This window comes from Gadus chalcogrammus, chromosome 1 (genome assembly GCF_026213295.1).
Source record: "Gadus chalcogrammus isolate NIFS_2021 chromosome 1, NIFS_Gcha_1.0, whole genome shotgun sequence".
Taxonomy (NCBI): Eukaryota; Metazoa; Chordata; class Actinopteri; order Gadiformes; family Gadidae; genus Gadus; species Gadus chalcogrammus.
The window spans coordinates 3,025,958-3,098,046 of NC_079412.1; the positions used below are offsets into that span (position 1 = coordinate 3,025,958).

Sequence of the window (72,089 nt, forward strand, 5' to 3'; positions counted from 1 at the left end):
CGCCCTGTCAAATCCTGGAAAATGCATTAAACTATGAGCAGACACGGTTCAATATTTGTTACACCCTAGGGTAGCTGTGGTTTAAATGCTGGAACGAAATTCAAGTATAAAATATTAACTTTACTTCTTCTCCTTCCCCTCAGAAGCACAAGCCTTACAAGCTGCCTCACATGCTAAAGAGGCACAAATTGTAAATATAGTTGATTGAAATAAACAAAAATAATTACCTAAAGACTATGAGCCAATTGCACTGTCAGTTAGCATTACTGCGCTTTAAAACGGAGGTTTTGGAGTTTAACACGCAGCTGCGCACGAGGTTGAACGTGATTGCTGTGTAACGACTCGTACAGGATCTGCTGATTCCCAGCTGACTCGGTTTAAACTGCTTGGAAACCGTAAGTACTCAGATTTCTAGTATACCCCAGCAGATGCAGTCTTAACTTAATGTTGGATGCATTTTGTGCTATAATTACCAACAAAAACTTAATGGGAATGTAAAGTGAACCTTAATATAATAAAACTATAATAAATATAAACGCTAATGTTGACATATATTATGAAATAGTCTAGGCTACTTTTTGTGGAAATCTGAGTCTGGAATCTGCCCTCACCTACGTCAATCAATTACTTGTCATTGCTAACCATTTTAGTTAGGCGAGAGATTGGGCAGAAGCTGTCGGGTCGTTTTACCTTCTTGCGTCGTGCAGACCATCCGACAAAAATATACTGCTCCAGACGGCCAGTACTGTGGACACCAAGAAGCTGACAACGCTCAGGAGGAACTATGAGTTTCATTGTTTACATTTTTATTTTATTTTTTTCTTGAAGTAAATGGTTGAAATTCACGTTGTTGAAGTCTTTTAGTAGTGTTGCTCCAAGTGTACATCCGAGAAATAATTATATTATTGGACGACCAACATTTCACAAGTGGAGCTACTAAGCTACTGTTCCCTTGGATGAAAACAATAGCAGAATAACTCATCATTTTTATAAAGTATAAGTCTAAATTGCACTGAGTTAGTTGCATATCAGTTACCGCCTTCCAAGTTTAAAAGGTTGAATTTTGGTGTAGACAGACAATAGCAGGAGTTACATTATATTTCTTATTCACAAATGAAGTTTGTCATGGGTAGACAACAAATTAAAATGAACCGGGTCAAACTAAATATAATATATATGTCAAACCTCTTACTAGGAATACCACAAATACCACAACAGCATTCAATGGATCAATTAACAAAAATACTTTATTAGCACCATCATATGACAGTGATTGGTACTCCTGTTCTCGGGGTGAGGTGCCCCGAGACCCTTGATTTTCTGTGTAATAGAATACAGAATAGCAGAGCAGAGAGAGATGGAGTTGGGTGCTGGGCTGAGGTCTCAGAAGCGGCTTTTGAACAAGGTTGTGGCAGCCTCCTTTGGTGGTTTAGGTACAGGGGCAATGTTGGCTGGCAAAGCAGGTTGTGTCAGGGTGAGTGAGGAGGTTGGGACTTTGAACATGATGTTAGGGTCATGTCTTCTGTCCATGACCCTGTTGATTAGATGTCTGATAAACTGGGTGGTGTGTGGCGTGAAGAGGGTTTTCAATATCCACTGTTTGGACTTCTTGCAGTACACCTGCTTGAACCGTGGTTCTCCTGTAAATGACAAGGAATATGATTACACAGAAAATCTGAATGAAGGTTTGTCTAGTAGACTTCTCTCCCCAGGAATAGATTAAACCTTTCAGCGACGTATGCCTATTGAGTTAGCTGTGAACTTCCTAATTTTTGGTTATAATACTATTCAAAGAGCACATGGTAACACACTGTCACTGTGCTGTCTTGTTTCCTTTTCACAATGTTTTCATTGTGCTCCAGGATAGCGAGGTAGCACCTCTCCCTCATTCCATCATATGAGAAGGCCTGGCGTTTGGGGAGGTATTTCAGGAGAGCACTATGAAAGATCTCCAGTGGCCCTGTGTGCAATTAAAAAGAGAAAGGATAGGACTAATTAAAACATGTTCATTAGCGTCGTGGAAATATTATCATAACAAAAATATACAAATTACATTAACCTTGTTTATATAGTTACTATTCACATTAAAATGAATTGCATACATTCTCCCTTCCTCTCTCTAAATGAGAGAGGTTAAGATAGTTCACATTTGCATTCCCACTGCAGCTGTCATGCCAAATTTGTACCGGCTGCCAAATTTGTACCAGGCGCGTCATCCATACGTAATCCATTCCAAACCTGCATGGCAGCAGATGATCGCGTCGTCCGTTGCCGGGCAGGTTTCAAAAAACATTTGCGCTCATGTTGCCAAAGACGAAATGACATAATACAGAAAACGGATCGCTAGATAACACTTGTTTTTACCTTATATTTGTATTGTATTTAATTGTTTAATCACATTTAGCAAGTAAACTGAGTGTTTAAAGCAGGTCAAGGATGAAATAGCACAATACAAATAACGGATCGCTAGATAGAAGGTTCGAGAATGTTCGTCAACCATTCACGTCAATCGACGCGATCGCCCGTTGCCAGGCAACGGACGACGCGATCATCTGTTGCCAGGCAGGTTTGGAATGGATTACGTATAGATGACGCGCCCGGTACAAATTTGGCAGCCGGTACAAATTTGGCATGACACAGCCACTAAGTCTGATACTGAGGCCAGGCCTGTTGTGTAGATGCCTTGTAGCCTTGCAGACATGTCTACTTCACTTCCCCTATAGTGTATTGCTGTAGCTTGGCCGTTAATATGCGAGAGTAAAAGGGCATCTATTCTCACCAGCATGTTTGAAGAGGGCCATCTTCTCGAGGTCTTTCAATAGCCTTTTGTCTAGGACCAGCGACGACAGGTCCTGAAATGCCACTTAGTCCTTCTCAATCCACATCCTCTTCTTTTGCTCACGGGCGGTAAGAGGAGTGTGGTCACAGCGATGACGATTTCCGTCACCATCTGTCTATTCGTGTTCATTGAGAGCATGGTGTGGAATAAACTTCCACCGTTTTTGCAGTGCCTGTGTGAAAGAAAAGATTGTCAATAATACTATTAATAAAAAAATAAAGAAAAATAGGATAGAAGCTTTATCGCAGCTTTTGCTTTCTTACCTCTACGTCACCCTTACTTGTGGCACAGGTAAACCACATGTGGTTGACGACAGACCTGTGAAAGATATTAAAATTAGTCATTTTAAACCTTGTAAACCAAAGGAACTTCTGCAAGATTACTATCCAACACTAACCTGGTCCATGAAAGAAGGATTTCATTGCCTCTTTTTTTCTCCTTCTTCAGCATCTTTTTCCTGAAACCTGTGATCGTAAATGCAGCATAATTTTGGTCAAACACCAATAATTTCCAATTATTTCTGTATTGTCACCATTCACTCTGTCTTAGCCATATATATCCTTTTAGTTTAGGTTTATTTAGCTATTACTATTTACTATTGCACAGGGTGTGGCTTGTCACTGGGATTTAGGTAGAACTACAGTTGTGGTGACCAGTTAGGCAAAATTGTGGATAGTGGGGGGGACAATGTGTGAAGTACCAAACTTTGATAATGGGAGCACTACCCAAATATGACGCATGTCAGTGGGGTGTTCCACAAAGCCGATTTTATCACATAAACGGGTAAGTTAACCCAGGGTTTGCGGTAACACTAGGTTTTCCGTTCCAAAAGGATCATGGTATGTTAGTTACTATAGAAACATATGCTCTGAATCAAACCTGGTCGGAGCAGGTTTTGCCCAGGTTAAGTTTGAAACATAACCCGGTTTTGGGTATTTAGACCCGCGTTCACCGCAGCTTTCATGTGTTCACAATGGCATGCCCTTTTGATGAGAGGACTGCTGATATCGGAGAGCAAATTATACGTGCAATCCACCGGGAGCGATTGATAAGACCACGGCTCGACATCTTGGCATATCGGATGACTTTTTGCTGGAGTGGAGAGATATAGATTCTCGCGCAAATCTTTAATATTTTTAAATAGCCTTACATAGCCAACACTACCAATCGAGGACCTGTGGCCTGTACCACGAAGCTCGCTTAGAGGGTTGGCGAGGTATGTTGAGCTCAAATCCTGGGTTAGTTGTACCACGAAAGTCGATCTCTTTTAGCGTCGCTGTATCACCATGGTGACTTACGCCCCGTGCCCACTACCTCCTTCAGTCAACGGAGGTGGGAAGGCGTTGCTGACTGATGGGGGAGTAGTCTTTGCAGAGGCATCCGTCAGCCAATCAAATCGCTTCGCCGGGTTCTTCCCGCTACTTCCTGCTTGTTGCGATGCAAGATGACCCGCTTTCCCGCTTTCCCAGTATCGTCAGAGCCCGAGTCGCGTCACAGTGCTTAAATTTGCAGACGCGATCTGATTGGATGACGGATCTGTCGCTGCCGAAAAAGTTGAACATTTTTCAACTTCTTGACTGAGCCGAAGGCTCCAACGGAACGGACGGATCCACAATGCATTGCGCGTCCGTCCCCATTAAAGTCAATGGGGATCACGCAACGGACGCATGTAGTGGGCACGGGGCGTTATGCTCGCAACCAAACCTGGTCGGGAGCAGTTTTTCGGCTTAGTCTAGCCGGAGATCGGCTACTTAAATCGGCGTGCGCAGCTTCCTAGCCCCTCCTCTGACAATGGCGTCACCATTTGTGGGTGTTCCCGTGGACCTCGGCGCAATTCTCGTACAGGCATCTCTCCGGAGACGGAGGGTTTTACGGGACAGAACCGATCCCTTGGCATTGTCTGACGATATTCAGATTTCAGACATTGTCATTGTGCAAACAACGAAATTGGGGTTCTTCATGAGAGATACAGATTCTCATCAGATGGTGTTCGTTATTTGATCGTCCTTGTTGGACCTTATGTAGACAATGCTTACTGTTGCGCATTGTGTCTCCGTGACAGAGTGCTAGAGTGGAGGTAGCGTGTCAGTCTTGAATTTCCCAATTCTCATGCATATGGAATACTTATTCACTAAAGCTTATGGAATTATATTTTTGTGCTTATTTCGAACTTGAACCCATATTTTCAAGGCCGTGCTGGCACCACCTCTATGGGGGTAATATGCATGATGATAGACCGGCGAATTTGAACCCCGGTCGCTGGCGTTCGGGTCTTATACTAATCCACTACGCTACAGCCGCTACCTCTCAGCGGTTGAAAACATGCGATACATTTCTTACATAGGGTGTATTTAAAGTCTCATCTCATCATCTCATCGTCATCCGCTTATCCGGGGTCGGGTCGCGGGGGGAGCAGCTCAAGCAGGGGGCCCCAGACTTCCCTTTCCCGGGCCACATTGACCAGCTCTGACGGGGGGATCCCGAGGCGTTCCCAGGCCAGTGTTGAGATATAATCTCTCCACCTAGTCCTGGGTCTTCCCCGAATGATAGATTTCCCTAAATGATAGAATAAGGCAGGATGGACGTTGCTTATGCATTTTTAAATCATCATCATTCTAGTTGGATTAATGGCGAACAATTCTGCATTTGGCATAGTTATTTTATAGACAATATGCAGAATCTTTTCACTTATACATCTAAAACTCTAACTTTGTACTATTTTCTTTTTTTAACGTACACTTTTAGAGTATAAATGCGCTTTCCTATTTTATTCATTTTTCATTTTTGCATGTGAAGCACTTTGAATTGCCCTGGTACGAAAATGTGCTGTATAAAAAATTGTGCCTTGCCTTGCCTTATACGCATATAGACTGCTTGATCTATCGTAAAGGTGAGAAAAATTACGCAAAAAACGCCCCTTTCAAGTGAACGCGCACTGAACCTAAAGCGGAAAACCTGGTTCGACTTATTGAATCTAAAGTGAGCGTTGTGGTACCGTTTAACTCTAATTGCGAGTTGCGGCTCTATCGAGCCAGGTTTTCCCAAGAAAGCCTGGGTATGTTCAGCGAGGTTCGTGGTATACCCCCCTGGCCTCAGTTCACTCCAGACTATTTGCGTAGCCCTCCGTTTTTTGCAAATGGTAGTTTTATCTAGGCTATAATGTTGGAGATGCTTAGCACATCTCAGTCCTTTCATGACCCATCCAAGATTTGTATCGGCCTCCTATCATACAAAGAGCAATATTGTCTGAGTACTATGCGGAGAGGCACTTACAACATACAGTATAAAATAGTCCTAACGGACTTGCATCCACTGGAGAATGTTCGATCGTAGACGGCGGCTTCATTACAAGCACTAATCCATCTTGATCTGTGAAGTTGATGAATTGTCACTTTTAGGTTTTCTACCCAGTTTCCAAAAAAATAAACATTTGGAAATATGCGCTGTGGCAAGCACATGATTTGCATGTGTTACTTCAAAGGCAAAAAAAATCTAAAATACACGAAAACACAAAAACCTACATTCAACCAGTGAGGTATGGCCCCCGTCTCTCTGAGAAAGGTAGGTACCTCCAGGTACCCCCTCCATGCCAGGGCGCCCTGAATTTATGTTTATTAACAGCTCCTCCACCGGGGTCATCCCCATTTTCCCCGGGTCCCATTGTCCCCGGGTTCTAACATGGGACCCGGGGAAACATAGGACCCTTTTTCTGAAAAAGGGTCCTATGTTCCCCGCAATCTATCAAAATCAAGCCCGACCCGACCCGAGCACTTTCTGTCCGAGCCCGCCCCGGCTGAGCCTGATTTCAACCCGACATTTTTTTAATACATGTTTAACTTTGTACACATGTTACTTAGGCCTACTCTGCTAAATATACAGCCTATGCAATGAATAACGCCGGCCATTATTGGGAAAATAATCCCAGACAGGGCGAAAAGGACATCGACGTGCAGCGGATCTGTCTTGCTTCGCCCTGAATGGGCTTATTTTCGATAATGACCGGCGACGTTCTATACATCATCCCGCTTATTACAAAACTACTTGCCAAAACGAAAAAATAACTTCACCTGGTGTGTCTTTTTACAAATTATTCGTTACCAGCATTCATAGTGTTGATCAGCAGTGAAATAGTCTGCCAAAGACGTTGACGTCGCATAGCAACCGAAGACGCTGGGGTTGACAAGTTACCGGACTAGGCTACCCATGCAAGTGAACGGAGCGTTCCACGGCATTGAGAAGACCTCGATCAAAGCACCGGCCCGACCCGGCTCGAGGGGAAATATCGGTCAATCAAAACCCTCATTGTTTTACATGTTTAAACAAATGTTTAGCTAATCAAATTGTGCAGAGAGACTTATTTACAGTGGTCATTCTGACCGGAGACATTTAGAATTTCCGGTCCCCTGCTCTGCTCTCATCATGGCCAGCAGGCCTACCGTCGCATGGCCCACCTTAAATTAATTTTGCTTTTTTTAAATATATTTATTCATGTTTGTATATTCCCAACCCTAATCATATTGTCTTGCATTGAGACTAAACTTTTTCCTACCTGTTCTCCATTGTATTGTGCACCCTTGTGGAGAGTTTAAAACTAATTGTCATTATACATTCACCTAAACAAGGTTTCATTTAATTTGTTTAATTAGATCTGTTTCAGATATGAGTGATGTACGATATCTGTTTCAGATATAAAGTGCTACACAAATATAAATATATATAATGGGCTACATCAAGGCAGAACAAGAACCGAACTACCTTCATTAGAAAGAAACGACCAACAACCATGTATGTTAGTAGGCTAAAGAACGGAAACTATTGAGTCGCTGATCTATTGAATAATCACTGGCAAACTTTATTTACAAAACATATATTTAATTGTCAGCTTAGACTTGCATTGGACTTCAGGAGGGGAACACAGGAACAACGCAATGTATCTCAAGAAGGCAGATGGGGCTCCTAATAGGCAAGCAACCCATCCAATAAAAGGTCAGAACACTTACTACACCTTGCAAGATAACAAAAAATAAAATAAATAAAATGCCAAGCAACCCATGCAGCCAGAGAAAGGTCTGAACATTTACTACACCTTGCAAGATAACAAAAATAAAATAATTAAAATAATAACAAACAACAAAAATAATAATAGGCCTACAGGTAACATTAAAAAAATTATATATCTGAATCCGGAAGTGACAATTGGAGTAACGGGCCCAAAACGGAAAACTTTTTTCTCTAAATAAAGAGGGGCTAAGCCCTTTCCCATAGCCTACAGGAAAACATTGCGGCTGACAGCCTTCCAGTAAGATGCCAGATCTCTGCGATCTGCAATGTAATGCTCCCTTAGCCTCTGGAGACGGGCCTCCAACTCCCTCCACTTGCGTCTCCTTGTTGGGGGAGGATCACCCCGGTCTGCCCTCTCCAGCTTCTCCTCAGCAAGCTGCTGCTGGTCTTTCAGGTGGCGAAGAAACATCCACAGCGATGGGTGGCGCACTTGAACAGCATCGTTCAGAGTGCGATGGTAAGCTACAAAAAAGTTATTATTTACTTTTTATCCTGTTTATTGGTTAATGGTTATGCATGAAAATAATGACAGTGGTAGGCTAATGAGTGTTTCCCTCGGCCCATGTAGCAATGCCATGGAACGTTCCGTTCACTTGCATGGGCCCTTCACAACTTCCAGCGTTGAATTATATTTGATAATTCACCGTTGCTAAGTATAATCATGAGTATAATTGACCGCTGTCAAGGAAAATAAAGGATTCTTTGCCTCTAATGACTTCTTTGGTATCACTCCGCAAGCACGGATAAGGCTAAAGGCCTCCACACACCGGCGCCGCAGCACGCATTTTACGCGCGTCAAAAGCACGCCCCTAGCACCAACAGGAGGCGGCGCGACGGCCGCGCTGCAGTATAAAATCAGGAAGTCACCTGTCAATCAACCGCAGCAAAGAGACGAAACGCAATGGGTGAGTAGCCTATTGTAGCCTAGTTTATTTATTTTCCATCTTTTTGGCTGAATAATTTGAAAAATTTATAATCTGCGAAGTGAAAGTATGTTTTCAAGCATCAGATCAACTTAGTTTGTAGGGCACTTTATCGTTTTATTTACTGTCATTTCTTATTTATTTTATATTTTGCCATTATTCATCTACTGCATCAACAATCTCAATAACTGCAGGACCTTCTATTAAGCCTTTTTAGTATATAGTGCAGTCACCTTTTAAGGCCAATTGTGTGTATTTATTGTACTGAGCTCCTGGATGGCTTTATTGATCCCCATTGGGACCAATACAGTATCTATCTATCTATCCATCTATATAGCCTTAACATAGCCACACATTTACATGTATGCAGCCAGTAGTTATACATTTTAATTGAGCAAGCTCTTTTACATTTTATTGAGTTTTTTTTATTTCAACAGAATAAATAACTGTTGCCAGACAGAGGGGGGCTGCCCTTCTTCTCCTGCGCTGTAGGCAGGCAAGGAGAAGACGAAGGGTTTGGGTGCACCCCATCAATGAACGGAGGCAAGAACAGGGTGTATACCACAATCTGGTCCAGGAGCTCCGTGCAGATCCTGAGAGGCACGCCAATATTTCAATTCGCCACTAAGTGTGCAATGGCAGAACCATATGGTGCAGCCTATATGATGACCTATAATCTAGTTATTATCCCTCTCTGGTAGCTATACTCTTTTGCATATATATATATATATATATATATAGTTTTTTTTTTATCCCTCGGGATAAATACAGTGATGTTATTGCTGTGCTGGATTCAGTAGCCAGTGTATTTTATTTGAGTGCTCGAGACACTTAATGTTATTTTTCCTTAAATCCAGAGAGAGAGTTACGTAATACATGATCTGATACCAGAGAGACAGTTAATACATGCATTTTTGAGCTTTGCCTGTGTTTTCTTTTACTTATCTATTTTATTGTATGAGAATGTTTCTAGGTGAAGCACTTTGAGTCTGCTTCATGCATTAAAAGTGCTATGTGAATGAAGTTGCCTTGCCTTAAATAAAAAAATATATATTACAAGTAATCTGGTTTCTACCTACATGGTGTGATTATATGTGACTTGATTTCGTCTATTTCCCATTATGGTTAATGGTTTGGGTACTTAGTCCACCATTGTTGATTTCTCACCTGAAGATCCAATATCCAGAGCTATGGCTCGCCAGGCAATGACCTTTTTGGAGTTGTCTTTGTAATGACGGGTACTTTGGTCATACAATTCGACATATTTTTCCACCTCGACGACCAGTCTCTCATCGTCCATTCTCGTAATTGTTTCTCACAAACAAAAGAGGGCGACATCCAGTGGTGAGGGGTAGATATGGAGGTGCCTACGGGACCCGGGATGTACAAACCAGCTTTTACAAAGCGCTTTTTCAGGGGCGGCGACGCTCGGGAATAGAACATTGGCTCGAAGAGTAGTTGGGCGGCGCGGCGCGGAACGCTGCCGCGCAGCTAGTCGGCGCCGGTGTGGGCTAGTACACCCGGAATAATGTGGGCGGAGTTTTTGACGCGCTGCTGCGGCGCCAGTGTGTGGAGGTGTCACGTTAAAATTGTACCGGGGGCGAAAATTGTACCGGCCTACGTCAACGTTTGTTTACATCCTGACAACCTGCCCGGCAACAGACGACGCGTTGCAGAAAACATGTTTCCAAACGACGAAATAACATAATACAGATAGCGGATCGCTATCTGTATTATGATAGATAGCGATAACACTTGTTTTTACTTTATATTTGTATTGTATTTAATTGTTTAATCGAAACAGTAAAAAAAATTGCCCGCGAAACGGGCGATCGCGTCAAATGACAAATGTTTTGCCCGCGAAACGGGCGATCGCGTCAAATGACGTAGGAGGGTTAATGAAACATAATACAGATAACGGATCACTAGAAAACACTTGTTTTTACTTTATATTTGCATTGTATTGAATTGTTTAATCGAATTTAGCTAGTAAACTGAGTGTTTTAAGCAGGTTTCATAGTCTAGAATGTTCAAGAACCTTCCTACGTGATTTGACGCGTCATTTGACGCGATCGCCCGTTTCGCGGTCAAGTTTCTTTATTGTTTCGATTAAACAATTAAATACAATACAAATACAAGTGTTATCGCTATATATCATAATTCAGATAGCGATCCGCTATCTGTATTATGTTATTTCGTCGTTTGGAAACATGTTTTCTGCATCGCGTCGTCTGTTGCAGGGCAGGTTGTCAGGTTGTCAGGATGTAAACAAACGATGACGTAGGCCGGTACAATTTTCGCCCCCGGTACAATTTTAACGTGACAGAGGCCTTAACTTTTCAAACCCCAGCGTCTTCGGTTGCTAAGCGACGTCAACGTCTTTGGCGGACTATTTCTCTGATGATGAACACTATGAATGCTGGTAACAAATAAATTGTAAAAAGACACCACATGTGAATTTTTTTTTTTTTTTGCCAATTAGCCGTGTAATAAGCGGGATAATGTATACAACATCACCAGTCATTTTTGAAAATAAGCTTATTTTACCGACAATGACCGGAGTTCTACATTATCCCTTATCTATGCAGCTGCTTCGGGTTTGCCTTTGTAGGCGCGTTAAGAGGAGGAGTGGGCGAATCCGCTGTCAGTGCGTGTGCATGTATGACACGCGGGTTTATCCAATAAGTGGTGTACCCAGGGGCGCTGCCAGGAATTTTGGGCCCTATGAAAGATTCTAATTTTGGGCCCCCCCCCCCCCCCCCAACATCTATCGACTGTTTTGGTAAACATGGCCCAGCATCACAATAGCACTTCAGTTAGACTTTTCATTGCCCCTTCATGGAGTATGGGTTTGTGTGACTTTAAATAAGGGTATGAACTTACTTATTAAACGTATTTCATTCAGTTAGTGACATCATGTAATTCAAGTAATAAACTAAGTATTTATAGCCTACTGTCTTTTAGGCAGCAGTCTTATACATATTGTCCAATAGCTGCTTAAACACAATTTTACAACAATGTCCTTCTCTCATGCTAAAATTGGACTTGACCCAGTTTGGTTTCAACACATCAACTTTTCAGCAAATCCAAACACACTGTTTTCCACACAACACAAATACCTATGGAAATCCAATGGAATTTTGTGTTGAAAAGAAAGCTGTGTGTACAGATTCATAAAGACAGAAATGTGATTGTTATGCTAAAATTGTCTGTAAGCAGCTTGAAACTGTACTACAATTGTCAGTTTGATTATTGGTTGCCCATTCATGTAGTTAGTGATAGGCTACATGAGCTGAGTATTGTGTTTTATTTTGAAAATTGACCGGATGCTCTATGGCTTTTACTTTTTCTCTTCCTGCCCTGCTCGATCTGCTCTGTTGAAATTGACGCGGTTCAGCAACGGCTTGCGGCAAAAATAGAAATGCTACGGAATGATAGCGCTGCGGCACGGCGAGCTGCTCCTGGGACGTTGCTGAGACGTTCCGCAGCCGCGCCCGGTGGAAATGGTCTCATTGATTAGAGTAGAACCTATCTGCTGCGCTGCGGTGACCGCGGCCAAGACGTGCCGCAGCAGGAACGTTGCCGTAACGCGTCCGGTGGAATCAAGCCTTTACGATGGGTGGAGGATAGTAAACAGGGGTATTCAACAATATGTAGTGATTCAGCTGCAGCTTTCATTTCAATAAAATAAGGAAAATCCAAGACCTGACCTCAGCCAGCCCAGCCGCTCTGTACACCTGCTGCCAGTGCCAGCATCTCACATTTCGGATCCTGTTCGATTCAACGCATCGCGCGTTGCGGCCGAACCATTTCGCAAGAGCTCAGGGGGAAGGGGAAATGACAATATGTTAAAGAACTAACGAAAACGTTATGGAAATCGACAGTTGTGAGTTTAATAAGTTTATTTCCAATTACCATTTCTTTGTAATGAGACATTTAAAAAAAAAAAAGGCAAGAATATGAATATTATATTATTATTTGCCATCCGCGGGCCGTGGGCCGTGCTGCGTTGGGCTGGGCCGTTAGAATCAGTACCACTTTTCCCCGCCATGCAGCGCCCCTGGGTGTACCCGCGCACCATTGGTATGCTTGTCTCTGTGTGCGTGTGTGTACGACAATGACAGGGAGAAGAGTGCTATGTGGAGATGAATGAACGGAACGATATTTATATATAAAAATCACTTAAAAAATAAATAATGCAATCATGAATGAATCAATTTGTGGTGCTCGGTGTTGATTCTGTGGCGCTGCGCCACACATTGGTCTTGTATGGGAAACACGTAGGCCTACACGCTTTATGTAGGCTGTGTAATGCTTTGAAATAATAATATTAATAATAACAGCAACAAAAATCACAAACATAATGATATCATCATAAAGGCTATTGGTTTTAAATAAAAATGTTGATAGTGGCTTAGGCCTACACATAAAAAAGAATGTGTCCTTGGCGATCATTCAATTAATCAGAAAATCTGTTTTAATCACTTACATTCAACATGGTTGTTGGTTTGTTCCATGTTGCGCCCGTATACATTCCACATTGCCGGTGGGAATGCTGCACCATTGTGGACGTACCTGTTGCCAACATAATGAAAAAAATCCTGCAGCTCTGGGTGGTCCTTCTGGGCGCGCCTGCACAGTATATCGGCCAGAGTTAAATTTACTCTACGAGTGTTGATTTCAACACTATGGCAGAGTTTATATAATCCTCACTCCCTAGTGTAAAATCAACACTCGCCATAGTGTAAACTTTATAACACCAGGTCAGTGTTATATAATTAACTCTGTCAGAGTTTCATCATTACTCTTAATAGAAACAATTCAACCCCTCACAGAGTACAAACCAGTGTTATATAATTAACTCTGTCAGAGTTTTATTATTACTCTCATCAGAAACAAATCAACTCCTAATAAGTACAAAATTGAGCAGGGTTAGCACCACCAAAATTGCAGTGGGAAATCAATTAGATACTCATGCTACTATTCTGCTACAATTAAATGAATAAATACACAAACTAAACCATTCATTTCATTTCTTATATTGACCGCATTTTTATAAAATTGAATGCACAGGGACAATATATTTACCATTCAGACCATAGGCTGTTTGAACATCGAAAGCCTTGTGCATATGTAGGTCATTCAATGTAATGATAAAGTAACTTTCTTCACCCAAATTAACTTCATATGCATGTAAATGCTCATAAAAACACATAGTTATAAATTCATTAACAAGAACACACACATCATCTTCAATCAGACAAATTTTAAAAAATTTACAAAAAACTGGTTGCTCATCGTGTATATCAGTGCAAATAACATTTCCCTCCTTGTACTCTAACCCATCCAGTTCGACCCATGTAGTGCTATATACTGTGCTGCTTGTCTTATTTATTGTGGCCAAATATTGTGTGAAATCACAATCAGTGTTAAATACTTTTAAAGGACCTAATTCTCTCCTATTTAATGCAAGGTTCTCCCAGTGATAGCCTATTGCCAATTGGTGTTTCTTAGCCAGGGATTTTGTTATATTTTTAAAAAATTTCAAAGTGTTCTTAAATAACTTGTGCTTTGCCTCAAATCTAATGCTGGACATATGTAACAAAGGGCCAATTTTGCGCAAACAAGATGGATAATGTGTCATGAAGTGATGTTTAGGCAGCAAGTTACGGTGTGGGTATATTATCTTAAAAAGCTCATGGTGCTCATGAATTAAATGTTTCAAATATATAGTCATGGCTTCAGTAACACGAGGGGAAAACACAATATTCATTATTTGCAACAAAAGTAGCAACAATCGCCAGTTCTGGCTCTCAGCCTCCACCAGATCACCAAAGATCAAGGGAGTGTTCCTCACAAGGCAAAAGGTTTGAATTGAGTTCAGTCCAATGCCATTGCCACTTGAATCCAGATTCACATTTGTGGGCCTATTTCTTCGCTCTATGTAACCATAGTCAAATGAATAAATTCTTGAAAAGATGACCTTTGTTAATAACAGTATCGGAAAGATGTTGAAAAAGCAACTTAAGCTCAAACTGAGCAACTCCTTCTAAAAGATCATGCATGATGTCAACCGAAACATTATTGACAACGTGAAAATACTTCAAAGTATTGAGGGTTGAATCCCTCTTCAGCCCATACACAGACTTCAGTTGTGGGTCCAAATGCAGAGCCCTGCAATGCCTCTCAAAACTATCAACATCACGAACAACAACTGAGGGGTGGTCCTCACTGTAAACCGTTTGAGCAGTCATTTTGTCTATCATACACAACCTGCAATAGTAAGTGCTACTAAATGACTCATTGTAACCAAGGAATGCGTGTATTCCTAAATTATCTCCTATTATTTGAGAAATGGTTCCATAGACCTTTTCACAGGAGATGGGCAAGTCTATTCCTTCAATTTCAAGAGTTCTGATGTCACGAATCAAAGGCTCAAGAATTGCATCAAAGCCATACTTCTTCACATCTTGACTGGGAAAGAGACTAACTAGGTGTATATTAAGAATGGCAGAATTCAATTTTGGCGGCAGATTTCTTAAGATAAAGTAAAGGCAGCCTAATTTGTGTATAGAATGTTTTGACCCAAGAGGGTTTGCCGTCTCAAAATCATCATAATACACTTGTATTTGCAGAGCATTTTTATGTTTACTGAATAGTGTGTGTTTTTTGAAGTAACTACCATCTTTGAAATCTTCATAAGTGTGTGGGCTTGATGTGGTACCTGCTATGACCTGTTCACAAATATCAGAGTTGCAGAACCTGAACTTAAGGGTCTCCAATATAGGTATGTAAACGAAAGTGTCTCTAACTTGAACTTGGTCATACATTCCCAGAGTCTTGTTTCGACGGGTATCAAACCGAACTCCAAGGGTAAGTTCAAGAGGCTCAACAGTTCCCCATTTCTCTCTGAAATATTTTACTCTTTTTGACTCAGAATTCAAAAAAGAGAAAGGGTTTTGGAAATATTCAAAGCTTTGTTCAACCTCCTTTGACCCCGGACTGTTTGATGGTAGAACTGACAAAGCACTGTGTTTCAAATGATCATGCATCTCTGTTGTAAATTCCTCAAGGTCACCAACAATAGCTGAGACCAAATTATTAGAAGCACCACCCCCCTGAAGTTTGGCAATTATGGAAGCACACATACTATTGAGATGTTCAGTGGAAGGAACAGAGCTCCTGTTCTCTGATACATCTCTCGTTGAAACTGGATTATTTACTTCGGGCAAGTCTACCTCCATTTGCTCAGAAATGTTCTCACTAGGAGGTGAATTGTGGGATACACTACAGTCTGCACTAGTGTTGTTAACTACATGTGTATTTTCCAAATGTTTCCTAAAACCCGAATAAGTGACAAACTACTTACGACATGTTTCTTGAGAACACATTAACCCTTGCTTTGAGGTAGGATAGAAACCATGTTTAAATTTCAAATGGGATATCAACGCCTGACTGGTTACATGCAATTCTTGGCATTTAAAACATTGCATCATCGTTAAGGTTAAGCAAATTCCAATAAAAAAAAAAAAAACTTAATTCAATAGCTTTGCACGGAATTCTCTAACCCTTGGTGATTCTTTAGTTTTTCCAATGTCAATTTTGTATACAGTAGTCTGGGCAAATGTGTAGAAGTTGTGAAGTGCATGATCATATGCCAAATTGAAAACAAAGTGCAATTTAAAAAGATCATCAAATGCACCCACTGCACTTGCTGCCTCACAAGGAATCAGCTTTTTGTCCAAGACAATGTAGAACTGGTCGATCCGATTTTGGTTTCTTCCAACAGCAAGGAGGTGTGGATGATGGTGATCACGTTTGCTGAGAGCCTCTTCAAAACTGCAACAGGACTGAACACGAAAAACAAAAAGGAAGACCAAAGTTACAAATTCATTATAATCCAGTATAAAGTGTAGTATTCAATAAAACCACTGAGCCAGAACCATTTAGTTAAACACAGCTAAAACAGCACTTGCTTTCCTAAAATTCAATACAAAATATCAACAGTTTGTGCCAAATAGAACAGGAATGGATTGATGATTAATGCAGTTATTTTAAAATAAACAAACTTATCATTCTTAAAATGTAGTGCTAATGTTATGGTTAGTCAAGGTTTTACCTTGTGATAAACAATGAGACTTTCAGATGCAGCATCTGCACTGATCTTCACAGCCTTCTTGCCGACAGGTTGTGGTGGGAGGAGGTGTATTAAGAGCAGTAGAGTAGCTATATCCGTGTCCCATTCTAAGGAGAAAGATAATTAAGTCTGTTGTCTTCAACAATTAACCCAACAAACTTTAGACATTGTGTAAAACATCTATGGCCGAGAGCGGTATCGCAGGGTGAGGGCCATGAGAGGGTGCCACAGACAGACATTTTGTGCTTTATAGATAGAAGATAGATACTTCAAATTTGATTCCACATCTCAGAAAAGTTAGGACCAGGGTAACAAAGAGCAACACATGCTGAATAATGCTTAAGTCAAGACAAGTAAATACATTTCACAGATTTGAAAGGTCAACTGGCTACCTAATTGTGTATGAACTCAGGACAACAGAAGGGCTGGTGTGCATTTGTGACATTAGCATGGGCACCGTCACGTTAAAATTGTACCGGGGGCGAAAATTGTACCGGCCTACGTCATTGTTTGTTTACATCCTGACAACCTGCCCGGCAACAGACGACGCGATGCAGAAAACATGTTTCCAAACGACGAAATAACATAATACAGATAGCGGATCGCTATCTGTATTATGATAGATAGCGATAACACTTGTTTTTACTTTATATTTGTATTGTATTTAATTGTTTCATCGAAACAATAAAAAAAACGGGCGATTGCGTCAAATGACGTAGGAGAGTTCTTGAAACATAATACAGATAACGGATCGCTAGATAACACTTGTTTTTACTTTATATTTGTATTGTATTGAATTGTTTAATCGAATTTAGCTAGTAAACTGAGTGTTTTAAGCAGGTTTCATAGTCTAGAATGTTCAAGAACCTTCCTACGTGATTTGACGCGATCGCCCGTTTTGCGGGCAATTTTTGTATTGTTTCGATTAAACAATTAAATACAATACAAATATAAAGTAAAAACAAGTGTTATCGCTATCTATCATAATACAGATATTATTTTCTATACACAATTACCTTGCTGGTTAACCCAATTGGTTGTTTACCCAACTTGTCTTGCCCTTGATTTCCCCTGTCCCATCTTTTCTGAGATGTGTTGCTCCCATGAATTTGAAATTAATGCATATAATGATATATCCCCCAAAAGAATGAAACTGTTCTTTTTCAATAACTTAAATATTGTCTTTGTACTATTACACATTAACTGTGTGGCTTGTATGTTCTAAATCTCATTTAATTTTGTTTTTATTTACGATTTGCTCAATGTCCCAACTTTTTTTGAATTGCTGTTGTACAGTTTTGTTTGAAACTACAATGAAATATACTGTAAATCAGCTTACCAGCGCTTGGTTCAGCGTCTTGGTTCTCTGCAGACATCAGAAGGTGGCGTACAGTGTGAGTCTGAGTCAATCATCTTGCTTCTTCAATGATTTTGCATTTGAAGGTGGAGTCCCACTTCTCTAATAACTTGGAGGAGGTTTCCGCTCCAAACAGGAGTGTGAAATCGTGATTTATCTGAGGGGAATCAAACGAATAATTTCAGTCATGAGGTAATTAGCGTCTGTGTGTCCGTCTGTCACCTGTGTCTGTGGCTCGCATATCGCGCTGACTGTTTGTCAGATCGACCTACAATTTTGGATATGGGTTGAGTATGGCACAATGGTGTGCATCCTTGATTTTGAAGTTTTTTGGATGGTAATGGTAATTTTACTTTTCGCTGCATTTTCACGCTACAGCAAGCACACGCTACAGGCAAGCATACGCTACGGGCAACCACTAGTATATCCAAAAGCAAAAGAAAAACATATTATGTGCACATATTAGCAGATACACGTACCAATCCCTTCACATCCAAAAATCTTGGATACATTTTTAGGACTTCAGTGGTCATCTCTGGATTATGGACAAGCTGATGACGATGCTGAAACGTCTCCCTCATCTTGCTGCGGATCACTGAATCATCACTGGAATGTAGAAGTAACGATATGGCTTCTCTTACTGCATCACCATCTGCCTGTTGCTCTGCTGTGAAACTCCTCTTCAGGCTGGGTCCTCCCTGCAAGGCTCCTTGAGGGCTGTTCTCCGACCTTTTTGTAACTTTTCTCTGCACAGTTTTTAGGCGCCATGCCAGGTAGCCAGTTCCACTTGCACCATCATAGAAGTGTTCCTGTGAAATCATATAGATCAGATCTATGTCTATCAAAATCAATTGTTAATCATACCTCTGATCATTATACTAGATGAAAAAGAGAAATCTTACATAGCCTTTGGTGGAGAAAGGATCCCTGAGATTTGGAAACAGGGTCACAATGCCAAGTCCGTATTTTTCTCTTTGCATTCGAACTGGGATTCTGCTATGGGGAGTTGGAAAATGCATACAGACAAACATTAGTAACAAAATAGAAGAGCATTTACACAGCCTGAATGCACAGCCTTTACAAAGCGTGACCACGTTATACATAGGAATGTTCAACCATAAAATCTTGTTGAAAATGTTAACTCATAATCTCAGCAATATTACTTCCGCCATATTGAGCGAGGGCCTAACAGACTATTTTCATTTAAGGAGAACATTCACCCAAATCCATTCACTTAATTTCATAACTCATGACGTAACAAATCTCATCCAGTATCATCTCATTCAACCAGGCCTAGCTGTTGTAGTTATAGGCTACAAACTAGAGGACCCTACAATGTACCCACCTCCTCTGAACGACACCAACTTTTTTTTTTTTACATACATTTTAATGTTAACATTGGACATTTTGGGATGCATGACCCGTTCTAGACCCATGAATAGAAACATGTAATGTTTTGGGCTAGTTTAGTCTAGTTTTTGGCCTATTATGCTTTATTCAAAGAAAAACATACCCATGTTTTTCAACCATGTGGCTGACAAGGATATTCACAAGATGTCTTCTTGTGTTGTGTGTCAAGGTCTTGGATCTTCTATACTCCTCTATTACATCTTCTCCGCCAGCATTCTTCTCCAGAGCCTCCTGGACTATCTATAATTGAAAGTTAACCAAGCAAAATGATGAGCATGTAAACACAGAACACAATACAACTTCTTCATACAGACTCATATGCGAACCAGCATACTGAGAGGGTCAAATTATAAGATGTTCACTGATATATATATGACAGTACCATGTACTACAAACTGTGCAGTGGTCCGTTTACCAAAAGCATAGTTGCTAACTACCATGCATCTTCCATAATTACATCACTACCAAATGTGAGTCTGTATGAAACGTATACCGTATGAGTGTTTGTGCATGCACAACTCAAATCTATGGACTCACTTTGGGCAGTGACGCTACAAAGGAAGTTGCTATCATAGTAAGCAACTATGCTTTTAGAAAAGACCCCAGACTGGACAGTTGAAGATTTAGATTAGTAATGAGGGCAATTTTAAATCCCACCTTTTTGGCCATTTCTGCAGCATCATCTGCGGCAAAAGTGTGGGCGCCCTCTGCAACACTGGACTGATGTGCCTGGCTCAAAGATGACATTTCTACATCAAGCGACTGAGCATCTCTTGAAGAGTTTGGTGTAGAAGAACCTGTTGGTGTAAATTCTGAAGAAAACAATTCCTATTTAATTTTCAATTATATATGGATGCAGAAATATATCTCAGTTCATCACACAGACTTCCCTTATATTCTCCAACACTTGTGACAAATAACAGGCAACCTGGCAGAAGGTTCCCAGGCTTTCATATCATGCAGAAAAAAAAAGCAGGAACTTTTGTACAACGTAGTACAGAACGATACCTAACGACACTACACGGTTCTTCACGGCACACAGAATAGGGCCACATCTACCATCTTAGCACAGCCTAGGATAGACTTGGAAACACTTAATAACCCTTAAAGTACCTTCAAAATCTTTGGCCAACAGACATATGTTTGGGTTGGCTTCAAGGATGTAATGGATTACTTCTTCATCCACCACAGTATCAGAGTCATCAAGGAACAGCAACTCAATTGATAGAGGGATCCCAAATTTGTTCTTGACTGAAAAAGACACGATGACATTTGATCCCCATCAACTCATAATTGTGAACATTAAGAGAGGTGCATAAACCTAAAAGCAGAAGTGTGCGAGCAACAGGAGCTCTCCTTACAACAGTATTCTTATATCACACAATTGTAGATATCATACTTAAGCTTTTGGCTGGATACCAGTGCAATGCACAAAATGGGCTATTGTTTGCACTTAATGTCCCTCGTATATGCCCCTGCAATACCGCTCTCGACTACAAGCTCTACAAGGTCACATAAAGGCTCACCTTCTTCAATGAAACTTCCATATGAAAATTCAGGCTGTAGTTTTAGGTACTTTCTAAGTCCATGGTATTCCACTTTGAGGAGCATTATGCATAACCTGTTGATAAATCAAACCAAATCTAGGATTTCATTGGTGCAGGAGTCCACATTACTTGCAATACTGTTCATTATTCAATAAGACACTAATTGAGCAAACTAATAGTTTGCAATTTACTTAAAACATGGTCAAACATTAATTCGACATGCTTATCATTAACAAATGCATACAGAGTTTAGAGAAAATAACATCTACTACCAACCGTCTCCTCGCTGGTCTTAAAAGTTGCTAACTTAACAGCTAAGGCACATGGTTACTAAAGCCAGGGAAATGTGGCGGCACGGTCAACTAGCCTAGCTTTTTTGCTTAAAGTTCGTCCAGCAAAAGCAAATTATGCTACCGTTAGCCTCGCTGGTAAAACGATTGTTCAATTCATAACTACCATTTACGTAAAGTTCACACCAATCCCAGACGAAGTTCTACCACTAACACTAGCCACCACTTATGCTAGCAATGTCTAACGTTAGCTTCGTGGCAGCTAGAACCATAGACATATAGAATTATGTATATGGCTAGAACTAGCTAGCCAGTCATTGAGTTAGGTGAAATTCAATGTGGTAAAAAAAGAAGTTATTATTCCAAATTCAAGAAGGTTTAAGATGTTGCTGACTCGTAGTTTATATGTATAGCGGTTTTCTACATTAAAATACATAAATCTGATCAGACCGAATAATTTACAATATCAGATAGCCGTCGAAGTCTATACCGTTAGCGACCTAGAAGCTAACGCTAGCTAGTTATCTAGCTACAGAGTTTGACGGCAAACAACTCGAATATATGTCTAAGTGGGTAAAATACGTTACAATGACAATACACAAAATGATATTAAACGATACTAATTGTGTTGGGTGGTTTATATTCTAGCCTTCAACAAATTAATTTTACCTTCAAACTTGCGCTGCCAGCCTTCAACAATGGCGTCCGTCTCTCGGCGTCAACGGTCCTCTTCTTCACCACGCATGCAGAAACCGGAAGAGGTGATTACTCCGCCCAAGCGTTTTAATATTTACACCCACATAGAACGCTAGGCTGAACGTTTAAATTACACTATGGGTGAATGTTTTTGGTCAAACAACTCTAAACTGTACACTAATCAACACTAATCAACTCTGAAAATTGTAACACCAAATAATTAACACTGGCCATTTTACTGTGTGGTGTTCCGATGGTGAAGCAGCAGGTGAAAGTTATTTTGGACTAGGGGCATTGGCAGGTGGCCTAGTGCCATCATCACAGGATGATTGGTGCTAACCGATGGTCATGCCGGAATGCAGCAGCCAGTCCGAGTCCCTGCACCCTCTTCCACAAGGCCTGGTTGAAGTGGAAGTAGCATCCACACACTCGTGCCCTTGGAAGCTCTGTTTCCTGCGCAGTCATCAGTGCCTGTTCAAAGTCACAGATTACCTTTACAGGGATCCAGTGGTGGTGCGTGATTCTTCTCATTTCACATTTGACACATTGGACAAAGCTGCAAACTTGTCGCTTTTCGGCGACAATCGCCGTTTTCTTGGTCAATTTGGTCATTCACGTGATTCGTGTAGAACTGGAGAGTTTTCTTTTGGGGGGGGTGGGGGGGGTCCAGAATTGCGAAAAATTATTGGATCATTCTTATAATTGACATTTCTCTGGGCCAATCGGAATCTTGAAGCACACAGCGCCAACTGAGCTCGCCATTGGATGAGACTGTCGCCTGGCTACCGCGCATGCGGCCAAACAACGCAAGAGAGCTTGCAAAACACTCGTCCAGGGGCATGTACTACGAAGCTCGATTAGAGGGTTAGCAAGGTATGTTGAGCTGAAAGCCTGGGTTAGCTGTACCACGAAAGTCGATCTCTTTAAGCGTCGCTCTATCACCATGGGGACTTATGCTCGCAACCAAACCTGGTCGGAGCAGCTTTTCAGCTAGCCGGAGATCGGCCACTTAAATCGGCGTGCGCATTTTCCTAGCCCCTCCTCCGACAATGGCGTCACCATTTTTGGGTATTCCGGTGGACCACGGCGCACTTATCGTACAGGCGTCTCTCCGGAGACAGGGTTTTTCGGGACAGAACCGATCCCTCGGCATTGTCTGACGATATTCTTTATGAGAGATACTGATTCTCATCAGAGGGTATTCGTTATTTGATCGTCCTTGTTTGACCGTATGTAGGCAATGCTGCACAAAGAAAACGTGTACTTACTGTTGCGCAGTGTGTCTGTGTTTCAAGTTCGGAGGTGGCCCCGCACGTTCAACGTACATTAACCATAGTCAAGTGCCGTGTTTTCCATTATCCCTTACATAACCGCTATGTAGGCGTAGGCATTTTTTATTCTACAAATTCATATTATAGCTGTGAGAATTGTTAAAAAAAACCACCTCCATAGTTGCCCTGGAGTCACAGGGTGACAGTCTATGGCAAGCCGAGTGTGCCACAATTCGACTTCAATTAAACGCGTTCTGAAACGCCAGCACGCGTGCCCAGAACGCGTTTTGGTTTTCCAGAACGCGTTCCGGCGTTTCAGCGCGCGCGCCCAGAACGCGTTCTGGCATTTCAGCGCGCGCGCCAAGAACGCGTTCCGGCATTTCTGCGCGCGCGCTCAGAACGCATATTAGCATATTAACAGCACGCGTGCTGTTAATATGCTAATGCGCTCCTCCCCTCAATTTTCTCAGCCAATAGATTTGAGCCGTTTTCACCTAATCATATGCTAGGGCAAACACACAGACAACATCAGTCGAGACCAGAGCTCTTCTTTCGCGAATCTTTTCTGTTGTGTCGTTCTTAAAGTCGAAAGATGTTAAGATGTTTCAAATTATGTGGTTAATGTGGAGGTGGTGAACACTACAAGTACATACACTTTGACTATACACTATCTAAGCTACTTGACCGAACATTGTGTATGGTAAGTGCCGTGGCAACTATGATAACATAATTAAAAAATACTTTTATTTATAGCGTATTGTTTATTACATTTATTTATTACAGCATTACATGAGTCAGCTTATTCGTCTTCTGAGTACAATAAAAACAATAAAAGAGTTCAGAAGTTAGAGTTAAAATTCCATTAGAAGTAAATAAGTCCGTCTGAAGTATTAACATGCAATTGCAGGTTTTAGCCTGTACGTGGTAGTAGCCTATAAGACGAGGTATAATTCACTTCATCAGTTGGAATGAGACAGATAGAAAAAACTATATATATATATAGAATATATCAAATGTAATAGAAAAAATACAATAATAGTGTACTTTATTAAGCCGTTGTGGAAATTCTTTCTCTACATTTAACCTATCTGGTACTACTACACCCAGAGCAGCATGTGGCCACACAGGTACAACTGACAGAGAAGACCACACTGTTATACAAGTCAAAAACCAGTAAAGGAGAAAAAAGCTGCAGCCAGCCCTGTGTAACAACAGGCCGGAGCAGCAAGCAGAGCCAGAGAGCAGCATGCTCAGCAAGAGGCTTTAAAGTCTGCCCAATTAGGCCTTCCTTTGATTCAGTACCTGCCCATCCGGACAGCTCTATCTGCAGGCTTGGGGGAAAGAGACAGACCAAAATATACACAGCCTGTTGGAGAGAGACTGACAGGCTTGAGATGCTATTTATTAATAATCATCATAATGTTACTATTACCGTAGTCTCAATAAGGGACATCAAGTCCCCACCAAGTCCATCACCTCTGTAAATAGAAACTTAAAGCTTAAAAATACTTCAGTTCTCAACAATGGAGAAGAATAGGAGAAACTACAGATTCATCTGACTCCATTAAGAACAGTTACGAATAAACTTAAATGTAACCAGGTAAACCAAATTAAACGAATCACAACCAGATATATATTTAAAAACACACACACACACACACACACACTCCCGCAGAGGCCAATAGAGAAGAGACAATATCAAGGACTTCAGGGTCAGTTTTTCAAAAGTAATGTGATTTATACAAATCTGGTCTTTGTCTCAAGCTAGGGCACTGCCCATCCATCCAGCTGACTTGTGATTGGTCAACTGATGTGTGACTAAGGTGTGAAGTTCATCTTTACACATTGTACATAATTCATAGGCCACAACTATGCATATGCGTAAGATTACCATAAAACCATAAATCAGACTGCTGTCCACATTACAAGGATTAACTCAAGACCAAATATCAGTATGTTACATCCAGAAATACACTTGCAGATCATTTCAGTATCACAATTCTAACTTCTTTGATTCTGAGGTGTCCATAGGCTGTGCTTATTAGATTGGGCTGGTCACACCACATGGGTGCCCATTACAATGAGTCTTTGTGTGAATGGCTGAGATGACTTCGAGACAGAGTTAGAGTGCATTAATTACATTCTTACACTGGTTATTATGTACAAGAATAAAATATGAAATAGACAATTTACCTGTCTCTACCTTCTGAATTGCACACCCTCATGAATGAGCCACCCTCATTCACAGATACACACCAAATATGAGAAAGGGAACAAGTCAGCTTGTTGTTTTGTTCTGTGGAACAGACTCTACCCTCTCTGGCCAGTCGAGCAAAAAAAAACATTAGCAGCTAGGGATGGGTCAGAATATTCGATTATTCGATTATTCGTTCCTGAGGGTCAAAGTCGATTTTTAACATTTGGACTATTAACATTTTTTCCCTTTCAAATAAACAAGAATTAACGTACAGAACTAATGTTGGTTCTCTAGCACTATTACAACACAAACACTGATCACTGTTTAAGTTAGATTTTTTGCGTTTAAGATATTAAGTGATTTCTTGCTGATCCATGGCTGCCTTTGTGAATGTCGGCACACATTGAATAATCGATTATTCGTTCAAACCACCTACTGATTATTCGACCATGAACATTTTTAGTTATTCACATCCCTATTAGCAGCAGGTGCTTGTGGCCCAGCAGAAGCAGGGGGTGTGTAGAGGATCAGCATCTGGAGGTGGCAGACCAGTATCAGGAGTAAAGATAGTCTGCATAGCCGTTGACTGTAGTCCCTGAGACATGCTTTCAAATACGCACACATTGAGGCCTGATTTGGTGTAAAGCCCACTCACCACGTCAAGGTACAGGCTACGAGTGGGAACATAGAAGAAGCAAGACAAAACAATACAAACATAGAGGGTAAAGGGGTGGAGTCCTGTCTCCAAGGGAGGAGGGGGTGGAGTCCTGTCTCCAAGTGAGGAGAGGGGTGGAGTCTTTTCTCCAAGGACAGAGTGGAGTCAACCTGTTGGTCTGTTCTCTGGAACAGAGTCCAGGAATGACAGAAGACCACGGATCAGCGCTATTCCATGCTCACCTCTAGGGCCACTGAGAGGGTCAAACTGTGCCCTAATCTGCCCCATGACAGCATCATCAATAGTGTACTCATCATGAGGCACAGCTACCCTCTCTGGCCAGTCGAGCAACAAACCCCCAACAGCAGCAGCAGCAGGTGTTTGTGGCCCAGTAGCAGCAGCAGCAGCAGCAGCAGCAGCAGCAGCAGCAGCAGCAGCAGCAGGAGCAGGAGCAGGAGCAGCAGCAGCAGCAGCAGTTGGTTGTGGCCCAGCAGAAGCAGTTGGTGGGTGTAGAGGAGGTGCATCTGGAGGTGGCAGACCAGCATCAGGAGTTGCAAAGACACTCTGCATAGCCGTGGACTGTAGTCCCTGCTGGTGGAGACATCCTCTCACAAAGAGTTGGATTGGGCTCCTGTGCCTTTCGGTCCTCAATCCATGGTGGTTCCATTGATTGGTGAAGTCTGCCAAATCTCTGTTCAGCCTAGGGAGGTAGATGTAATGAAGAGCCCAGAGGTGCTGTTCATTGTCAACATCAATGACTCCCTCACTCTCCAAAAATTTGAAAAGCCTGTGGTAGACATTGGATATGCCACGCCACATATCTCCCCACAGTCTCTCAATGCGTTGGTTGTGAACGCTTCTTCCCTGAATGGCACTGCCTCTTCTAGAGCCCCTGAAGACGTTCATGAACATGCAGATATCTGCATTTTCTCCTCCCCCCGTGTCGGACAATGGCGCCAACAAAACTCTCCAACACCGTGCTGCTCCTGTTGTTGTTTGAGGCCCGGAGGAAAACAATAAGGCGGCTGAAGCCATCTATTCCCCCATGTATGACGATCCGCCATCTAGAACAAAAACAAAATATGAATCCTTTATTATTATGGATCGACGGAATTTATTATCGGAAAAATAAGACCCAAAAACTACTCGACTACCTGATCAGCATGTGGTTCCCATCGATGTGCCACAAAGAGTTGGGACCCTGGACCTGGTAAACCCTCTCTGGCCTCCGCAGAAGAGATCGGACAGCAGCCGCTGCTGGATTTGTCCTCAACATACTCTCCCTGACTCTCCCACGTTGGACACGAAACCCTCTGGTGCGCAAGGACGTTCGTACTGACTCCGGACCAATCTGGTCATTGCCAGCCACAACCTCCCTCACGAGGTCATCCAAATCCGAATCAGAAATTATTGCAAACTGATTTGTCCCGATCAGTTGGAAATTTCTATCATGGGTAAAAAATAATAATAATTGTTGGTTGTTGTGCTTAACAAAGTAATTGTTTAGCACAACTACCAATAGAAATGTGATTGTTTATGTTTGCAGGAGTGGACATCCTATTAAAAATGTAAATGTTTTAGACCATAGAATTTTTTCATCAAATCAGAATACTATCAATTCAGAAAATAAGCATAGAAGTCACAAACCTCAGACGTCGATGTACAGTACGGACTGAAACCTGGAGAAGTGCAGCAATTTCTTTGACTGAAAATCTGCAGGTCCTCAGAAAGGACAGCTGCTCCTCAGTTATTTGATAACTGGGTGGACCTCTCCTTCCTTCCCAAACCAACGTTGCCTGGTAACCAGAACTACCTGCAATGACATTTGACCATTAGACTACAGTGGACAGGTTACAACAACAATTTGACAGATAGTAGTCATCTTCATGAGGGCCAACAGACACTTGGATGTTGTAATCCCCCTGCCCCCGTAACTTCCAATAGACATCAGTCAAACAGTAGCCTTGGAATGTCAACGTAATTTTCAGTACCAACAGTACCTGTTTTGTGAAGCCAATAGCACCCACACATTTATCACACCCCTATATGACTAGCCCTAACTTAATGAACAGTCCATTATAGCCTCAATCAGACTTTAAGGGTCCTCCAACCAGACTCAGTCCTTTTAAAGTGGACCAAGAAGTGGGCTGAAGCAAAAATAACTCAGATCTTTGTTCATGCTGAGTCACTGTTGACTTTGTGGGCTGAAAGGGACCAAATGTGAATCCACCCCAAGATGTTTAAAGGTTTCATTCAGTGTGGAGAATGCACTCATCAAACATCACTTCTTGTTACCTTGTTGCCTGTGCTGACCAGCCATTCTGACTTCATGAATGTATTCAGCCAGGTAGCTGAGAATTCGGTCCACAATATCAGCATTTAACAAGGTCCCTCTTGCATACTGGAGGCTTCTCTGCATCATCTCCAGTCTGGTAAAACCACAACAACAAGAACAAATGTACATATGATCTAGTTTGTTGTGAGCCTGTGCTACACTACACACTTCTAACATCATTGGTTGCGCCAGAGCAATATTTAAGAGATCATAGAATCAGTGTTGGCAAGCTACTTGGAAATTGTAGTGAGCTAAACCATCAGTTACTCTGCCATAAATAAAGCTTCACTACACATAACAACCAGACAAATGTAGCAAGCCAAGTTACACAAACACAGTAAATGTAGTTCACTACATTAGGACGCTTAAGGAACCCAGTACACCCGAGACAAATGAATGATAACACCAGACTATTGTCTTTACAAATGTCTGTGTTGAATAATGTTAGAAATAAAACTTGCATTGCATTTAGTTTTAGCCTAGCACCAGCAATCTCAGCAACTAGAAGGACTGAAGGAAACGTGTTGAAAAAAGGTATCCAATGATAAAGCTCTTTTACTGTTAAAGCTGTGCTAATTTCACATGGCAATCAACAAGTTTAAGTTTAAAGACATTTCATGCCCAGTGGGGTGTTCCACAAAGCCGGTTTTATCACATAACCGGGTAAGATAACCCAGGGTTTGCTGTAACCCTAGGTTTTCCGTTCCAAATGGATCACGGTATGTTAGTTGCTATAGCAACATATGCTCTGAATCAAACCTGGTCGGACCAGGTTTTGCGCAGGTTAAGTTTGAAACATAACCCCGGTTTTGGGTATTTCAACCGGCGTTCACCGCAGATTTCATGTGTTCACAATGGCATGCACTTTTGATGAGAGAAATGCTGATATCAGAGTGCAAATTATACGTGCAATCCACCGGGAGCGATTGATAAGACCACGGCTCGACATCTTGGCATATTGGATGACTTTTTGCTGGAGTGGAGAGGTATAGATTCTCGCGCAAATCTTTAATATATTTAAATAGCCTTACATAGCCAACACTACCAATCGAGGACCTAGCCTCAGTTCACTCCAGACTATTTGCGTAGCCCTCCGTTTTTTTCAAATGGTAGTTTTATCTAGGCTATAATGCTGGAGATGCTGAGCACATCACAGTCGTTTCAGATGACCCATCCAAGATTTGTATCGGCCTCCTATCATACAAAGAATATTGTCTGAGTACTATGCCGAGAGGCATTTAGCCTACAACATAAAGTATAAAATAGTCCTAACGGACTTGCATCCACTGGAGAATGTTCGATCGTAGCCGGCGGCTTCCTTACAAGCACTGATCCATCTGTGAAGTTGATGAATTGTCACTTTTAGGTTTTCTACCCAGTTACCAAAAAAAGAAACATTTGGAATAGTATGCGCTGTGGCAAGCACACGGTTTGCATGTGTTACTTCGAAGGCAAAAAAAATCTAAAATAGCCTACAAGAAAACACAAAAACCTACATTCAACCAGTGTGGGGTATGGCCCATGACTCTCTGAGGTGGTAGGTACCTCCAGGTACCCCCTCCATGCCAGGGCGCCCTGAATTTATGTTTATTAACAGCTCCTCCACCGGGGTCAAGACAATTTGAGGGCCAGATCCAGTCTGCCGACTGTCAGCCTTTTCACGATTGGCTTAAAAAAATGGCTTATTTAAATTTATACCAATACGATGGTGGGAAAAGCTTTTTTTTTTTTTTATACTTGATCCTCTGACCGCTTGGAAGCAATCGGAGTACATATTGTTTTAGAAGAAAGGGGTTATGTGGTAGATCTTTAAGAATGCTTAACTGGGATATTTATTATTCATGGCTCAAATATTAAGGATCATGCTTTTGACGTGTAGGCCTAACTAACGCATTTACGCGGTCAGCGATCCGCTGCCAGGCTTTGGTTCTCCGGGTTCCAGAGGTTTTAGCGTTCCCTTTTCTTGTGATAATGTCCTTCTCCTCGTCATAGCTCTCCAGGAGAACCTGGAGTTCCATTTCATTTAAATAAGCGGCCCGTTTCGCCATATCGATCAGGGTTTCCATGATCCATACATCACGTCTTTTAAGTTTGGCGTGGACGCGCACAACCCTGTGTTAACCAACCCCGAGTTGATTGAACTAATGCATAACCGCTGCTGTGGAACCGAAAACTCTGGGTTGGTCGGCACAGGGTCAATCAACCTAGAGTTCAGCGTTAACTCAGTGTTTGTTAAACCTCCGTTCGTGGAACACCCTCAGGTGTCTGTATGAGTGTTAAAATTTGGATTGAATTAATAAGAAGTTTCAAAATTCAAAAGATAGGCCTACAAGTTCAAGTTTGTTGCAGGGAGTTTTTAATACTACAAACGGCTGCTTTGTGTTTAGCAACAGTGAGAAATGAGGAATTGCTGAGACCTGATGGCCATCAAAGCCGATTAAATGCATGGTCAGAGGAGAATGAGTGGAGAGTTGCTATCATTTAGCAACGCAGCAACGAACGCTGGCGCTAGTCTATGAACAGCAGTGCATCCTGCATACTGTAAATCCTCTAATATAGGCCCGGGCCCTTATTTTACTCAAGCGCATCACGGCCCAGGCCTTTATTGGAAGGAGGCCAGAATTAGAGGCAGGCCTCTATTTCTATTTGAGCAAACGGACTACCAGTAGAATTAATAAAAACGACATTTTGTGTCTATTTGAACCTATAAAATACTAGGTTCATTTATTGAAAAAGTACAGTTATAACATATGGTATGCATACAGAACATTAACAACAAAAACCGGTAATTCAGGCTAAATTAACAAAAACGTAGCAAACATACCGGTAGTGCATTGTGAACACTTTGAAGTTAAAAACCTTAAAAATCTTGAAAATGCCAACTTTTCATCGGATTGCTCCGTAGCCAATCATAATCGCTTATCTCGTTGTTAAGTTAACACACCCGGTCACCTCACTAGCAGTTTGTGTGTGGAGCCAGGGGTGCGTTCGGATTACGCAGTTTAGTATATCAATTCATAGTAACGCACCGCATTTAACGTTCAGTAACGATAACGGCGTTGTAAAGACTGAAACAGTAATTAGTTAGATTACTCCATTAGTGATAAAATAACGGCGTTATTCCAAACAAAGTTGAAGTCTCACGTGCTAGTCAAGAGCGAGGTGATTCAAAGAAAAACGTCGGTTCTAATAATAGAGAGAATATTAGAGGCCTTTATTTACCTCCGCCGACAGCAAGACCGGCCAATGTTAGAGACCCGACCGCTATTGGAATACAGGCCAATATTAGAGGATTTGCGGTAGCCTACAATAACGACACTTTTTTTTTTTTTTACCGTCAGTGAATAGGACAGAGTGAAAGTCAAGTCTGTGTAATACATTATTTATTATACGACAATTGCACAAATAAATCAAGGAAAGAATGTCTATAAACTGGTCAACTTCTACTTGAAAGTCGTCCATTTTGTTTCGACGGCAATGTTTTTCACCCCCCGCTGACGACAGCTGTACAATCAGTTGTTGAACTGTGTAATATAGCTGCACTCCAAAAAGCTATAGTTTCACTCGATATTTCGCGCGTTGTGTAATAATGTATATATAAGCATATAAGTATATAATACGTTGCAATAAGTTATTGCAACGTAGGCCTACTGCTAAACTTGAGGCCAACTACTAGTATTAGAAGCATCTGAAACTTAAGATCTACCTTGTTGCAATCTGCTGCAACACAGCTGGTCCAACGTCGTCCATCAGAAGCCGTCGAGTACAGTCATTCAAAAGCAGCTTGCAACGCGATACGAAGGTTCTCCAAGCCATAATCTCTGAAACAAAGAAGTACAAGTACAGAATTACCGTGTTCAACTGAACATGTGGACACCTGAAAGCCTGAAATCGAAACCGTGGGGCGGGTCCCCCTAAAATTAAGGTTGATGAAAAAAAATGTCATAAGGATTACATTATTACATTACAAATATATGTTTATAAATTAGTTATGGCCCACTGTTGTGTTTTCTTAATTGTGTAGGCCTACCCTATCACTCAATTCGGGCAAATTACTTTTTTTTTTAACCTAATATATAAAAAGTGCAATTTAAAGACAGAACCCGTGGCATAGATGTGGTAGAAACAATGATGGCTGCATTTGTGAAAGCAAATTACAGTAAATATGTCTGAGCAGAGGTGTGTATGTGTGTGTACATGTGATGTGGCTCTTTGCAGTAAAACAGTAAAAAATTGGCTCTTCTCTGACTGGTTGGCCACCCCTACTCTATGATGACATTGTGTGTGTGTGTGTGTGTGTGTGGTGTGTGTGTGTGTGTGTGTGTGGTGTGTGTGTGTGTGTGTGTGTGTGTGTGTGTGTGTGTGGGCCTCCCTGACCAATTTATGCTTAGGGCCCTCTTAGCAGCAACCCGGGCTAAACGTTCATTGGATAATGCTGTAATTTTGTCCCACCAACGGAGCTGCACTGGACCCCGAGCTTCTGCATGATGATTAGAGAAAATCTTTCTGAAACCCATAACTCCTTTTGATTGGACAGCCATAGCGTCGTCCGAAGACCAATGTTAAGCTCAGTCTTTGCTGAAGTTGGTAAACAGACTGAAATAAAACATTGTTCCAATTTGTTTTAATCATTGGTTAGTTTGTTCAGTAAATTCAGTCGACTAGCTAGCTAGTATGGTAGAAAAACATGGAGGCTTAAAAGAACATCTTGCCCAAATGTGATATCAGCGTGGAGAGAAACCGAGTCAGGAGGCCCTGTCCCTTTGTCATTCATATGCAGGGAGTTCCTTGGATCAAAGATGGCCCCCCACATCAGTATAGTTCTCAGTTCACTTAGATATTAAGTATATAATTATGTACGGTAAATCGTGTTACAGTAAAGCAAAACATTAAACTCTGTATTAATGTGTCTCTCTTCACGCCATATAGGCCTACTTTCAAAAGATGAACCCCCGATTGCCTCATTTACATATAAGTGGCCCCTGAGAGAGGCATCTGGCTCATGTCACCGTGAGGGTGGAGGACAGGGAGGGCTTTGATAAGAGGCCCTACTAGTCCATACTCCTGTTAAAGTCAGACACTACCAGCTTTATGAATATAATTATTGATACCACTGGCACATATAGTGGTATTGTTAACTATTACAATGCAAACATGTTTTACTGTTTAAATGAATATTGGTTTTACGGGGCTCATCTCTTAAACCAACATGGTAAGTCATGTTGGTTTAAGATGTATTCACAAAATATTCAGGCTGTATTCACAAAGCTTTTTATCTTACCGCTAGAAGTGCTCCTAACTCTAAATAAACGCTAAAAAAAAATAACGTATACGTTTTCTCTTAAAAGTAATTCACAAAGCCGCTAAGGATAAATCACTAAGAGTGACGCCCCCTTACGTCGATTCTCGTGCACGAGTTTAGAAGCGGTCAGTATGGTGATGTAGTCTATATCTCTTTATCATTTTGCAGTCCTCCATTGTCTCCAAAGTATTCCATCTTGCTGCAGCCATTTTCAGATTCTTTGTAAATAGGTCTTACTGAGTGAGTCCTAGAGGACTTTTAAGCTCTCCTAGATTTAGGTGCTACTTTTAGGCCTAAGATTCTTTGTGAATACGGCCCCTGGCCCCTATAGTTCCCTTACTATCATCCATTACTATTAGGGATGTAACGATACACAAGTGTCACGATTCAGTACGTACCTCGGTTTTTAAGTCACGGTTCGCTATGTTTTTCGGTACAGTTGTGTTTATTAAACAATTTTTATTTTATTTTGATTTATTCAATCGTATCAAACTAATGTCTTACACACATGAAAATACATCAAATACAATTGAGGATAAAAACACATTCAAGTCCAGGACTTAATTCCATTGTGGTCCTCAACACAAGACAAGACACTCAGTGTGTGATGTGCACCCACTTCTGGTTGTGGTGTTGTGGGGGCCACGATAACTTTTTAACTGTTACTGTTAGCATGACAACTTTTGAATCTGTCCATGCATCTGATGCGCCCCACCCTTAGCCAGCGCTAACGGTGGGTCCAAATGCACCCAGTTGCTCTTTTAAATTGATTAACTTTTAGGGGAATAGACTGCAGTATAATTGTGTGTCATGTCCAACATGTCTAGGCACAGCCTAGTTCTTCGGATTTCTTCTGTGGTATTTACCATGACAGGCCTGTCATGGGTTCAAAAGTTATTATATTACTCTACATTCTACCCAGACGTGTAGTAAATCACTCATATCAATAATTGAAAATATTGCATGATTGAGTACTAAAGAATAAATGGAAAATAATTGGAAGGTAAAAAGGTTTTGCACAAGATCTTACACTTGAAACTGGTTAGAAACAGACCAATAAACTAAAGCCTAAACTCCCAAAACTCAATAACATTAGTAAAAGCACAGATCAGTTCATAATGTCCATCCCTCCTACAACATTCCATTACCATAAACATACTGTCTATCATTTCCACATTTGACTATTTTATAGTAAAGTAGAAATTGCATCGTACAGGGGACATGTAATTATGACAAATGAGCATGAAAATATCATAAAATAAAATAAACAATAGACAGGCAATTGATACAACAGCTACAGGTTGGTGATGGAAGGTTTCCAATGACCCAAGAGCTCTGTTATGCGGTGAAGCATTGAGGATTGGCTACAGGAATGGAATGACTGGTTCTATATTTACGAGAATAGGTTCACTGGTGGGAAGCAGTAGGCAACAACCTCAGTGATCATATTCTTAAATAAATGATACCACAAACCTAACCACCATGGGAATTCCTTATAGTCTAAATAAACTTGCCTAGTTTGCCTGCTTTGTCAGGAATCAGGGTAGACCTTTATGATATGTATAAGTGAGTAGGTTGTTTAATTTTTTTTAAATTCTGACTAATTTCTGACCAATACTCTCTTCAACAGAAGAGTATGACAGAAGCTTAGAGGAAAAGGAATACATTGTTGCCCTGATTTGGTGTAAAGCCCACTCACCACGTCAAGGTACAGGCCACGAGTGGGAACATAGAAGACGCAAGACAAAACAATACAAACATAGAGGGTAAAGGGGGCGGAGTCCTGTCTCCAAGGGAGGAGGGTGGGCGGAGTCCTGTCTCCAAGGGAGGTGGGGGGGCGGAGTCCTGTCTCCAAGGGAGGAGGGGGCGGAGTCCTGTCTCCAAGGGAGGAGGGGGGGCGGAGTCCTGTCTCCAAGGGAGGAGGGGGCGGAGTCCTGTCTCCAAGGGAGGTGGGGGCGGAGTCCTGTCTCCAAGGGAGGAGGGGTTTGGTCAGGTTAAACCTTCCCAAACCCCAGGGACCCAACAAAGATGTGCTCATCATATCCGCAAAATCCTCCTCCTCCCTAACACCTCTTGGAAGGTAGAGGAAGAGGGCACAGGTGGAGGCATAGGGAAGCCGCCTTGTCCCTGGCTCCTGGTCGAAGAAATGAACCTCGCATTTCCTCGGGAAGCCCAGGGCTGGAGGATGATCGGCTCCCGTGACAAAGACTAAGAGGTCTTCTAAGGTGGCATCCACCTCTCCCTCTGTTGGCATATACGTAGTGTTACTTTGTTTGCAAAGCACGTTAGTGTCATTGTCATTGCAAAGCTTATGTGAGAATTCTATCAACTTGTCAATATACAAACGATACCGGAGATAGATGGCTATCTATATAGTTAAGTGCGGTCAGTTCCAAAAATACAAATTGTCTTCATTGGCAGCATTTGTTGTCAGGCTTTGGGGCCCAGCGGGAACATGCAGGTTATGTTTTTTAATTTCTTTCCATTTTTAAACAAATGTGGCTCCTTTACTTTTGTCAATGAATAATAGCGAGATAGCAATAAAACCTCCCCTGCCCTAGCGATCAATCATTGACGTCCAATTGAGAATCAAATGTATTAACCCACCTTCAACTTTGATGAGCCAGTCATCATACTGGAAGATGGTTTCCTCCTCCTCCCCCCTGGCATTACTGCCCTCAGGGCTCCAGTCCGTCAGGAATAGGCCTCTGAAGGTCTGCCGGGTCAATTTCCCCCCCGTTGAGCAGAAAATTGGCAGAAACTGCTGCCAATTTGCAGAGACAAGGTCGAAAAAACGTCCACAGGAGTTCAACCCGGCAGTATACTGCTGCACCATACTGGCCACTCTGTTGATGAGATGGTGATAGAAACACATGAAGAAGGCCTGCACTTGAAAAAACTCATAGGCTTTGTTGGAGGGGGGGGGTTTGAAAATGTAATACCTCGTCAGATGACGTTTATTACTTTTTAATAATTTGTAACAGCCTTAATTTTTGCTAATTTCATTTACTACGGTTTAATTGACAATTGAAATGTCTACAATCGAAAGTTCAAAAATTGGGAACAACTCAACACTCGCACACTGCCCTCTGACACACATGTTGTTTTCTTAACTGTCTGCCACTTCACTCCATGATATGTTATAGTATTTTCATTCTTTCTTACCGAGCAGTAGTTGGCCACTACCCTCTCAATGACTTGAGGCATCTCCTGCAATGTAGAGGTGTAGAAGGAGGGCACCCCGCAGTCAGAGACCCAGTCCCCACAGGATACCTTCAGTCGCTGCAGGTCCTCCTCTGTGCGACAGGCCTTCAACTTTTCAAAATGAAAAAAAAAAAATGTTGGTCTTCAATTTGCTCTGTTGGTATGCTGTGCAATAATGCAAATATCTACTTTTTTTTTATGAAAAACAAAATAAGACATCCTCTAAAGTAATTGTTGTCTTTACTTTATCATTAAAACACACATGACAGAATTTCATTGATGTCACCTGTTGCAGTTTGCCCCCTTTATCCTCGTCGAGCAGCACCCCTATGTCGAGGTCACTTAGGGGTGCTGACTGGTGGCACATAAGCAGGTAAACCGACCTACTTATTGACCGGGGCCCCGGGCCACCGTGGGCCACTGACCAAGCGGTCAATTTCCCCGCCTTGAAGAACTTCTGCTGCTCCAAGGCACGAAGGTCATACGTGAAAAATAGCTCATTTGAGCGTCCCTCAAAAACCCCGAGGGTGCCCTGAATGGCCATCATTAGGAGTCTGTAAAGCAGAGCACAGGGGAAAAGTCATTTGATAGTGAAAAGGGTTATGTAGTTTCCCTAAAGGGAAACTACATAACCAGAACAGTAGAAAAGTAAAATACTAAGTAACACATTACCTTCAAGCAGGCATTTGGACATTACCTTTGAAATTCCCTCCTGGGACCACCATAGTCGTCCGCCATTGCGTTGAGGAATTCCAATTCCTCGGCTCCCTTTGCACTCAAAGTACGACCGGCTTCGAGCACCGAGAAGGCACTTTCGAGCACATTCTGGCGGCGTACAGCCACCGTCAACGGCCCGCTCTGTGTCTCTGTTCTCCAGTGAAACCTCAAGATCAGCTGATCAAGGCTAACTTATTATTGCATAACAAAAAAAACAACAATTTGTCATGGTGTGTGTGTTTCCTGTGTTTCCCTCCTGTGTTGATTACTGCTCCCTCCCATAATGTGTCTCAGCTGTTCCTCGTTGTGTTTTTAGCTTAAGGCCCTTGTCTTTCCTTTGTTCCTTGTGCTTTCATTGGTTGTTCGTTATGCGTGTTCCCTGTTCCCTGTTGTCTCCTGAGTTCCCTGAGTTACCTGGTTCCTTGCCTTAGCCTTTAGGCCTAATAAAGTGCTGTTCTCGCTAAACCGTCTGCATTTGGGTCCTACCTGCCTGCCTGCACCCTCAACCCTAACACAATTACTGTGTGGTGTAATGAAATTCACACAGATAATGACAATATCACATGGAGAGTACAATAACCGTCTGTAACAGTCTTATACACTTTATGATCTTACAGCTGTTGGGTCAGACACAGAGGCCGATGTTGAGAGTTCCTCGACATCCGATCCGGATGACAGGTCATCTTCATCCTGAATCATGAATTTATCTCTAGAACAAAAAAGATAAAAATAGAAATAGAATTATAGGCTGGGATCAATTGATACAGACAATGCATTAGTTATGCACTTCGTTCATCCGAATCCATACAATCCCGTTCATTCACTTTTTTCCCTTTTCATATGAGCAACCTTCAATATTTGACTAACCAGGACTAACTAAACCTAAATACTCCCATGGTGTTCCCAGACACTGTCACAAGGTCCCCTGTGGTCGAGCTCCACCTAGACAGCACGGGACCCAACATCTTCATGCCTCATAAATAACAGTTGGCGTAAGATCTAAGATCTTCAAGGGCGTCAGTGGCATTTTGAGTGTGGGGGACGTATTTTGGCGGGGGGTCTGGGGGTCCTCCCCCATTTTCAAAGAAGTACATGCAATTGCCCGCATTCTGGTGCATTTTACCATGTTTTCAGATTTAAAATTATCTCCCGCTAACATCATCACATACCCTTCGCCATACCTAGAGATTGGCATGGTTTATTTCAGTTAGCCTATTAGCTGGTTTGATTTGCATTGAGAAATCATTAGGCTAACTAACAGCTATAAGGCTAACTGAAGAGAACCATGCCGATCTCTAGGTATAGTGAAGGGTATGTGATGATGTGGGCTATTTTATATCCAAAGGCCTAGGTGACTTCATCAGGATGCATAGTATCCTGGATCCATGAAATAACTGGCTTTTAAGAATCAGAATCTGCCTGCCTCTATGGAATTTAAATAGGGGTGTCTATACTTTTTTAATGGAGAACATTTATTTGTTAACGATACATTATTCATTCACAAAGCAAATTGGTATCCTTAAAGGTTGGATTTTTCCTCATTTGTTTAATTAAGATATTAAGACTTTAGCACGGGTGCCTAAACTTATGCCTACTAGGGCTGCCACTAACGACTATTTTTCTATCGATTAATCTATAGACTATTTTATCGATTAGTCGATTAATCTAAACGATTAATTTTCTCGGCCACCACTGAGTTCAAACGAGATCCGAGGTCCGAGGAAAAGGGGCGTGTTTGTGCGTGTCGCTAGGCAACGTCCTCGGACCTCCGAGACAGATGGATAAGAAAACGCAGCATAAGTGTGAGATCAAAAATGCGATCGACCTGAGCAGGCTGAGCGCCAGAGTTGACTAAATGAAACAGAAAATAAAATAAACAAGACAAAACGGGAGTGAAAATGAAGCGAGGTAGAAACTAATAATAATTGGAATTGTTAAAAATTTCTTCAAATTCTTCAAATGCTTTACGCTCGTAACTCATTCAAATTTCAACCGTTTGCCATGGTTCAAAAATTAAACGAATCTAGAGATTCATATCTATCTAGGCATGTTCACATGTTCAAATTTCGGTAGCTATTAAACTTTTTTCGGTATCGCAGTTTTAGTTTTAAAACGGCATATTACATCATTCTAACCGGCGGACCTTCCACTGTTTGACATCGTAACCAGTCCTTTTTCAACCGTTTACCATCGTTCAAACCATTAAACAAATCTACACACTTGTATCTTCAATCCTATCCAAACGGAATTTCGATAGCATTTATACTTTTTTCACAATCACAGTTTTAGTTTCAAACTCGCATCGGCCATCGTTTTCAGTTGCGTTTAATGATTTAGGTAACCATAGCAACGGCAAACAAACCCCGCGAAGCACAATCCCTACAATGCTTTACGCTCGTAACTAATTCAAATTTCAACCGTTTCCCATGGTTAGTCGGACTCGACTGCTGCTGCCGCCATGATTTTTTAAAACTGAAGCGTTGACTGAAGGCGACCAATGACTGGTGCCAAAAAAAGACTGACGTCAGGCACGCAGCACGTAGTGATACGGAAGACGCACATTCGTTATACTGAACTGAAGCGTTTTAGAAATTGAAAAGGTAAATTCATAAAATTAAAAAAAGATGCATCGACTTAAATTATTGATGCCGACGCATTTTTACCGTCGACTAATCGCGGCAGCCCTAATGCCTACCACTGTGTATATATTTGTTTCTCTTGTTGCTTCATGTAGGCCAGAGATGCCTGTGTGATTGTAATTGAAAATTGTTAGCCGTATGATATTAACCCAGGATAAATTCATCCTGGATAAGTAATGCTGATGGTTGGGCATGTGAACAATGCATGTGTTGAGTGGTAGAATGACAATTATTTACCTTGATGGCACCCCGGGCTGGTCTACCTATCCCTGCTGGGGACTGACTGGGCGCTCTCTAGAAAACAAATAAAACGACACAATAGAATTAGGATCAGAACCGTATGCTTTGTGAACAATGCCATCAAGATGCCTGGATTATCACTGAAGTACAAAAACAATAAACGTTTCTCATGAAACCTGTCAGAAACGCATGTCAAAGTAGATACAATAAGAAGAACACTTACCTTGGTGGTTGTTGACTGTCGGTATTCTAAAACAAACAAATGCCAATATTTGAGTGTTTCCTTTACACAAACTGCGTTGTTAAACATTGTATAAAAATGTGGACTCAGACAACATCATTTACACCAAAAAAGGTTCATTTTAGTGGCCCTAATAATCTATGTTCATTATGACTTATATCTTAGACTACCTTGGGTCGAAGATATAAATTGGACCGGTTGAGTTCTCTCCGGTTTCTGATGTCCAGAGGACACTGGTCGGCCAACGGGACCACCTCCCGGGTAGAGCTGACCCGGCAGAGCTCAAATTCTGCCGGGACTCCGGGAACATTATCCCGCAGACTTTGAGAAAAGTCCTCTGCGGAGAGGTCCAGGGGCACAGCCAAAACAAAGGGCAGTCTGTGATCTGTGAACAGATGCAAACAAAGGTATTTTGATTTTAATAAGCCAATAATATTTGTAATTGACAAAACAACATTCATTTACTGATGGCGTTTCTTACATTTTGAGAAATGCATTATGACAAATGTATGTAAATTAGTTATTTGATACAGCACATAATCATATATCTGTTCATCCAAATAAAAAAAGGAATTACCGTTCCGGGACCTATACCTTGTTATGGTGCTGCTATGCAGCACCACAACCCTAAAGGTAATTGGCCTTTGGCCTCGACCACGAGGCACCCGCCGTTGCGGCCTGGCACCCTCGCGGTTGAAGTCCTGCTGTAATCTGGATACATTACATATTAATTGTTATACATAAACATTATTATAGGCTTGCCTTTGGGTTAATCCGGCTCTGATTATCTGCACCGCACTGACATGCACTGTGTATGTCAGTAGCAAATGCGAAACATCTAACCAGTGGTCGAGACGAGAGCATTATATCAGTAATAGGGTTTAACTTAAACACTTAAAAACTGGCATGAGCAAGCTAAAACCGAATCTAGGTCCGTTTGACTCCCCTGTCAGTGGCTGACATCTCTGGTTGTTCCACGTTAAAAAATCTGTTAAATTCTGCATTGACCCTTCCCTGCAGTTCTGTAACGCGCCGTCTCATGGTAACGGTTTGACGGTTTGAAACTTTGATGGGTCTCAATCAATGACAATTGAATCTATGGCACATGGGTCATTACAAGTATACAAGTAACAGGGGGGTGCGGATACTAAGTGTGTCACACCTATCTAATCAATATTCATTGTGAGAGGCTACAAACTTTAGAAAATATGGGTTCTCTCACATTCCCATCCATTTTATAGCAAGGAAACTTGTTTCAAAATATTGATGTTTTTTTGGCCTGGGTGGCTAGTTGAGACATTCCAATAGGCAAAGTGGCAGCATGGACGGCCATCAACAGCTATCAGAATCAGAATCAGAATTATCTTTATTGTCGTTGCACATGGAACGAAATTTAAATGCAACCCAGACGGTGCGATTAACATTAACATAAATAAATAAAACATCTATATAAACAAAAAAAACTAGAACTGCAAGCAGTTATGCAGGGGTCCAAGAAGTGTGCATTTCGCCGGCACAACGCGACAAGAAATGTGCGTTTCGCCGGCACAAAGCGAAGCATGTGTTCAAAAAGCTACCCTGAACCTGTGGATACAAAGGATTTGACTGTGGTAGGAGTAGCGAGAAGTCAGTGTAGCGTTTTCGTGGCGAAATTTTGTAGAAGATATACAATTTCCTCGTTTATTGCGCCCCCTAATGGCGAAATTGTCCGAATTTTTTATCGAACGACATTAAGGGTAGCACCGACATGTGTGTAAAACTTGGACTCGATCCGATGTGTAATTTTGGATTTTTTGGGATTTTGGAATTTCCACGTCTAATTTAGCTCATAAACCAATATTCAAAACGCTACCGTTTCGTCGTCGAATGTCGGATCAAAAAACTGTCTATCATTTCTTTGCGTGTGCGTCTGAAGATGTCGTGTGCAAAGTTTGGTGTCGATTGGTCAAGAAATGTGGGAGGAGTAGGGAAAAAACAGTTTTGCGGTTTTCGCGATTTAGCGAAAAATATTCATAGACGCAAATGGGCGTGGCCTAGGCCAAAAGATGCAGCAGACTCCAGTGCATCTGTGTGTACAAGTTTTTGGACTCTGGGAGGTTCGGTGTGGGAGTTATAGTCCCAAACGTGTTTCTCCTTGGTATAGCGCCACCTAGTGGCCGGCATGTCTGGATTTGGTTATCTGAGTAGCGGTGCCGGTACTGGTTCTAGTCATGCAATTGGCGCGTGTGCACCATTTACGGTTTGGGCTGTAGTCCAACAAGTACGGGGGGAAGAATAACTAGAACTGCAAGCAGTTATGCAGGGGTCCAAGAAGTGTGCATTTCGCCGGCACAACGCGACAAGAAATGTGCATTTCGCCGGCACAACGCGAAGCATGTGTTGAAAACGCTACCCTGAACCTGTGGATACAAAGGATTTGACTGTGGTAGGAGTAGCGAGAAGTCAGTGTAGCGTTTTCGCGGCGAAATTTTGTAGAACATATACAATTTCCCCGTTTATTGCGCCCCCTAATGGCGGAATTTTCCGAAATTTTTATCGAACGTCATTAAGGTTAGCACCAACATGTGTGTAGAATTTGGACTCGATCCGATGTCTAATTTTGGATTTTTTTGGATTTTTAATTTTCCACGTCTAATTTTGCTAATAAACAAATATTCAAAACTCTACCGTTTCGTCGTCGAAGGTCGGATCAAAAAACTGTCTAAGATTTCTTTGCGTGTGCGTCTGAAGGTGCCGTGTGCAAAGTTTGGTGTTGATTGGTCAAGAAATGTGGGAGGAGTAGCGAAAATACAGTTTTGCGGTTTTCGCGATTTAGCGAAAAATATTCATAGACGCAAATGGGCGTGGCCTAGGCCAAAAGATGCAGCAGACTCCAGTGCATCTGTGTGTACAAGTTATTGGACTCTGGGTGGTTCGGTGTGGGAGTTATAGCCCCAAACGCGTATTCCTTGGTATAGCGCCACCTAGTGGCCGGCGTGTCTGGATTTGGTCGTCTGCGTAGTCCGAAGAGATCTGGATCTAGTCATGCAATTCGCGTGTCGGCACCTTTTACGGTTTGGGGTGTGGGCCCACTTTTAGGGGGGTAAGAATAATAACTAGAACTGCAAGCAGTTATGCAGGGGTCCAAGAAGTGTGCATTTCGCCGGCACAACGCGACAAGAAATGTGCATTTCGCCGGCACAACGCGAAGCATGTGTTGAAAACGCTACCCTGAACCTGTGGATACAAAGGATTCGACTGTGGTAGGAGTAGCGAGAAGTCAGTGTGGCGTTTTCGCGGCGAAATTTTGTAGAAGATATACAATTTCCTCGTTTATTGCGCCCCCTAATGGCGGAATTTTCCGAAATTTTTATCGAACGTCATTAAGGTTAGCACCAACATGTGTGTAGAATTTGGACTCGATCCGATGTCTAATTTTGGATTTTTTTGGATTTTTAATTTTCCACGTCTAATTTAGCTAATAAACCAATATTCAAAACTCTACCGTTTCGTCGTCGAAGGTCGGATCAAAAAACTGTCTAAGATTTCTATGCGTGTGCCTCTGAAGATGTCGTGTGCAAAGTTTGGTGTCGATTGGTCAAGAAATGTGGGAGGAGTAGGGAAAAAACAGTTTTGCGGTTTTCGCGATTTAGCGAAAAATATTCATAGACGCAAATGGGCGTGGCCTAGGCCAAAAGATGCAGCAGACTCCAGTGCATCTGTGTGTACAAGTTTTTGGACTGTGGGAGGTTCGGTGTGGGAGTTATAGCCCCAAACGCGTATTCCTTGGTATAGCGCCACCTAGTGGCCGGCGTGTCTGGATTTTGTCGTCTGCATAGTCTTCACTGACCTGGATCTAGTCATGCAATTGGCGTGTGTGCAACATTTACGGTATGGGCTGTATTCCCACTTTCTTGGTAGGAAGTATAATAATAATAAAAACTAGAACTGCAAGCAGTTATGCAGGGGTCCAAGAAGTGTGCATTTCGCCGGCACAACGCGACAAGAAATGTGCATTTCGCCGGCACGACGCAAAGCATGTGTTCAAAACCCTACCCTGAACCTGTGGATACAAAGGATTTGACTGTGGTAGGAGTAGCGAGGAGTCAGTGTGGCGTTTTCGCGGCGAAATTTTGTAGAAGATATACAATTTCCTCGTTTATTGCGCCCCCTAAAGGCGAAATTGTCCGACATTTTTATCGAACATCATTAAGGTTAGCACCAACATGTTTCTAGAATTTGGACTCGATCCGATGTCTAATTTTGGATTTTTTTGGATTTTTAATTTTCCACGTCTAATTTAGCTAATAAACAAATATTCAAAACTCTACCGTTTCGTTGTCGAAGGTCGGATCAAAAAACTGTTGATGAATTCTTTGCTTGTGCGTCTGACGATGTCGTGTGCAAAGTTTGGTGTTGATTGGTCAAGAAATGTGGGAGGAGTAGCGAAAAAACAGTTTTGCGGTTTTCGCGATTTAGCGAAAAATATTCATTGACGCAAATGGGCGTGGCCTAGGCCAAAAGATGCAGCAGACTCCAGTGCATCTGTGTGTACAAGTTTTTGGACTCTGGGAGGTTCGGTGTGGGAGTTATAGCCCCAAACGCGTATTCGTTGGTATAGCGCCACCTAGTGGCCGGCGTGTCTGGATTTTGTTATCTGAGTAGCGGTGCCGATTCTGGATCTAGCCATGCAATTGGCGCGTGTGCACCATTTACGGTTTGGGCTGTGGTACCACTTCTAAGGCGTACGAAATAATAATAATAATAATCCTTACAAAAACAATAGGGATCCAACCTGTTGGCTTGGACCCCTAACTAGAACTGCAAGCAGTTATGCAGGGGTCCAAGAAGTGTGCATTTCGCCGGCACAACGCGACAAGAAATGTGCATTTCGCCGGCACAACGCGAAGCATGTGTTGAAAACGCTACCCTGAACCTGTGGATACAAAGGATTTGACTGTGGTAGGAGTAGCGAAAAGTCAGTGTAGCGTTTTCGCGGCGAAATTTTGTAGAAGATATACAATTTCCTCGTTTATTGCGCCCCCTAATGGCGGAATTTTCCGAATTTTTTATCGAACGTCATTAAGGTTAGCACCAACATGTGTGTAGAATTTGGACTCGATCCGATGTCTAATTTTTGATTTTTTTGGATTTTTAATTTTCCACGTCTAATTTAGCTAATAAACCAATATTCAAAACTCTACCGTTTCGTCGTCGAAGGTCGGATCAAAAAACTGTCTAAGATTTCTATGCGTGTGCGTCTGAAGATGTCGTGTGCAAAGTTTGGTGTCGATTGGTCAAGAAATGTGGGAGGAGTAGGGAAAAAACAGTTTTGCGGTTTTCGCGATTTAGCGAAAAATATTCATAGACGCAAATGGGCGTGGCCTAGGCCAAAAGATGCAGCAGACTCCAGTGCATCTGTGTGTACAAGTTTTTGGACTGTGGGAGGTTCGGTGTGGGAGTTATAGCCCCAAACGCGTATTCCTTGGTATAGCGCCACCTAGTGGCCGGCGTGTCTGGATTTTGTCGTCTGCATAGTCTTCACTGACCTGGATCTAGTCATGCAATTGGCGTGTGTGCAACATTTACGGTATGGGCTGTATTCCCACTTTCTTGGTAGGAAGTATAATAATTATGCAGGGGTCCAAGAAGTTTGCATTTCGCCGGCACAACGCGACAAGAAATGTGCATTTCGCCGGCACAACGCGAAGCATGTGTTGAAAACGCTACCCTGAACCTGTGGATACAAAGGATTTGACTGTGGTAGGAGTAGCGAGAAGTCAGTGTAGCGCTTTCGCGGCGAAATTTTGTAGAAGATATACAATTTCCTCGTTTATTGCGCCCCATAATGGCGGAATTTTCCGAAATTTTTATCGAACGTCATTAAGGTTAGCACCAACATGTGTGTAGAATTTGGACTCGATCCGATGTCTAATTTTGGATTTTTTTGGATTTTTAATTTTCCACGTCTAATTTAGCTAATAAACCAATATTCAAAACTCTACCGTTTCGTCGTCGAAGGTCGGATCAAAAAACTGTCTAAGATTTCTATGCGTGTGCGTCTGAAGATGTCGTGTGCAAAGTTTGGTGTTGATTGGTCAAGAAATGTGGGAGGAGTAGGGAAAAAACTGTTTTGCGGTTTTCGCGATTTAGCGAAAAATATTCATAGACGCAAATGGGCGTGGCCTAGGCCAAAAGATGCAGCAGACTCCAGTGCATCTGTGTGTACAAGTTTTTGGACTGTGGGAGGTTCGGTGTGGGAGTTATAGCCCCAAACGCGTATTCCTTGGTATAGCGCCACCTAGTGGCCGGCGTGTCTGGATTTTGTCGTCTGCATAGTCTTCACTGACCTGGATCTAGTCATGCAATTGGTGTGTGTGCAACATTTACGGTATGGGCTGTATTCCCACTTTCTTGGTAGGAAGTATAATAATAACTAGAACTGCAAGCAGTTATGCAGGGGTCCAAGAAGTGTGCATTTCGCCGGCACAACGCGACAAGAAATGTGCATTTCGCCGGAAAAACGCGAAGCATGTGTTCAAAACGCTACCCTGAACCTGTGGAGTAGCGAGAAGTCAGTGTAGCGTTTTCGCGGCGAAATTTTTGTAGGAGATATATTATTTCGTCGTTTATTTGCGCCCCCTTGTGGCGAAATTTTCCAAAGACAATTTTCCTTTGCCAAATAACTCCCGCCCACATTAATAATTCTTGGCCATATTTTTCATATAGACTCGGGTTTACCCCTTGATGGTTCCCTTATAGTTTGAAGAACATTCTTTTGGCCAATTAGAAGATATACAATTTCCTCGTTTATTGCGCCCCCTAATGGCGAAATATTCCGAATTCTTTATTGAACGCCATTAAGGCCAGCACCGACATGTGTCTAAAATTTGGACTTGATCTGAAGTCTAAATTTGGTATTTTTTTTATTTTTTGCTTTTCCACGTCTAATTTAGCTAATAAACAAATATTCAAAATGCTACCGTTTCGTTGTCGAAGGTCGGATCAAAAAAGTGTTGATGATTCCTTTGCGTGTGCGTCTGAAGATGCCGTGTGCAAAGTTTGGTGTCAATTGGTCAAGAAATGTGGGAGAAGTAGGGAAAAAACAGTTTTGCGGTTTTCGCGATTTAGCGAAAAATATTCATAGACGCAAATGGGCGTGGCCTAGGCCAAAAGATGCAGCAGACTCCAGTGAATATGTGGGTACAAGTTTTTGGACTCTGGGAGGTTCGGTGTGGGAGTTATAGCCCCAAACGCGTATTCCTTGGTATAGCGCCACCTAGTGACCGGCGTGTCCGGATTTTGTCGTCTGCATACACATCACAGACTTGGATCTAGTCATGCAATTGGCATGTCCGCACCATTTACGGTTTGGGGTGTGGGCCCACTTTTAGGGAAGGAAGTATAATAATAATAAAAATCCTTACAAAAACAATAGGGATCCAACCTGTTGGCTTGGACCCCTAATAATAATAATAATAAAAATCCTTACAAAAACAATAGGGATCCAACCTGTTGGCTTGGACCCCTAATAATAATAAAAATCCTTACAAAAACAATAGGGATCCAACCTGTTGGCTTGGACCCCTAATAAGAAAAATCCTTACAAAAACAATAGGGATCCAACCTGTTGGCTTGGACCCCTAATAATAGGAAAAATCCTTACAAAAACAATAGGGATCCAACCTGTTGGCTTGGACCCCTAATGATAAAATATACAAATAACAAATGAGGATAAAAGTACAGATAAATAATACAGATAATAGGAATAGCAGCTGAGGTAAACAGTATTGCACAGTAGTGTTGACAGATAAATACAGATAAATGACAATAGCAGCTGAGGTCAACGGTATTGCACAGTAGTGCTGCACAGATAAATAAAGTTTTTAATAGTGCAAATGGTACATTCAGGATGTTTTTTCTGAAATTGTGAATGTGAAATTAATAGTTGAATGAATGTATAATTCTTATTTTGCATCGTTCAATTCACATACCGCTATGGGATAGTAGCTGTCTCTGAGTCTGTTTGTTCGAGCTTTGAGAGACCTATACCAGGTGGAACCATGAGGGGTGGACATGTTGTGTCCAGGGTGGGAAGGGTCTTTTAGGATGTTGGCTGCCCTGCCCAGGCAGCGAGAGCTGAAGATGTCCTTCAGGGAGGGCAGTGTGCAAACGGTGATTTTCAGAGCAGCTAGCTAGCTCGATGGAGCAGCAGTAGAAAGATACCAGCAGCTTCTCCTACAGGTTGTTTTTCCTGAGGATCCTCAGAAAATAGAGTCGCTGCTGCTGGGCCTTCTTGACTACTGTGATCCAGGAGAGATCCTCTTTGATGTGGTGTGTGCCCAGGAATCTAAAGTCTGAAACCCTTTCCACACAGTCCCCATTTATGAGTGGGGGTTGGGGGGCACCTCTGCTACTGGCCCTCTATATCAATCCCCTGATCCTCTACTGCTGCTGACCTCTAAATTTACATCAGTATAAGCCATCAAGTGCCAACAATCGAAAGTTAGAGAACAATTGTGTTTTTAGAACACAAACCCCCTGTGATTCCCAAAAACTTCTGTCATTCTATTAGTACCCAATCCTATAGTCTTTAGTTAAATTAATGATATTTCTGACGGATGTGTTAACTGTGTGGGTAAAATGTAAAGTATAAGAACGGGCCACATTCAATTTATGAATTCATGGGGGACCAGTGAAAAGAGAAGAAGGGGCCGTGGTAGGCCCCGAGCATTAGTTTGGCTAAACTCTGCTCTACATCCACAATCTTTGCAGCTCCTTCAGCAGGTTCTGCTGATCCACCACTTGGGGCTGCTCATTGTCTACATCCACTCCTAATGCTGAGCATCCACCGTTACTGCTAATTTGTTGCTCAATAGGCCATCATTGATCATGCTAGCGGGGGAGATTCACATACAGTTGACTCTCTCAGTGGCCCTAGAGGTCAGCGTGGAATCCTACTTCTGTGATCTTCTATGGTTAATGGACTCCAAACAGACCAATACGATGACTCGTGTCATGCAGAAATAAACACTATGCTATAAATAAACAAAGATGCTCTTTTTATTCCAGTATGATCATATTGCCGATTTACAAAATGATCAAACAGCTTTAAAATAACGACTAACTGGACATGAGGTATTGGAATACTTTAACCATCTAACCTTAACCATTATCATTTAGATAGATAGATAGATAGATAGATAGATAGATAGATAGATAGATAGATAGATAGATAGATAGATAGATAGATAGATAGATAGATAGATAGATAGATAGCTAGCTAGCTACTGAATGAACTGAATTCCATCAATGGATTTCTTTCTTCCCTGATGGCATGGAAATACTTCAAGACGATGACTCCAAGATTCATCTGGCTCATGAAAGAGTGGTTCAGGGAGCATGCCATCCTTTTCATACATGGCTACCACATAGTCCTGAGAATCTTTGGGATGTGTTGGAGAAGGCTTTGCGCTGTGGTCCGACTCTCCCATCATCAATAGCCTACAAGATCAGGGTGAAAATTGAATTGAATTGAACACTTGACGGAAATAATTCTTTAGACCTTGCAGTAGCCTATTGAAGCAATGCCAAATGAATTTGTTCAGCAATCAAGGTAAGGGTGGTCCAACGAAATTTCACACACACACACACACACACACACACACACACACACACACACACACACACACACACACACACACACACACACACACACACACACACACACACACACACACGTAAAATAAATCAAATCACTCTCAGGTACATAAAAGTAAAGAGTAAACAGCATGTGGAGTGATTACTAGGCCTGATAGATACTGATGATGTGAAATATTGACCAGTATGTGCAATGGTGGTAGTGTAAAGTGACACAGTGCAGGACATAATCACTGTAAGTATGGCTTGTTGTTAAATTTGAATGTGGCACATATTCTATAAATATGGAAAGAACAAGAGTATGAATTTGAATGTGTTGTACAGTGGGGGTCATTATCTAGGATTACCATCATCTATTTCAGTCTTCTTTTCTCTGCTATTGAAGTGATGCACTTCAGCTCTATACCCAAAACATAGCCAGCTTTCCTTAACAACCTGTCCAGTCGCCCAGTATCCATCTTCTTAACGCTGCCTCCCCACAACAGCATATAGGAGAGTACAATGACAGACTGGCTAAACATCCTGAGGACCTTGCAGACATTGAAGGACCACAGCCTCCTTAGCAAGTACAGCCGGCTCTGCTCTTTCTAGAGTGCATCTGTGTTGGCATTTGTACGTGGTGACCCCCTCCACATTGTCCCCTCTCAATGGAGACTGGTAGCATATGTCATTTAGTCCTCCTGTAATCCACCACAATTTCTCTTGGAGGTGTTCAGTTGCAGGTGTGATGACCCAGGCGGGTCTTTGACCCGGCCCTGCTGTGTGTATGCCTGTGTTTCTCTCACTCCTAATCAGGAGATTGTCGGCAGGTGCTGGTTGGAACGGGACCGCAGTGTATAGAGCCTGCCCAGACAGGCTTCTCCCTCCTCCCGGCATTTGATTTCTGCTGTTTGTTTGTAACACATGGACTGATGTTCACTTAATAACAATATAGTAATAACATACTAACTAACTAATATAAATATATGATTAATATATTCCTCACCATGACCTGACGTGTAGACACTGTGAAAAAGAAATAGGAAAAAGGTGACCAAACGTTTCACTAAATTAAAGGCTATGAGTGAGTTTGTAGGTGAGTTACAAATGTATCAAGAGTAGAGGCCAGTTGAATGTGAAAAGGGATGGTTAAATGGTAAATGTTGTGAATATTTTGGGGGCAATTTTGGCTGCAATATTTTCTGCATTTATATAGGCTATACACCAACTATTTATGTAATGTGACAGGAGCGGGATGGAAGTCTTCCTAAAGGGCTGGTCTGTTGGGTACCAATACCTACCAGTTGGTTACCTATAGTATCAGTTGTAGTAGTATCTATCTCCTCACCTCCCCTGACCCATGTAATGCTGTAATAAATAAATGTAATAAACGATAACGCTATAAATAAAAGTATTTTTTAATAAAAAAAAAAAAATTAAAAATTGAAACGCCGGAACGCGTTCTGGGCGCGCGCGCTGAAACGCCGGAACGCGTTCTGGAAAACCAAAACGCCTTCTGGGCACGCGTGCTGGCGTTTCAGAACGCGTTTAATTGAAGTCGAATTGTGGCACACTCGGCTTGCCATAACAGTCTACTGCAAGAATCAGGGAAATCTAGACATTCTTTGCAAAAATTAAACATTTAGAAGAATACGTGATACTTTGCTTTGATAGTTATATACCTCTGATTGGAGATTGATTGTCGGCGGCTCCTCCAAAATAATGTTACCTTCAACTAAAAATGACACAATTATTTTACCCTCAATCATTTCACATTTGATTAGCAAGACAATTATTTATGTCCTTTGCCAATACTTGAATACTCATTACAAACACCTTGGATGTTGAGGCAGTGGGGTGAGAGGGCATCCCCCCTTCCACCATCATCGGCCGACCTTCGATATTGGCGAGAGCCAGCTCCTCCGAAGTGGTGAAGGGTGGTGGTCGGAGCAGTATTAATTTGGGTTTTCTTTTTATTTGCTACAGGTAATCAACATGAGATTAAAGGTTGGAGCCTAGGCCATTGCAAATCACAGGCTAGATTCACCTGAAATTATCAAATGGATGCTTACAATTTACCACATTGAATAATATTTTTATATTTATTTTTGACTTGGCCCCATGTTTGTAGGAGCGTGCTGGCACCACATATGGGGGTAAAACACATGATAATACATGATATTTTTTAGACAATATGCAGAATCATTTCACTTACGAAATAACACAGTAGGCTATTTTTTGCCAGCACGCCACCCTAGCCATATTATGGGCAACCGTGTTCCCCTTGGCTGTGATTTGAACTTTGAATTCCTCGTAGGAGTTCATAATAATTCACTGCTCGCCTTGGGTGAAATACACCGCTCTTGCTCGATTCATTTTGTGTAAGGGTGAGTCGAATGACGCGATAAACGCCCCTTTTATGTGTACGCGCATTGAACCTAAAGCGGAAAACCTGGTTCAACTAATTGAATCTAAAGTGAGCGTCGTGGTACCATTTAACTCTGATTGCGAGTTGCGGCTCTGTCGAGCCAGGTTTTCCCAAGAAAGCCTGGGTATGTTCAGCGAGGTTCGTGGTATCCCCCCTCAGGCTAAGAGACAAAAAAATAAAATTGTTGTCAGTTGTAAATAAAATATTTTTTATAAGCCTCAAGGATGTTTTGACATTGATTTTTGATAAAGTATGCTGAGTTTTGTTAAGTCACGCTCAGACTAGTGTCATTTGCATATTACAATCAAAAAAAATTCTCCCGTGACACTGTCACTTTTTTTTCCTCTGAGGAGTTTGCAGGTCTGATTGGAACACCTGGCGATAGTGTCCAATTGTGCGTTGGCCCATAAGAACATGGACAAGTGGAACAACGAAGCCATGCACGTCCCCGAGCACCATAAACACCTGATTGTACGGGTGTGGGCAGGACTTACATGTTCCATCCATGTAAACGGTCGCACAGCGTCGCAGCTTCCGCAAGTTGTCCTTAGTGGCAAAGACTGCGACACCCCAATCCTCATCTTGGTGCAACAGGAATGTATCACTGCCCCATGTCTCTGCCCATGGACCTTCTATTCTTACGTCCTCAATGGTAGGTGGGATGGGAGGCATAACATGTTTACGGGCTCTGGCCATAACTGACCTCACTGACGGGAAGTCTTGTGGTGGTGCTCTGTCTCCTCCACCCTGGAGTGTACGTTGCCGCTGCAGAGCTACTCGCCGGGCATTGTAGACCCTTCTGATGGGTACTGTGGGTTCCCTCTCGACTTCTCCAATTGCCTCTTGGCGGAAATCTGCATTGCGCACCTGTACTTTGTCAGGGGCATGCACATGTTCACCGACCTCATTGACAACGATGTTAGGATGCTCTTCCTCAACATCAAAGATGTTGGTCCGGAGTACTGACCTGCAGTTCTCTCTCCAGCATCTCCATCTAATATCTTGCTGGTTAGTGCGGTGCCTATGGTATCTGAATTCGTCCAGAACCAAAACTTTTCCTCCCCGGTCTCCCGTCATTAACCTCGCCATGGTCTCCTCCTTGGTAATAAACTAGCTCGGGCCTATGACAGGGGTGGCTAACTGGTCCAGCACGAGGAGCCAAAAAAAAATCTAAAAAGATTGGATGGGTTTTGCATAGCCTATAATTTTATTAGACCTATTATTTTTCTCTGCTAGGTTGATATGATTATATATAATATTATATATAATTAATGAGTATTTTCAGATTAGATAGGCTACCGACGGATGGTGAGATATCGGCCCCTGGGCACGCGGACTATGCAAGCCCCTCCCCCCAAAAAAGATACAAATAAATGCATCTTTATTTAAACAAAACAGGATTTACAAGGGTTGACATTTTATGATATTAAGAATAGTCAAATATCATTTTCTAAGGCTGTTCAATAAGAAAGTGACGGATCAGCTAAGTAAAGTAAACTGCGCAGGCACGGCAGCCTCAATAAAAGTCAACAGCAAATACATTTTCTCTTGTTTTTGCTTAGCTGTTCCACTTACAACCGTTCACCGTTGCTCCATCTTCAAATCACAGTGCCTTGATCGTGACCTGTGAGTGACCGATCTCAAATGCACAAACTGAAATAGTGCCCCCTAGTGATCTTTTTTATTTACTCAGTATATGCCTACTATTGCTGTTTTCTCTTGAACTTTTGTATTTCTCTAATTGCTTCGACAATGCAACATTAAAAACTAACAGTGACTTCACACAGAAGCTCTGTGGACAAAAATCACAAAGGTAAAATTTCGTTTTTCTGTTGTTAAAGGTCCCAATAAATGAAAATCTCACTTTATGATGTTTTCTAACATAAATATGAGTTCCCCTAGCCCGTCTATGGTCCCCCAGGGGCTAAAACTTGCGTTTGGTGTAAAACGAGCACTAATTGTTCTGCTCGCCTTTGAAAAAACGGAGGCTCAAGCGCGCTGATTTGGAATGTCTTTATTTATATCGTCATAATGCATCTAAGCTCCTCCCCTTACTCTGCCTGGCCCGCCCAGAGACGTTGGCCCGCCAATGAGACACGACCGTGCGAGCGTCACATGTGTGTGTGTGAATACTAGGGGTGAAACGGATCAGTGTGTCCACGGTTCGGTTCAGATAACCGTTTTGGGCCTCGGTTTCGGATACGGTTCGGATTAGGATCATGTCCGTGATAGTAAATAGGCAGACTTTTTTTTTGACGGAGGGTTTGGGGGAGAAACACAAAAATGAATGAGACCCACAGGCTATTGCAATGTGTTAATTGACTGCAATCAGACAACTTGCAAGGCTTTTTTGTGCAATAAATGTTCCCCTAAATGCATTTGAAAACATGGTGCACTGAGTGTAACATGTAAGGGATAACGGCCGACGAGGCTTAGAACTCTGGCGACGAGCGCAGCATGAAGCCAGAGTTGCCTCTACCTGTCCATTATTTTCATCGAACCGGTCGACCTCGAAGGCTGTTATCCCGCTTATCACCCGTTTGTATTTATCTCCCGTATATTTAGAATATAATTGTATCAATTACTTTCTTTAAATTTAGGAATCGTGCGCTTGAAAAGCCCAGTTTGTTTTGAACGCTGACAGGATGAAGGGAGGGGCGGGAAAAGTTTCATTGGCTCGGGCAGCACTGGTGAGAATGCATTCCGCTGGGTCCTAAACACCCTTTTGTATCGGACGTAGGCTACAGTAGGCAAAATACGCTACATAAGGCAATGCCTTCATGAAACCGAAATCCGCGGATCTCCAGAATGCTCCGAACTGTGGTAAACGAACCGAACGGATTCGGATACAATTCGAATCCGCTGCAGGCCTAGTGAATACACACACTGTAACGCAAGTGTTTCTTGTCGGTTCTTTGACGTCTCTTGTATTTCCATAACGAGACTGTAGTGGGGGTTATCTGAGCCATGGTTGAGAAGGAATTGGGGGAAAGGAACTTTGGCTTTGACTCGCTGAAGTAGGCTACATGAACTGCGACATGCCGCCAGTTGCCGCGAGGCACCATCGCCCAGAGACGTCGCAGAACCCGACAAATTTGTTTGTGATTCATAATATCGTCTTGAGGCGCACACAGCATTTGGCCGTGATAATATATATTATATGATATAGATATCTGTGTAGGCTATATGATAATATTTAGATATAGAGCTCCAGGACTCCCGTGTGTTCTAGAATATTTACAGAACACGGCTAAAGGCTGTGTGCGCCTGCCATTGCGATACATCCACTGTAAACAGAGCGCATGGTACCGTGGCTGCAAGCTGCTCAGGGCCACACCCCCACCCTCCTCCTTGACACGCATTTGGGGGAAGCTCAATGTGCGACTGGCTCGGAGTGGCTGTAACGCTGCACCACGGCGTAATTTCGGGAACGTCTTTGAATACTGTGTTAGTTGCCCACTATACCTATCTTACATAAAATAGCATGTCATGGGACCATTAAAAGAAAGGGGGAAGTTTCTTCTAAAGTTGTTATTTGCGAGATTTAGTCCCAGAATGATATGGTTTAGATGGTTGGAATCAGTGGCGGCTCAGCTTTCATATAATATGTAGCCTAGTTTGTGCAGGTCCAATTTCGTGAAAAAGATCGCTATTGCAGGGCTCTCAAGTCTCACGCATTCGGCGTGAGACACACGCAATTCAACCCATGCACACGTTCACAAACCACACTTCGTATTTCTCAAGCAGAGAAATTGCCAGGATATAGCGCCCACCAATTTGGGCTGCTATTTAACAGTGGAACAGGTAGGAATCAAATGGGTTTCCCGTACGTAGTGTAACCAGACGTCCTCTTCCAGTAATGGTGGAGAAAGTAACAGACTGGGGAACATGGGACCCTTTTTCAGAAAAAGGGTCCTATGTTCCCCTGTCACATACATATCGGGGAACATAGGACCCTTTTTTGTGAAAAGCGGGAACATAGGACCCTTTTTAAAAAAAAGGGTCCTATGTTCCCCTGTCTCATGCAAAGCGGGGAACATAGAACCCGGGAAACATAGGACCCGGGGAACATAGGACCCGGGGAACATAGACACGCTCCCCTCCACCGGTGTCAAGACAATTTGAGGGCCAGATCCAGTCTGCCGACTGTCGGCCCTTTTCACGATTGGCTTAACCCATTGGCGCCGGATGCTGCGTAGCGCAGCATAGCCCCTCCTGCCGGTTGCTGCATAGCGCAACATAGGCTTTCCTGCCGGTTGCTGCGTAGCGCAGCATTTTGTACACGTGCTGTTTCATGACGAATGCAGCATATAACTCACTCTGGTTGGTTAAAAATACACATGGGGTGGGTCTTAAGGCTTTGGTAAAGATCAGGAGACCACCAAAACGAACTTTGGTTGGCTGAAAATCACGTCAATCAATCATATAGCCACGCGATATTCTGTGTTCGTTTTCAGTGATTCCATGCTGGTTAGCGAGAAGTAGTAGTGAAGAAGGAGCAGTGAAGATGGAGTGTTTTGATAGCGATGGCAGTGATTTCGAGCTAGATTTTGAAGGATTTGAGTCTGAGAGGGAGGAGGATATTGAGGATCCATTAGATACGGCACAGGAGTGGGACACGTTTGTGGACACGGAAGGGGAGGAGGAGGAGGAATTTCAGGGATTCCAAGTGGACTGGACAACCGGCAATTACCAGCCTCGGACAACGAAGGCATTTAAAAGAACACCGGGGATAAAGCAACCGATCGCCGTGGATGCTAGCCCCCTCGAAGTCTTTTCCCTGATATTTACAGATGAGCTGTGGGACTTGTTGGTAACAGAGACAAATCTGTAGCTGAACAATTACGCACACAGATCCCCACGACCTCAAAGTGGACACCGGTCTCCAAAACGGAGATGAAAACTTTCCTCGGGCTGTGTCTCACGTTCGGGATTTTAAAGCTGCCAGCACGCCGGAACTACTGGAGGCAAACTAAGTGGCTTTTCCAGACACACTTTCCCAAGGCAATGTCCAGGGACCGTTTCGACATGATCTGGAGGTAATTATTTATGTTTTGTTTTCTTGTGCGCTCTTCCGAGTTCTCTTCTCTTAGAAAACGGAATGGGCAGTAATGATAGTGGTGCTATAGCGATTACTAATGTGATGATGCAGAACTGTATAGCATAATACAGCATAATGAATAATACAATTATGAATAAATATAAATACTATAAATAACATTGATGGAACTGGAACTGGAAACTGCTTTTCTGTTAGTGTAGCTTTATTGTGTATCCAACTTGAATGTGTACTCCCTGTCTTCGCCACAATTAGCATTTGAACACCTTCCCTACCCCCTTCCTGCTATTCACCTTTGTCATCTTTTGTCACCCCTCCCCCCCTCCCCCAAAATGAACCCCTATACCCTATAGACACTCTAGTAGGCCATTGTCTTAGCACCAGCTGAGAGGGTGGGTCTCATAATAATACAATGATTGAATGCTTTGTCATATGTATTTTCAGATATCTCCATCTCCAAGATAATGTTGACCCCGCCATGGATAAATCTGACAAACTATGGAAGATCCGGCGGTTCATGGACCTCCTCCTCGCTCAGTTCCAGGCACTCTATGAGGTCAATGGGTATGTGAGCGTGGATGAGTCCATGGTGAAATACAAGGGACGCCTCTCCTTCCGGCAGTACCCCCGATGAAGCGGTGAAGTGGGGGATAAGGTGTGGGTCATGGCGGAGAGCAGCACTGGCTACCGTCAACAACTTCCAGGTGTACACAGGGGCCATTGTGGGAAAGCCTGAGACAGGCCTGGCTCACCGCATTGTGTCAGACCTGGCACAGCCCTACTTTGGGTCCAACCTGTGTGTGTACATGGACAATTTTTACACAAGTGTGAAGTTGTTACTAGATCTGCAGGGCATGGGGGTGCAAGCATGCGGCACGGTGCGTGCCGGGAGGAAGGACCTCCCTAAAAACAAAGAACTGACTAAGGCGGCTGGTCTAACAAAGCACGCATTCAATGTGGCGCAGCGGGATGACCACACGTCCTGCGTCTGGCAGGACACAAAAACTGTGATGGTTCTGTCCAACTTCATGACCCGACAGAGCATGGGTCAGTGAAAAGGAGAGTTGGTGGGCAACGCAGACGATGTCCGTTGTGCCAGCGTGCCTGGCTGATTATCCAAAGCACATGAAGGGTGTGGATCTTCTGGACCAGATGGTGGGCTACTACCAGATTCACCATCGGTCTACGAAGTGGTGGAGGAGGCTGTTTTTCTACCTGATCGGTGTTGTGGTGGCCTACAATGCCTTTGTTGCTGCCAGGTCTGTGGGAGGACCTGCCTGGAAATACAGGAGGACTGGCTATAAAGACTGGCTGGAGGATCTGGCCCAGGAGCTGATCGTTCCTGTCACAGCGAGGAGCGCTCCCTCTGTGCGCCCCACCACCCCAACAGGAGCTTCTGCTGACCATGATCTGGCACAGATCAATAGTAAAAGGAAGACCTGCAAGGAGTGTTCCCTGAAGCACAGCGGCACCAACGTGCGTCCGGGGTCAACACTGATGGGGTGCAAGCATGTTGTAACATCCCCTCTGCACCGCGAGTGCTTCATTGCACCATGTAAACCGCGAGGCCTGCTCCACCCCAGGACGTTCTCCATTCCTCTCCATCCCTCTCCTCCCTCCCCATCCCTCTCCGCTCCTCCCTCCCCATTTCTCTTCCCCCCTCCTCCCTCCCCATTTCTCTTCCCCCCTCCCTCCCCCTCTTCCCCTCCCTCATAATGTTTGCATACAAAATTGTATTTATTGTACTATTGTATTTATTGTATATCATTGATTTATATTGTTTTTGTGTGTTTGAGAGTTTTTTTTATAAATGTTATTGTTTTTTGTGTGCTCAGGGAGCAGGTTTAAATAAAACCTGCAGTTTCTTACCTTCACAATGCTTCTTATTAATGTTTCTAGGTGCTCCAGAGGCCTTAGATATAAGGTTTATGTAGACGTTGACAATTCTTACTATTTTCTCAGAAAACCCTCAGGAAATGAGGTTATTTTTCCTAGAATAGCATAGGATTTTAGCAGGCGTTTTTAGCAGGCGTTTTAGGCATAAATTGGTTAAAAAATGGCTTATTTAAATTTATACCAATACGATGGTGGGAAAAGCTTACCAGTTTGTATGTTTTTTTATACTTGATCCGCTGACCGCTTGGAAGCCATCGGAGTACATATCTTTTTAGAAGAAAGGGGTTATGTGGTAGGATCTCTAAGAATGCTTAACTGGGATATTTATTATTCATGGCTCAAATATTAAGGATCATGCTTTTAACGTGTAACTAACGCATTTACGCGGTCAGCGATCCGCTGCCAGGTTTGGTTCTCCCGGGTTGTAGAGGCTTTAGAGTTCCCTTTTCTTGTGATAATGTCCTTCTCCTCGTCATAGCTCTCCAGGAGTTCCATTTCATTGAAATAAGGGGCCCGTTTCGCCATTTCGATACGCTTTCCATGATCCATACATCGTGTCTTTTTTAGGTTTGGTGTGGACGCGCACAACCCTGTGTTAATCAAACCCGATTGATTGAACTAATGCACACCGCTGCTGTGGAACCGAAAACTCTGGGTAGTCGGACAGGGTAATCAACCCTAGAGTTCAGCGGTCTGTAGCGAATTGAGCGACAGAAGCGAATTGATCGCACCAAATCGCCGGGGAAGTCATCCACTTTTTATGGGCAAAGGCGACCACAGCGACCAACGCTCCCAGCGGCCACAAAGTTGAGCGACCAGAGCTGTCAAAAAGATTGAAAACTTTTTAACTTTATGCAAATGACTATTATTCGCTTCAGCGGCCAAACACTGACAGCCAATCGGAATGTAGACGCTCTTCGCTTGCGTGGATCCCAGGGAACATCGGCAGGCACTTTGGTTCCTACCTACCTTTATTCACTCACTGAACAAAATGTCGGCTGAAGTATTAATCGCGGCTGTAACTGGGCACCCGGTGTTGTACGAACCAACCCTTTTTCAGTTCAGAGATCGAAACGCCATAGTGGTTTGGATATCAAGTGATGATAAGCGGGAGTATTTATAGGCTCTAGAACGTTCGTATTTAAGCGGGAATCATTTTAATTTGCTCTCCATGCCACCAATCTAACCAACCAATCGCGTGTAGCATGCTTTAAACAAAACCAAAAAAGTTTTTGAAATCTTCACATAAACAAACTAATCGACAAGACGAGGGATAAATGACAAGGGATATATCTCTTGTCTTTTATCCCTCTATTCCCCACCATTCACGGAGACTGAGGTGAATAATTGTTAATTAAATAGTCTAGATAGATAGATCGCCTAGTCAAGTCTTTATTAATACCAAACGACACAAATCGCCGGGAATCCATTTAGGTGGTTCGGCCCACACAGGACAGTAGCCTACAAGACCACACAGAACAAGTCTGACTGGACATACACACAATACATCACTAAAACTAGACACGCGTTGATAGATAGATAGACAGATAGGCCTAGATAGATAGATATGTTCCATTATTTGCCTTGCGGAGCCAACCAGTCCTGTGCACGTATGCAAATTAGCCATGTGCGCCAATGTCTATTTGTTTTGAGTGCGACGAATGAGTGCAGATCATGATTTGCAGATGCAGATCAGTGAAACATATTTTAACTACTACAGCACGCAGGGTTTTTTGTTCTCGGTTGTAATTAGCCTACATTTTAGGATATTTTTTTTATATTGGGGGGAATCACTGTCCTACTTGTTGTCGAAGCACTTTATCGAACAAGCAAAACCGTCTCGGCAATATGGCAAAGGTGTATGGGAGAGTTCACTATTTGATATGGCTGTCTGTAGGGCCTACTAAACGCAAACGGCTCCTTTAAATGCGTCTGCATAATTGAATTGTACGTCATGAACGACCAAAGCGACCAAAGCGAACAGAAAAATTTGTAGCGAAACTTTGAGTGTGTCGCTCCTGGTGTGGACGTACAGTCAGTGTTTGTTATACCTCCGTTCATGGAACACCCTCTGGACCTATGATTCTATTTTGCTATGTGTTGAGAACATTTTGAGATCCATGCAGAGGGTTTATAAGATAGCCTCCACACACACCTTCTAGTTTCTCACTCTCAACCCCTCCCAGAGCTTCGAAGCATTGCTTCCCTCAGCCAGTGTAGACGTGTGGATTGTGTGTTTTCTTGAATGAAAGGAAATCACACCTCTACAATGACTAAGTTCAGCGAGGCTGCACAGATCTGGGCAGGGGTGATACCATGAGCTATCAATGGGGGGTAGGCGTCAATTGGGGGAAGGTCCGGAGAAGAATTGCGTGTGTATGTTTACAAGAATGGCAAAAAATACATACCTTTTCCTGTGTGCCAGATGTCAAATTCGTGCTGGACACTAGGATATTGTTCCCGAATTATTTTTTGTATTGATGTGGAGCGGTCCGTGGCCATCACCTCCACGTCAAGGCCCAAGTCCAGAAGCTCAGTCATTCCTCTCGTAAAACCCAGTGGCTCCATGGTTCCAGAGCTGGTGGTCTCTCTACACTAAAGATTCAAGTTTGATAAGTTGCACGTCATCAAAATGTTCAACATAGAAAGACTAATTTTCTATTATTGTTATTCTGCATCCATTTATATGTATCTTACCTGCACCAGTTCTGTGTGGAGTATCTCCTTTGTGTCGTCCAACATAAAGGTGTAGTGGCAGTATTTTGCATTGAAGCCTGGCGAGTCACATCGGCCATCACCTGCCAAATGTGGCCTCTTCCCATCTTCCTGTTCCAAATGAACTCTTGCCAAGAGTTCTGTTCTTTTCTCCCAATACACGTTCTCAATAGCAGGGTGCAAGTACGCCTTCTGAATGTTATAAAACGTAGTTGTTCCAATCATTTGGAGACCCATGGTTTGGCACCAGTCTGAGAGTTCCGTGTATGTGCCGCCCCTGAACAGAACAGCTGCAGCTGAAAGGAGATTAACCTCTGGCATTCCTCTTACGTCAGGTGAAGATGTCCAGGTCCCAGAATGGCCCCCAAGACACATCCATTTCACCTCTGTGCCTCTGTGCGCCAGAATCAAAGATGGTCTTAGATGAAATCGGTTTCCCACACATCTGGCAAATTTGAATAGTTACGCTGGATTCATTGACAATAATCTTCTTTTCACGCCATTCCTTAACACCTTCATCCTCTGATGACGACGCCGATGTGGGGGTGAGGGTTGATTCAGGCCGATAGCTTTCGTCGGTTTCACCATTGGTATCGAGGCCTGGTGACTATAAAACAAAAGAGGTTTATTTTCAATGTTAAATTTCACAAATTGCAGTAGTTTTATAATTCCATTACAGACAATATGCTGTACAAACTTACAAACTGTGCTCTGCCAGAGGGAGGATTCTTCAATGGTGTTGACATCATTGGCGCTGACTGGTCTTCCTCATCTTCTGACGACGAGAACGAAGCTGCAGCAGACGTTGTTAGAGTCTGAAATGAGATATGATCAATAAACATTTTAATAACATAAACCTAACATACGTGAAACATCGTTGAACATCGATAACAGCAAACGTATATAGAATACTCAGCAACCAACAAACACCTACGACCACAATGAAATGACAGCCGTGCCGGCAATGCGTTGTGCAGTGGGCTACTGCACAACAAATTGCCGGCATGTCTGTCGTTTGATTGTGGTTGCTGAGTTACCACTGAAATCAATGGGTCAGTGGGTGAGATCGGTCTTCAAGATGGCCGCGCAAAGCTACAGTGCCGTCGCGTGAACCAAACAAATAGGAGTTATAAGTTTGCTGTTTACAAAGTAAAGCTGCCGTCTTTCGCATGTTTTTGTCGCATGTTGTTCTAATGTGCCGGCATGTAAGAGTGAATATTATTACATAACCTTATCCATAATAATTCAACTCGGGTTTTGAGGGGTAGCAGCCGACCGAGGAGCCGAGTAGCAAAAGCTCTAGCAGTAACCTGAAGTGCTTACTAGCAGCACTGATTTCAGCAATCAATGATGATCAGCAGTGTTGGGAACGTTACTTTAAAAAAGTAATTAGTTATAGTTACTCACTACTTGTTCCAAAAAGTAACTGAGTTAGTAACTGAATTACTTTAATATAAAAGTAACTAATTACCTGGGAAGTAACTATTTGCGTGTTAAAAAAAGTTGCTATATGTCAAAGAATTTTGATTTTTCTGAGCAGTTTTCACAAGTCAGCTGAAATGAGTAGAACAGACAGGTACTTGAACATAACCTTGGATATTTATTGCACACACAAAAGTAAACAGTTAAACAATATAAAGTGTGTTTACAGTAACTCTAGTAAATTAAATAAATCAAATTCTCACAACCTGAGACAATTTGTCAAGTAAACAACCAGTATTTTTTTCAATACAAAAGTAAGCATTTGAACAACATAAAGTGTCTTTAACTATGTGCATATTAAATCAATCAAACCCTCACAACCTAAGACAAATGTCTGGCTACTGTATTTCAAGTATTTTCTTCATACCCATGTAGCCTAATCATCCTACCCTTCAAACCAAAGATTGTATCTAAGAAGCAGCAGCATTTCAAACCTCTTGTCTGACAGCCTGTTCCTCTTTGGGATGAAGACCAGCTTCCCCAGGCTAAATAGTCTCTCTACAGGGGCACTGGATGGAGTGGCTGCATTGTATTTCAGTGAAATGTTCTTTATTAGTGGGAATCCGTTAAGACTGTCCATCCCCTGTGCTCCTGATTTTAAATAGTCAGCGACTTGGCTTTCCACAGAAGCAGAGGAGTCCTCCTCATCCTCAAAGGAAAAAAATCATCCTCTATGGCTGAGTCGGTGCTGAGGTTGCGTGTTGGTGCGTTTGTACCTGTCAGCTGGTCTTCATCTTGGGCACTTTTCCTGCACTCTGCCAGCAAACCTGCCTTGGCTTTGTCCTTCCTTTCCTGTGTTCGCAGCCAACGTAGTTTAAACCTGGGCAGTGTCACGGCAGCCAAGACGGCAGTCTCACTTTCCAGCACCTCTGCAAATCTGGTTTTGATCGCCTGAAATGACACACACACACACACACACACACACACACACACACACACACACACACACACACACACACACACACACACACACACACACACACACACACACACACACACACACACACAATTATGAGATATACATTTGATTTACTTTGATTTCATTATTCATAATTGTATGGGAGTATGTTAATGCATTTGAAGAAATACTAGCTCTTACCATGACAACAGCCTCTGGAAGGTCACCAAGGATTTGCAGGCCACTCTTCAAGTCCAGGGTCTTGGAGATCAATGTCTCCAGTGTTGGAAGGAGTGTGCCATAGAAACAGTTGTCTTCACCCTGAAGAATGTCGAGGGCTACTGTTAGTGGCTTCAACACTGTGCAGTATTCTCTGAGGAACTGGTACTCCCGATCTGTGATGGCCTTCAACCCAAAATTGTAGGAGATGGTGTTCAGCTCGGCGAGCGGGAATTCACAGACACGAGCAACGGCATCATGAAAGGAGTTCCATCTGGTTGTACATGGGACAAGGAGCTTCCTTTCAAGGACTTCATCCACGGTCTCTGCAGCAATTGTGGAACGGCTAGCCTTATTCCACAAAGCTGCACATTTTGAGGTAGCACTTCTGTACACAGATTTTATGTCTGGCCTTGAGAGTAGCCACTTGTCCACATCAGAGCATGATATAAGGTTTGCTGTGTGTGATGCACATCTGTGGTGTGGTGGCAGAGTCACAACATCCTCTTCCACATCCTCATCCACATTCATGTCTTGTAACTGTAAGGCATCATGAAGGTCGACAAAAGTCACATCATCTTCATCCTCCCCCCCAGAGTCATCACCCTGAACGGGCTGGTACACTTTAAAGGCCTTCACAAAGTTCGAACCATTGTCTGTGACAGTAGCTGTGATTTTCTTAGGAATACCAAAGGATGAGTGTATATTGTCTAGTTCAGTAGCAATGCGGTCATACGTATGACGGCCCTTGAACCGTCTGCAGGCCAAGGCTGCTTTCTTTCGCTCTAGGCTGCGTGGATCTATCCAGTGTGCGGTCACGCCGAGGCGGTTGTGCGCAGTCCAAATATCTGCAGTTGTAGACAAAAAGTCCAACTCTTCAAAACTCTTTTTAAGTTCTGTGTTCATTTTGACGTAATCAGCATCTAAGTATTTAGCAAACGTCTTTGTGCATGGTGTACAGGCCCCTCCTTTCTTTGGTATTTTAGCTATAATGGCTCGGAATGAATCATCCTCCACCGTCAATAACGGCAACATATTTTTGACCACGTACCTGCCTATCATACGGTTGACTTCAGCCTGTGTCATAGCTGTTTGCTGTGGGGCAGAAAAATCAAGCTTTGGCTGCTTTGACTTTGCTCCGTATCCTTCCTGGCTTGTGGATGGCGAGCTATCTGTGGCGGTATCTGTGTTTTTGGACACTAGCTTTGTCGATGCGTGTTTTGTTGCTAGATGCTTCGTTAAATTTGAGTTGCTAACAACGGATGTCGACAAAGTCTTCCCTCCCGGACATAGTGTACACTTTACATGCACGTTCTTGCCTTTTTCCTCGATGAATTGGAAATAGTGCTTATATTTCCACCTTGTAAATGCCAACTTTTCATCGGATTGCTTCTGGCTCGCCATCTCGGCTGCTTCTTCTAATCTGTTTGATGTGTGTGTGTGTGTGTGGTGCGAGCAGCGCATGGCCTGGCTTGTGTGTGAAAACAATGGCTCCGATTGGCTGCTTGTAGCCAATCATATTCGCTTATCCATGCGGTCTCCTCACTAGCAGTTTGTGTAAAGCCAGGAGTGCGTTCAGATTACGCAATGTATTCAATCAATTCACAGTAACGCACCGCATTTAACGTTTAGTAACGATAACGGCGTTGTAACGACGGAAACAGTAATTAGTTAGATTACCCCGTTAGTGGAAAAATAACGGCGTTACCTAACGCCGTTATTTTGAACGGCGTTATTCCCAACACTGATGATCAGTGTGTGTCATCAGTTATATAGTTGAGTGAGTCTTACCTCCAGGCACATGCGTTCAGCGCTGCTAGTTGTAGACATCCCGGGCTGTTCATCGTCATATGGAACGGTAAATATTGACGGAATTGTGGTGTTCAAAAGAGCTGCTCTTCGTTCCCAGGACATTTAATTCGAAACCTTCTTCAGTTTTATGCCTTCCATGGCTGCTGTGTCTTCTCCAAAATTCGGATGATTGATAGCCAGTAGCCACTGTTTGCAATGCTCCAAATCTCTTGTTGGTAGGCGATGAAAACTATTGCAGTATTCTTGAAGAAAGTTGTCCACTCCCGGGTTGCTTTTAACTCACTTTATTTGTTATAAAGTAGGCATATTTCGGTATGGTAACCAGGGGCGTTGCTAGACCTAGAGTTTTACTGGGGCAAAGGCCCCCAACTGCCAACATTTTTTTTTTACGTGTGCACAATATGAAATAGATGGATACAGAAGGGTATGTACAAGCTTCAAAATCATTGTCACTGTCATATTGTAGGCTATATTAAAGCACTGGTAAAGGTAAAGACGCAAAGATGGATTCATGAGTACCGTACAATTATATTTATTTAAACACATACACATCTCAAAGATTTACAAATAAGGTAACTGACAAATAAACAAAAAGTCTCTTTATGACCTTCACCTCTTTATCAGGAGAAGTCTACACATCTATATTTATTTAGAAGCTGTGTGGAAACAGCATAATTTTGCCAGAACGACATGTACTAAAAAGGCAAGAAACAAGGTTTAAAACTAATAGAATTTCTGACTTAAGGTGAGGTGGCTCATTGCCACCAATCAACCTGGAAAATGTTATAGAACCATCAAAGCTCTTAAATTAAACTAAATAAGGCCATACACTACTGCATAGAGCCTTTTTTAATGATTCTTTTTTCACTATTAAGCTGTATCGCCGCGCCTTCATGGTGGCAAAGCGGTCAATAACGTGGCTTTGACTCACTTTGCATAGTTGCTCCTTTTCAATGGACAAAAGAGAAAGTTGGTGAAGCCTTCCTTGCCCCATGGTTGACCTAAGCCAGGTGTGGAGCCTTCTCGACACACTGAAAGATCGCTCACAACTACAACTGTTTACAGGAATTGTGAGTGCAATGATCTGAATTATCTGTGTCAGTGTTGGGAACATTGTTGGATCCATATATGTTAAAAACACCCTGTATATCCATAATTTCCTTTTTTTTGTTAAGGAAGTTTTTGTCCACTAAAACTTCCTCAAGTTTTGAAGACAGACAATTTTTCATTCATTATTCATTTTCCGCGTGTGTGCGTGCACGCATGGTGTGTGTGTGTGTGTGTGTGTGTGTGTGTGTGTGTGTGTGTGTGTGTGTGTGTGTGTGTGTGTGTGTGTGTGTGTGTGTGTGTGTGTGTGTGTGTGTGTGTGTGCTATAAAACTACAGGCTACAGACGCTCAGTATTGAAAAACTGGTGCTAATTATGTGGGCAACATTCTTTAACAGCAATCAAGTTGTCATTGTTTGTGTCAAACAAGTTGTGAATTTGTTGTAACGTTAAAAAAGGAGATGACTTACTCTGGGCTGTTTCCAGCTCCCGTGGTTTCCAACGAAACATGATCAACAAAAAAACAAGGAATTGAAAGCTACTTACAATATGCCTAGGTTACATTAATTTCCCCTGATGGCAGCAATGTTCCACTTTCAGCTGGAATTCACGGTAGGCCTACATCAAAACCACGTGTCTTCTTTAGATTTCAGTTCCCTTTATTTATTCACACAGTTCAGCAGCGGCATTTATTCAGAATCAGAGCCCAAATTAAAGCTGCATTACCCAGCAGAAAAATAGATGCACTATAAATGGTTTTGTAGGCCTATAGCAGTCACGAACATGAGCATAGTTGTGGAAATGCTGGTGTTAGAAAACAAAGTTGACGGGAATTAAAGTGCTGCAAATCTAGCATTAAAGGTTAATTTAAGAAGCTTCTCACCAGTCATTTGTCGCCTGGTCGCAGTGTCGAGTTTTTTTTAAAGTAGTTCACTAGTCGTAGCGTGCAAATAAATTGCAGTGTCAGAATTCTGAGAATTTTGTCAGCATTCAGATTTCTCAGAATTCTCTTACACTGCAAATTAAAGCGCTACTACTAGCAAACTAGTTTCAGCGTGACTGGAGAGAACTTCCTTAAATTAACCTTTAATGCTAGATTTGCATCAACGCTATTGTGTGAATTAGTATGGTTCTCTTTCATGGAAGCCGGAAGTGGGAGATTCCTTATTTTTTTACCATTATTGTTTTATTAACAAATTTCTCCTACAGGGGATTGATAAAGTTCTATCTAGACTATTGAACAGAAAGAAACACTTGGTCATACTTTACACACTTTACCACTGAAACATTCAGAAGAGTCACGTGGACGAATCCGTAAATAACTGATTTTTTTCATTGGTTGTTGCGTTAAATCTTACCCAGATACAATAGGGCTATTTTCTGATTGGCTTTTATGTAGCCCCTTTCGTTTTTTGATTGGCTGGTAAGAGGCAGGCTCGACTGAAGACTCCCGAGGCAGCAGGAGATGTACTTGATGAATCCTGTCGATTCCATAGCGAGTGCGGCGCTTCTGCAGATTAATTAATAATGATCAATGGAATTTTACTGGGGCACTGGAGACTTTTACTGGGGCACGTGCCCCAGTAAAAAGGGGCTGACGACGCCTCTGATGGTAACTATGAAGCTTAAGGGAGGGAATTGTATCTAACGCGTGGAGAGGAAAATACCGTGATCTACTTCAAGCCCCCGGGCTTAGGCCCGGTGGCTCTCCGCCGTCTACCTACTGATCTCTGGGGCTGTTTCCTTCGAATTCCCCGCTAGAGCACGTCAAGTGGGCGTGTCCTATGTAGTGGGCGTGGCCGGGGTGACGTAATGGCTTCGGCTTCCTTCACCTAACTAAAGGTGATGCCTTCTGTGGTGGAGCAGCCTTCAATAAGGTCTTGCTCCCCTTGTGGCTATGTGAGGGTAATGCAGCTTCTTAAAATACTTAACAATCCCTCCTTGGTCATCTCAGATGACCATACAATAATACTTTAAATGCAGGGCTCTACACTGCGCCCATTTCACTCGCATTTGCGAGTGAATATTTCGGCGTGCGAACGAGAAAAACAAAACAGGAGCACGCGTGCGAGTGACTTCTCCACAGCGCACTATACTGTGCGTTCACACCAAACGCGAAGGGGCGAAACCATAGACATCATAGGATCCTATATGATGTCTATGGGCGAAACGATTCCATACAAAGCAGCGATTCCATTTGCAGCGCGACACTTTTGCCCGGCACGGGCGAGCGCGTTCACGTGGATTTCAGGTGGATTGAAATATTTAAACTTTGCCGCGACATTCGCGTGATGACAGCCAATCAGCGTTCAACAGCGTGGCCACTGAGTGACGTGCGTTACGTAACAGCCAATCAGTTTTCAACCGGCCAACCGCTCCCTGCATTGCAGTCCGGGGTGAACCGCAGCATGGAGGAGAAAGTGATTGCTGCCGTTTGCGACTCCCCGAGCTCTATATAGAATAGTATATAATGTAATATTATTGTATTGTATGTAGAATATCACGGCCAAAAGCTCTGTGCTCCTCCGGATAGCCGTAGCGCAGGGAGCGCTACGGGAGGGTTTAGCAGGGTTTGTTTACCTACGTTGCTATGGTTACCAGTCTTGTGTGTTCCAACGGTTTATTAGGTATCTAAATCGCTGTCTAATCAATACTTCATTCACTGCCTCTTCCGTGGTCATTACAATATTATGAATAGACTGCGTGGAGAAAGTTAATGCTGTTATGGTAGACGATAAAGTCTACAAATTCAACCCCCGACTGGTTGAAGGATTTCGGGTGGCTAGTTTATGATGCTAAGAACATGAAAATGTTCTGTACATTTTGTAAGGAAGCCCCATCGGCAATGGCAGGCTCCTCTCTGTTTATAACGGGGAACCCTAATCTGAAACGCGATGCTGTGGTGAAACACATCGAGTCCACCAGGCATTCTCGCTGCCCGAGTTCTATATAAATCACACCCAGCCCAATAACCCTGGTACGGTGGAAGCCGAAATTGGTGCTGTTTTGTGTAGCCTGAATGTAATCTTGTCTATTTATTTGTCTTAATTTTGCTTTAGTAAGTGGGTTCTGTTGGTGTGTGCAATTTCTGCACGCTAATAAATGTTCTAAACAAAAACCTATTGTGCCCCCATTTTTTTTCCTGTGCTCCTACATTTTTTAACTTAGGGGCACGAGTGCTCCTGAAAAAAAAAGTTAGCGTAGAGCCCTGCTTTAAATCATAAACACTATTTACCACACCGAAATATAGTCAAAGTAGGATAAATCATCAACACCACCAACCGAGTGGGAAAAACGTCATAATGGAGTAAAAACCACTACGCGTCCCCATAATACTGAAACGGCATTCACCTTGGTGGGTCTCATAGGAAATACAGGTCATTATTAACAATACAACAATGAACATATATCTTGTTATCATACAATCATATGGTCAAACAACACACAAACAAAAGAATCCATAGAAATCCTAAGCTAATACTTTTCGGTTATGTGCTACAAGGTCATAAAATTTCAACATGTGCAAAAGTAAAGTTAAAAATTAGTAGTCATAATAAAATTATTGATAGGCTAGCATGGATTTGGGTGGTTCAGGTGATCTTCGTGTATTGGTGCGCTGTTGGCATGTGGGTGGTTTTGAACATTGTTATTATCGCAGCCATTGTTTCTTCTGTCGCCGTCGGGGCCTGTAATTCATGAACCCAAGACTCGTCCCTCCTTGTCAAAAGCTCAGCTCACAGAGAGGTTACTTTCACATCATGGGAGCCTTCAGGCGTTCAATCGTCGTGTCAGCAACAGGAAATCTGTAAACAACCGTCTGAAAGAAGATCAACAGCACCATCATCAATGCAGCG

At 42.6% G+C, this 72,089-nt stretch overlaps 2 protein-coding genes and 1 long non-coding RNA gene across 7 annotated transcripts; all 3 read right to left on the reverse strand.

Annotated features, from left to right (window-relative positions):
* Positions 1-12,908: 12,908 nt before the first annotated feature.
* On the reverse strand, positions 12,909-23,024 carry LOC130401106 (uncharacterized). The gene is made up of 10 exons (XM_056605106.1): positions 22,753-23,024; positions 22,234-22,296; positions 21,254-21,348; positions 20,841-20,978; positions 20,385-20,539; positions 19,831-19,967; positions 18,797-19,313; positions 18,300-18,474; positions 16,943-17,067; positions 12,909-16,673 (listed from the first exon to the last, which is right to left on the reverse strand). Exon 10 carries the CDS (start codon positions 16,065-16,067, stop codon positions 14,778-14,780), a length of 1,290 nt encoding a protein of 429 aa, XP_056461081.1. The 5' UTR covers positions 16,068-16,673; positions 16,943-17,067; positions 18,300-18,474; positions 18,797-19,313; positions 19,831-19,967; positions 20,385-20,539; positions 20,841-20,978; positions 21,254-21,348; positions 22,234-22,296; positions 22,753-23,024; the 3' UTR covers positions 12,909-14,777.
* A 17,670-nt stretch (positions 23,025-40,694) lies between these two features.
* LOC130391623 (uncharacterized) lies at positions 40,695-42,519 on the reverse strand. Its single transcript, XR_008896928.1, has 3 exons — positions 41,232-42,519; positions 41,044-41,069; positions 40,695-40,874 (listed from the first exon to the last, which is right to left on the reverse strand). It is a non-coding gene; the product is annotated as an uncharacterized LOC130391623 (long non-coding RNA).
* Positions 42,520-50,299: 7,780 nt separating this feature from the next.
* Positions 50,300-66,796, reverse strand: LOC130401410 (uncharacterized). Of its 5 annotated transcripts, XR_008903850.1 has the most exons (8): positions 65,359-66,796; positions 64,976-65,150; positions 63,479-63,592; positions 63,291-63,384; positions 62,760-63,171; positions 62,471-62,657; positions 51,686-51,705; positions 51,481-51,586 (listed from the first exon to the last, which is right to left on the reverse strand). XR_008903850.1 is itself a non-coding variant. In XM_056605292.1 (5 exons), exons 2-5 carry the CDS (start codon positions 63,150-63,152, stop codon positions 51,488-51,490), a joined length of 699 nt encoding a protein of 232 aa, XP_056461267.1. In that variant the 5' UTR covers positions 63,153-63,384; positions 63,479-63,628; the 3' UTR covers positions 51,481-51,487. The 5 variants fall into 5 exon arrangements, 2 of the variants coding, with proteins under 2 accessions (XP_056461267.1, XP_056461338.1); XR_008903837.1 differs by having other exon boundaries at positions 62,760-63,384; XR_008903839.1 differs by lacking the exons at positions 51,481-51,586; positions 51,686-51,705 and adding an exon at positions 50,300-50,544 and having other exon boundaries at positions 62,760-63,384.
* Between the last annotated feature and the right edge of the window lie 5,293 nt (positions 66,797-72,089).

Bases quoted from the DNA above. Each gene is read 5' to 3' on its own strand.
- LOC130401106 (XM_056605106.1), bottom strand. From the start codon at position 16,067: ATGGAGGTAGACTTGCCCGAAGTAAATAATCCAGTTTCAACGAGAGAT.
- LOC130401410 (XM_056605292.1), bottom strand. From the start codon at position 63,152: ATGTGTCTTGGGGGCCATTCTGGGACCTGGACATCTTCACCTGACGTA. The intron at 51,706-62,470 runs GTATGTATTTTT...TCTTTTTCACAG, and splicing joins CATCTGGCACACAGGAAAAG to TGTCTACACGTCAGGTCATG. The intron at 51,587-51,685 runs GTGAGGAATATA...ACAAACAAACAG, and splicing joins TGTCTACACGTCAGGTCATG to CAGAAATCAAATGCCGGGAG.